Below are 70,844 nucleotides of genomic sequence, written 5' to 3'. Positions count from 1 at the left end.
CCCATGATGCAAATGCCACTTCAAAACTTTGGCTGGTGTCAACTTGTATTTGTGCGCTGACCCTCCGACAGTGCCCGCTCCCTCAGCACTGACCCTCCGACGGTGCAGCACTCCCTCAGCACTGACCCTCCAACAGTGCCCGTTCCCTCAGCACTGACCCTCCAACAGTGCCCGCTCCCTCGGCGCTGACCCTCCAACAGTGTGGTGTGCAGGGATGAAATGTACTCCAGAACGGGGATTGGGTTCTGTGATCAACTAGAGTTGGCTCACCATGAAATGATGCTGTCTTGTAAATCGAATCATTGACGATTTTTAGTAACCATCGACAGAATGTGGGTGTCAGTGGCTGTCCCAAATGTTACAGCCTGTCCTTACTGACTCAGGGCCCAGTTCAAGGGCAGCCCCAACACTGGTAAAGGTGACAGATCTCCCGTAAAAGATGTTCCATCAATTTTCACAAGAAGTGATATTATTGGTGTGGAGTGAAGGGTTCCATGTTACCAAGAACTCAAGCTTATAATTCATAACCTTTGATCAATTTAAACATCATCATTAGCCAAGTTGTGATTCGTACCCTCTGAACACGAGAGCATGAACCCGGGCTGTGAATGACCTGCCCTGTGTAATAACTAACAAGCCGCTGTCTCTCCAACATTACTGCCTTCCCAAATAATCCTTGGGAAGGTTGTTGGGATCTGCCCTTGAATCACTACAGAACCTGCATCCAATGTGGGTGTTCACTGGCAATGCACTGTGTGACAGTGTGGGTGTTCACTGGCGGCACTGGCTGGTAGATCTCACAGTGATTCTCTGAGGATTCTGAGGTTGATGCTCAGTCAGACCTGAGCACACCCACTACATATCTTCACATCAATCTGTCCGCTTCAGTTCAATCCCCAACATAACCCCCACTCACAAAACCCGGCCTCCACATGGACACACAGTGGGGGCATGTTTATTGGAATAGAATGGGAGCTACGCACCACACTGTGACCCCTGCCTGTTACTAGAGAATGCTATCAGTCCCAGCATCAAGCAAGGCTGAACCACTCATCGCGAAACTCCAGGCCATTGGTTTGCAGCTTATGAGCCCCAGAGATTCAATTACAGTAATAGACAGAACAAGGCAGCAGTGAAGCAGCACCGGGAGTGGAAATATAGAGCAATGAGACTCTCAATTCCATTAAAATCCCTCATCACATTGTGTAGGTTAGAAGTTGGTGCAGCTCCAGCAACACTCAAGAAGCTCAACATCATCCAGGACAAAGCAACCCCCGCTCGATTGGCACCGCATCCCCAAACATCCCACTCCCTCCACCACCAACGCTCAGTCGCAGCAGTGTGTACCATCTACAAGATGAGGGCAGAAACTCACCAAAGATTCTCAGACAGCACCTTCCAAACCCACGACCACTTCCATCTAGAAGGACAAGGGCAGCATTTACATGGGAACACCATCCCCTGAAAGTTCTCCTTGTAACTAATGTTATGATCCTGGACCAGGCCACAAACATCATGTGAATATCTGAATAGGGTCCAGTGACTTTTATTTGTCAAGGAGACAGAGTGTGGGAAAAGGTTAAAACCACAAGACACCTCTAGACTCTACAACTTGTGACAATTTCTACATTCGACAATACAACGTATTTCTGACATACCGAGTTGTGATAAATATAGCAATACCCAATATGCTTCAAACAGTAAATATAATCAAGAAAGATCCCACTGCTTTCTCAGTGACTCCACCCAACCCCTCACCAGACACTGTGAGTCATAGCTTTAAAATGGGTGTGCCACATTCACCCAAAGAAAAACTTAAAATGTAGGTCATGCCTTACAAACCTTATCGAGTTTTTTGAGGATGTGACTAGTAAGGTTGATGAGGGTCAAGCTGTGGATGTGGTGTATATGGACTTCAGTAAGGCATTTGATAAGGTTCCCCATGGAAGGCTCATTCAGAAGGTCAGGAGGAATGGGATACAGGGGAACTTAGCTGCTTGGATACAGAATTGGCTGGCCAACAGAAGACAGCGAGTGGTAGTAGAAGGAAAATATTCTGCCTGGAAGTCAGTGGTGAGTGGGGTTCCACAGGGCTCTGTCCTTGGGCCTCTACTGTTTGTAATTTTTATTAATGACTTGGACGAGGGAATTGAAGGATGGGTCAGCAAGTTTGCAGACGACACAAAGGTCGGAGGTGTCGTTGACAGTGTAGAGGGCTGTTGTAGGCTGCAGCGGGACATTGACAGGATGCAGAGATGGGCTGAGAGGTGGCAGATGGAGTTCAACCTGGATAAATGCGAGGTGATGCATTTTGGAAGGTCGAATTTGAAAACTGAGTACAGGATTAAGGATAGGATTCTTGGCAGCGTGGAGGAACAGAGGGATCTTGGTGTGCAGATACATAGATCCCTTAAAATGGCCATCCAAGTGGACAGGGTTGTTAAGAAAGCATATGGTGTTTTGGCTTTCATTAACAGGGGGATTGAGTTTAAGAGTCGTGAGATCTTGTTGCAGCTCTATAAAACTTTGGTTAGACCGCACTTGGAATACTGCGTCCAGTTCTGGGCGCCCTATTATAGGAAAGATGTGGATGCTTTGGAGAGGGTTCAGAGGAGGTTTACCAGGATGCTGCCTGGACTGGAGGGCTTATCTTATGAAGAGAGGTTGACTGAGCTCGGTCTCTTTTCATTGGAGAAAAGGAGGAGGAGAGGGGACCTAATTGAGGTATACAAGATAATGAGAGGCATAGATAGAGTCGATAGCCAGAGACTATTTCCCAGGGCAGAAATGGCTAGCACGAGGGGTCATAGTTTTAAGCTGGTTGGTGGAAAGTATAGAGGGGATGTCAGAGGCAGGTTCTTTACGCAGAGAGTTGTGAGAGCATGGAATGCGTTGCCAGCAGCAGTTGTGGAAGCAAGGTCATTGGGGTCATTTAAGAGACTGCTGGACATGCATATGGTCACAGAAATTTGAGGGTGCATCCATGAGGATCAATGGTCGGCACAACATTGTGGGCTGAAGGGCCTGTTCTGTGCTGTACTGTTCTATGTTCTATGTTCTATGTTCTATGTTTCAAAGGTCCACTGGCCCTGAAGCGCCTGAGCTTGCTCCTGAGGCTTGGCCTGTAACCATGGAGCAGACACTGGCCATCGGATTGAGTGACACACCTTCCCCCCAACTCCTGCAATGGCCCACTGCCTGCACTGAAGCCTGGTAAACTTGATGTCACCACATCTCCAAGAAACCACTCCCTCCACCACTGATGGTCAGTAGCAGCAGTGTGTACCACTACAAGAAACATTGCAGCAACTCACCAAAGAGCGCAGTGGGGGCCGGGATGTTCAATGTCTTCAAGGCAGAGATTGATAAATTCTTGATCTCGCAAGGAATTAAGGGCTATGGGGGGGGAGTGCGGGTAAGTGGAGTTGAAATGCCCATCTCCCATGATTAATTGGAGGAGTGGACTCGATGGGCCAAATGGCCTTACTTCCACTCCTATGTCTTATGGTCTAAAGATTCTTAGACAGCAAACACACACAGTCATAGGCACATATGTATACAATCACTCTCTCTCTCTCACACACACATAAATACAGTTGCACATTCACATACAAATGCAGTTGCACGCAGACACACAACTGCTATCATGCACGCACACACAAATGTAGTCACAAACTCTTACATGCACACAGTTACAGATACAATCATGTAACCCAACTCACGTAAAGTCTCAGAAGCACAAACATACATACAGTCTCAAACACATTGGCAAACATGTATGCTTAGTCTTAAAACTACAGTCTTTCACAGACTCATGACCATAGTCTTAGGGGCACAATCTCACAGCTGTCACACATACAAATCATCATTCTGGCTAATAATCTCAGAGGAAGAAAACAGCCTCTCTCTCTCTCTCATATGCCCACACCAAAACTACTGCACACTCTCTTACATATCTAAACACACAGTCTCTCTCACACACTGATGCACAGTTTCATACAGCCATGCATATATTTTGCTGTCACACAAACACACCAATCTCAAAATACAGTCACAAATTCTGTCTGAATTATTCACATTTGCAAACATATGCACACACACCGTCTTTCTTATGCTGTATCGCATAGTCTGTGCCTCACTGTAATACATAGTCTGTCTCACACTGTATTACACACTGTATCACACACAGTCTGCATCACACTGTATTAAGTACAGTTTGTCTCTCACACTGTATCACCCAGTCTGTGTCACACTGTATTAGACACAGTTGTCTCTCACACTGTATCACACGGTCTGTGTCACACTGTTTCACGCATAGTCTGTGCCTCACTGTAACACACAGTTTCATACTGTATCACGGAGTCTGTGGCTCACACATTGTATCAGACACAGTCTGACTGTCACACAATATCACAGTCTGTCTCTCACTGTGTCACACACAGTCTGTCTCTCACTGTTACACAGTCTGTTTCACACAGTCTGTGCCACACTGTATCACTCACAGACGGTCTTATGCTGTATCACATAGTCCGTGTCACACAGTATTGCACAGAATATGTGTTTCACTGTGACACACAGTTTGTCTGTGTCACTAAAATTGTATCATGGACACCTCTCTGCCTGTTGTAATGTAGAGTGGGCGAGTTTGCCTGACACTGACCCTGCTCCCCATGCTGTGGCCTCCTGCACCCCACTCTGTCCCAGGTTTACCTGAAGTCACTGTAGGGGTGAATGATCCAGAATCCAGCAGACTTGACCCTCTCCTGCTCGATCTCCACCGCCTTGTGGCTGCCAAACATGCGAAGGGAAAACTTGTTGACCCCAGGCTGAAGCAGGGCACTGATCTGACGATGCATGAAGGTGTTACTGCCAGCTGCCAGTTCCTGCTCTGCTGCCAGGATTTGCTCACATGAGCCTGGAGCTTTTTGTAGGAATGCCACTGCCTTGTGTGAGCAGGGGGCTGCCTCTCGGTGTGGGCTGCAGCCCAATCTCTGCCCTGAGTCTGGGCTCCCGGTGCCTGCTGCTTTCTGTGCTGGCAGTTCCCCATCCAGTTCCCAGTCCTGAGAGCACACGCTGCCCTTGGCCTGGCTATTGTCTCCCCTCTCCATCCTACTGCCCTGCCTCTGCATAGGGAGGCAGCCTCTCTCTATCTCTCTCCCTTAGTACTTCCCTCTATCTCCCTCTCCCTTTCAGCTTCCCTTCCTCTATCACTTCCCACTATCTCTCTTCCTTTCTGCTTCCCTCTCTCTATCACCTTCCCTCTATCTCTCACCCTTTCTCCTTCCCTTAATCTATGTCCTTCCTTCTACCTCTCTCTCTCTTTCTCCTTCCTTCTACCTCAATCCCTTTTTCCTTTCCTCAATATCCTCTTCTCTCTCCCTATCTCCTTCCCCCTTTCTATCTCTTCTCTCCCTGCCCTCCTCACCGTCTCCCTTCCTGCCTCTCTCTCTCTTCTTCAGCGATTAAACCAGCACCAGCTGCCGCCTCTCAGCAGCTCTGACATGATCACCATGTTCAGCTCCAGTCGCGGTCCTTTGAGCCATCGTCAGCTTGGCTCAGGCTGCCTCCTCCAGCCCCTTCCCCACCCCCACCCCCACGGGGGTGCTGGGTGGTCCAGCTCCCCCTTCACAGGGTAGGGTGAGGGGTTGGGGGCTGCTGAGGCTGGGGTGGGGGTAGATACAGAACCTGCTTCCCCCGCTCCCGGGAGCAGACTGAAGGAGACGGCGAAGAGCTGGCTTCAGGACCTTGGACAGCGCCCGGTGCTGGAGGGACGCAGAGAGCGGGGGAGAAGCGCCGCTCTCTCTAACAGCAGCTCTGCCTCGGAACTGTCACCCTCTCTGCTCCATGGCCAGGCAGAGCCACAGCAAGAGGCATCTGCCGCATAATTCATCAGCTGACTGAGCGAGTCTCTCTCTCTCGCAGGAGAGTGTCGCCACCCGTGTCTCAGTCTGTTTATTACAAGGATAACTGCTCGTGTCTGACTCACACTGCTTTTGTGTGCGTGTGTGTGTGTGTGTGTGAGCCTGTGTGGGGGTTCATGTCTGCTTGGACATGCGTGTGTTGACATGTGGATGGAAGTGTCTATATGGGCCAAATGGGACTAGATTAATTTAGGATATCTGGTCAGCATGGATGCGTTGGACCAAAGAGTCTGTTTCCACATTGTTCAGCTCTAAGAGACTCTTTATAATGATGAGTACCCCTATGTGCATAGGCATCTGTCTCCCTATCAGTGCATGCTTTGTGCATCTGTGTGTATATTTGTGAACCAATGTGGTATGTAAAAAAACCTGTGTTAATATATGCATTTTTTAATTCATTGTGGGATGTGGGCATTGCTGGCTGGCTGACATTAATATCCCATCCCTAGTTGCCCTTGAGAAGGTGATGGTGAGCTGCCTTCTTGAACATTTGCCGTCTGTGTGCTGTAGGTGGACCTGCAATATCATTAGGGAGGGAATTCCAGGACTCTGACCCAGTGACACTGAAGGAACGGATATATATTTCCAAGTTAGGTGTGTATTTGCATATGTTTATATAGTATGCGTGTGTATTATTTGAGTTATGCACATATACTACGTTTGTGTATGTATGTTAATGTAACGTGTACACGCCTTTGTGTGTGCCTATGCACATACCTGCTCATACACCTGTGTATACATATGAAAGTATTTACATGTTGTGCTGTGTGTTTGTATGTGAACGCGTGTATTTCACTGAGGTGTGTATATGTATGCATTTAATTTGCATGTACCTGTGGGGACGTTTATATATGAATGTGCAAATGTGCGTGTAGGAGGACAGATTTCTACATTTGCATATGTAGGTATATGTGTATCTTTGTGTTTAAGTGTGAGAACGCGTGTGTCTGTGTGTGTGCATTTGAGTACATGTGTGTTTGTCCCTGTGTCTGCAAGTACAAATGTGTAAGATAACAAAGTGTGAAGCTGGATGAACACAGCAGGCCAAGCAGCATCTTAGGGGCTCAAAAGCTGACATTTCGGGCCTGGGCCCTTCATCAGAGAGGGGGATGGGGAGAGGGTTCTGAAATAAATAGGGAGAGAGGGGGAGGCGGACTGAAGATGGAGAGAGGGGAAGATAGGTGGAAAGGAGAGTATGGGGGGGGAGGCAGAAAGGGGATAGGTCAGTCCAGGGAGGATGGAGAGGTCAAGGGGGCGGGATGAGGTTAGTAGGTAGGAAATGGAGGTGCGGCTTGAAGTGGGAGGAGGGGATAGGTGAGTGTGGGACAGTATCATGTGGAATTAGGAACTAGGAATGCAGAACTCCCGGCTAATTTCCTGAGGACAAGGGTTGGAATCCTACCATGGCAGATAGTGATGTTTTAGGAGAGTTAGTAATTGCTCAGGAGGTTCGTTGGGTGGCTGGTTTGTATTACAGAGTGATGTCAGCAGAAGCATCAGCTGAGGTTATCATGAAGGGATCTCCTTCACAACCTCTCCTCTCGCTTGAGGTATGCTGACCCTCACCTTAAACCACCACCAGTCATCTCTCTCCCTAACCTGAAAGTGGCCCTCTAAGGTCTAGGACAATGATAACTTTCCTTTAACTGTGTACTTATGTGGCATGTAAGCCTCTCAGCACTGACCCTCCGACAGTGCACTGCTCCCTCAGTGGTGACTCTCCGATAGAGCCCACTGCATGAGCACTGACCCTCCAACAGTGCAGCGCTGCCTCAGGACTGACTCTCCCACAGTGTGGCACTCTCTCAGCGCTGGCTGTCTCACAGTGCAGCACCACCTCATCATTGATCCCCCAACAGTACTGCACTCCCTCTGCAATGACCCTCCAATACAGCAGCACTCCCTCAGCACTGAACCATCAACAGCGCGGGATCCCCTTAGCACTGACCCTCCAAGAGAGGGGCACTCACTCAGTGTTGACCTTCCAAGAATGCTGTGCCCCCTCAGCACTGACCCTTCAAAAGGGTGGAAGCATCTCGGCGTTGACCCTTCGACAGTACGGTGCTCCATCAGCACTGACCCTTCGACAGTACGGCACACCCTCAACACTGACCCTTTAATAGTGCCCGCTCCCTGAGCAGTGACCCTCTGACAGCGCCTGCTCCCTCAGCACTGACCCTCCGACAGCGCCCGCTCCCTCAGCACTAACCCTCTGAAAGTGCCCGGTCTGTCAGCCCTGCCCCTCCGACACTGCAGCACTTCTTCAGCACTGACACTTCAACAGTACGGCGCTCCCTCAACACTGACCATTCAACAGTGCCCGCTCCCTCAGCACTGTCCATCTGACAGTGCCAGCTCCCTCAGCACTAACCGTCCAACAGCGCCCGCTGCCTCAGCACTGACCAACCGGCAGTGCCCGATCCTTCAGCACTGACCCTCCGACTGTGCCCGCTCCCTCGGTGCTGACCCTCCGGCATTGCCTGCTCCCTAAACACTGACCCTCCAACAGCACCCGCTCCCTCAGCACTGACCCTCCGACAGTGCCCGCTCCCTCAGGACTAACCCTCCGACAGCACCCACTCCCTCAGCACTGACCCTCTGACAGCACCCGCACCCTCAGCACTGACCCTATGACAGTGTCCACTCCCTCAGCACTGACCGTCCGACAGTGCCCGCTCCCTCAGCACTGACCGTTCGGCAGTGCCCGCTCCTTCAGCACTGACCCTCCGACAGTGCCCGCTCCCTCGGTGCTGACCCTCCGACATTGCCTGCTCCCTCAACACTGACCTGCAGACATTGCCTGCTCCCTCAGCACTGACCAGCCGGCAGTGCCCGATCCTTCAGCACTGACCCTCCGACTGTGCCCGCTCCATCGGTGCTGACCCTCCGACATTGCCTGCTCCCTCAACACTGGCCCTCCGACAGTGTCCACTTCCTCAGCACTGGCCGTCCGGCAGTGCCCGCTCCTTCAGCACTGACCCACCGACAGTGCCCGCTCACTCGGCGCTGACCCTCCAACATTGCCTGCTCCCTCAACACTGACCCTCCGACAGCGCCTGCTCCCTCAGCCCTGACCCTCTGACAGCGTCCACTCCCTCAGCACTGACCCTCCGACAGTGCCCGCTCCCTCAACACTGACCCTCCAACAGTGACTGCTTCCTCAGCACTGACCGTCCGGCAGTGCCCGCTCCTTCAGCTCTGACCCTCCGACATTGCCCGCTCCCTCAACACTGACCCGCGAACAGTGCCCGCTCCCTCAACACTGACCCTCCGACAGCGCCTGCTCCCTCAGCGCTGACCCTCCGACAGTGCCCGCTCCCTCAGCACTGACCCTCTGACAGTGTCCACTCCCTCAGAGCTGACCCTCCGACGTTGCTTGCTCCCTCAACACTGATCCTCCGACAGTGCCCGCTCCCTCAGCGCTGACCCTCTGACAGTGTCCGCTCCCTCAGCTCTGACCCTCTGTCTGTGCCCGCTCCCACAGCACTGACCCTCCGGCAGTGCCTGCTCCTTCAGCTCTGACCCTCCGACGTTACCCGCTCCCTCAGCGCTGACCCTCTGACAGTGTCCACTACCTCAGCCCTGAACCTCTGACAGTGCCCGCTCCCTCGGCACTGACCCAGTGACAGTGCCTGCTCCACAGCCCTGACCCTCTGACAGTGTCCACTCCCTCAGCACTGACCCTCCAACAGTGCCCGCTCCCTCAGCACTGATCCTCCGACAGTGCCTGCTCCCTCAGCCCTGACCGTCTGACAGTGTCCACTCCCTCAGTACTGACCCTCTGACATTGCCTGCTCCCTCAACACTGATCCTCCGACAGTGCCCGCTCCCTCAGCGCTGACCCTCTGACAGTGTCCACTCCCTCAGCACTGACCCTCTGACATTGCCTGCTCCCTCAACACTGATCCTCCGACAGTGCCCGCTCCCTCAGCGCTGACCCTCTGACAGTGTCCACTCCCTCAGCCCTGACCGGCTGACATTGCCCGCTCCCTCAGCACTGACCCTCTGTCAGTGCCCACTCCCTAAGCACTAACCCTCCGACAGTACCCGCTCCCTCACCACTGACCCGCTGACAGTGTCCGCTCCCTCAGCACTGACCCTCTGACAGTGTCCACTCCCTTAGCACTGACCCTCTGACATTGCCTGCTCACTCAACACTGACCCTCCGACAGTGCCCGCTCCTTCAGCACTGACCCTCTGTCAGTGCCCACTCCCTCAGCACTAACCCTCTGACAGTACCCGCTCCCTCACCACTGACCCGCTGACAGTGCCCGCTCCCTCAGCGCTGACCCTCTGACAGTGTCCACTCCCTTAGCACTGACCCTCTGACATTGCCTGCTCCCTCAACACTGACCCTCCGACAGTGCCCGCTCCTTCAGCACTGACCCTCCGACAGTGCCCGCTCACTCGGCGCTGACCCTCTGACATTGCCTGCTCCCTCAACACTGGCCCTCCGACAGTGTCCACTCCCTCAGCACTGACCGTCCAGCAGTGCCCGCTCCTTCAGCACTGACCCACTCACAGTGCCCGCTCACTCGGCGCTGACCCTCCGACATTGCCTGCTCCCTCAGCCCTGACCCTCTGACAGCGTCGACTCCCTCAGCACTGACGCGCTGACAGTGTCCACTCCGTCAGCACTGACTCTCCGACAGTGACCGCTCCCTCAGCACTGACCAACCGGCAGTGCCCGATCCTTCAGCACTGACCCTCCGACTGTGCCCGCTCCCTCGGTGCTGACCCTCCGGCATTGCCTGCTCCCTAAACACTGACCCTCCGACAGCGCCCGCTCCCTCAGCACTGACCCTCCGACAGTGCCCGCTCCCTCAGGACGAACCCTCCGACAGCACCCACTCCCTCAGCACTGACCCTCTGACAGCACCCGCACCCTCAGCACTGACCCTATGACAGTGTCCACTCCCTCAGCACTGACCGTCCGACAGTGCCCGCTCCCTCAGCACTGACCGTTCGGCAGTGCCCGCTCCTTCAGCACTGACCCTCCGACAGTGCCCGCTCCCTCGGTGCTGACCCTCCGACATTGCCTGCTCCCTCAACACTGACCTGCAGACATTGCCTGCTCCCTCAGCACTGACCAGCCGGCAGTGCCCGATCCTTCAGCACTGACCCTCCGACTGTGCCCGCTCCATCGGTGCTGACCCTCCGACATTGCCTGCTCCCTCAACACTGGCCCTCCGACAGTGTCCACTTCCTCAGCACTGGCCGTCCGGCAGTGCCCGCTCCTTCAGCACTGACCCACCGACAGTGCCCGCTCACTCGGCGCTGACCCTCCAACATTGCCTGCTCCCTCAACACTGACCCTCCGACAGCGCCTGCTCCCTCAGCCCTGACCCTCTGACAGCGTCCACTCCCTCAGCACTGACCCGCTGACAGTGTCCACTCCCTCAGCACTGACCCTCCGACAGTGCCCGCTCCCTCAACACTGACCCTCCAACAGTGACTGCTTCCTCAGCACTGACCGTCCGGCAGTGCCCGCTCCTTCAGCTCTGACCCTCCGACATTGCCCGCTCCCTCAACACTGACCCGCGAACAGTGCCCGCTCCCTCAACACTGACCCTCCGACAGCGCCTGCTCCCTCAGCGCTGACCCTCCGACAGTGCCCGCTCCCTCAGCACTGACCCTCTGACAGTGTCCACTCCCTCAGAGCTGACCCTCCGACGTTGCTTGCTCCCTCAACACTGATCCTCCGACAGTGCCCGCTCCCTCAGCGCTGACCCTCTGACAGTGTCCGCTCCCTCAGCTCTGACCCTCTGTCTGTGCCCGCTCCCACAGCACTGACCCTCCGGCAGTGCCTGCTCCTTCAGCTCTGACCCTCCGACGTTACCCGCTCCCTCAGCGCTGACCCTCTGACAGTGTCCACTACCTCAGCCCTGAACCTCTGACAGTGCCCGCTCCCTCGGCACTGACCCAGTGACAGTGCCTGCTCCACAGCCCTGACCCTCTGACAGTGTCCACTCCCTCAGCACTGACCCTCCAACAGTGCCCGCTCCCTCAGCACTGATCCTCCGACAGTGCCTGCTCCCTCAGCCCTGACCGTCTGACAGTGTCCACTCCCTCAGTACTGACCCTCTGACATTGCCTGCTCCCTCAACACTGATCCTCCGACAGTGCCCGCTCCCTCAGCCCTGACCCTCTGACAGTGTCCACTCCCTCAGCACTGACCCTCTGACATTGCCTGCTCCCTCAACACTGATCCTCCGACAGTGCCCGCTCCCTCAGCGCTGACCCTCTGACAGTGTCCACTCCCTCAGCCCTGACCGGCTGACATTGCCCGCTCCCTCAGCACTGACCCTCTGTCAGTGCCCACTCCCTAAGCACTAACCCTCCGACAGTACCCGCTCCCTCACCACTGACCCGCTGACAGTGTCCGCTCCCTCAGCACTGACCCTCTGACAGTGTCCACTCCCTTAGCACTGACCCTCTGACATTGCCTGCTCACTCAACACTGACCCTCCGACAGTGCCCGCTCCTTCAGCACTGACCCTCTGTCAGTGCCCACTCCCTCAGCACTAACCCTCTGACAGTACCCGCTCCCTCACCACTGACCCGCTGACAGTGCCCGCTCCCTCAGCGCTGACCCTCTGACAGTGTCCACTCCCTTAGCACTGACCCTCTGACATTGCCTGCTCCCTCAACACTGACCCTCCGACAGTGCCCGCTCCTTCAGCACTGACCCTCCGACAGTGCCCGCTCACTCGGCGCTGACCCTCTGACATTGCCTGCTCCCTCAACACTGGCCCTCCGACAGTGTCCACTCCCTCAGCACTGACCGTCCAGCAGTGCCCGCTCCTTCAGCACTGACCCACTCACAGTGCCCGCTCACTCGGCGCTGACCCTCCGACATTGCCTGCTCCCTCAGCCCTGACCCTCTGACAGCGTCGACTCCCTCAGCACTGACGCGCTGACAGTGTCCACTCCGTCAGCACTGACTCTCCGACAGTGACCGCTCCCTCAGCACTGACCCTCTGACAGCGTCCACTCCCTCAGCACTGACGCGCTGACAGTGTCCACTCCCTCAGCACTGACTCTCCGACAGTGCCCGCTCCTTCAGCTCTGACCCTCCGGCAGCGCCTGCTCCCTCAGCACTGACCCTCTGACAGTGCCTGCTCCTTCAGCCGTGACCCTCCGACAATGCCCGCTCCCTCAGCAATGACCCTCTGACAGTGTCCACTCCCTCAGCTCTGACGCTCCGACATTGCCCGCTCCCTCAACACTGACCCTCCGACAGCGCCCGCTCCCTCAGCACTGACACTCTGACAGTGCCTGCTCCCTCAGCGCTCACCCCTCGACAGTGCCCGCTCCCTCAGCACTGACGCTCTGTCAGTGCCCGCTCCCTCAGCACTGACCCTCTGACAGTGTCCACTCCCTCAGCACTGATCCTCCGACAGAGCCCGCTCCCTCAACACTGACCCTCCGACAGTGCCCGCTCCCTCAGCACTGACCCTACGACACAGCCCGCTCCCTCAGCACTGACCCTCCGACGTTGCCCGCTCCCTCAACACTGATACTCCAACAGTGCCCGCTCCCTCTGCACTGATCCTCCGACATTGCCCACTCCCTCAGCACTGATCCTCTGACAGTGTCCACTCCCTCAGCTCTGACCCTCCGACATTGCCTGCTCCCTCAACACTGACCCTCCCACAGTGCCGGCTCCTTCAGCTCTGACCCTCCGACATTGCCTGCTCCCTCAGCGCTGACCCTCTGACAGTGTCCACTCCCTCAGCACTGACCCTCTGGCAGTGCTGGTTCCCTCAGTGCTGACCCTCCGACAGTGCCCGCTCACTCGGCACTGACCCTCCGACATTGCCTGCTCCCTCAACACTGACCCTCCGACATTGCCTGCTCCCTCAACACTGGCCCTCCGACAGTGTCCACTCCCTCAGCACTGACCGTCCGACAGTGCCTGCTCCTTCAGCACTGACCCTCTGACAGCGTCCACTCCCTCAGCACTGACCCGCTGACAGTGTCCACTCCCTCAGCACTGACCCTCCGACATTGCCTGCTCCCTCAACACTGACCCTCCAACAGTGCCCACTCCCTCAACACTGACCCTCCAACAGTGACTGCTTCCTCAGCACTGACCGTCCGGCAGTGCCTGCTCCTTCAGTTCTGACCCTCCGACATTGCCCGCTCCCTCAACACTGACCGTCCGGCAGTGCCCGCTCCTTCAGCTCTGACCCTCCGACATTGCCCGCTCCCTCAACACTGACCCTCCAACAGTGCCCACTCCCTCAACACTGACCCTCCGACAGCGCCTGCTCCCTCAGCACTGATCCTCTGACAGTGCCTGCTCCCTCAGCCCTGACCCTCCGACATTGCCCGCTCCCTCAACACTGACCCTCCGACAGCGCCCGCTCCCTCAGCACTGACCCTCTGACAGTGCCTGCTCTCTCAGCGCTGACCCTCCGACAGTCCCCGCTCCCTCAGCACTGACCCTCTGACAGTGCCTGCACCCTCAGCGCTGACCCTCCGACAGTTCCCGCTCCCTCAGCACTGACCCTCTGACAGTGTCCACTCCCTCAGCACTGACCCTCTGACAGTGTCCGCTCCCTCAGCACTGACCCTCTGCCAGTGCCTGCTCCCTCAGCGATGACCCTCCGACAGTGCCCTCTCCCTCAGCACTGGCCCTCCGACAGTGCCCGCTCCCTCAGCACTGACCCTCCGACAGTGCCCGCTCCCTCAGCACTGACCCTCCGACAGAGACCGCTCACTCAGCACTGACCCTCCGACATTGCCCGCTCCCTCAACACTGACCCTCCAACAGTGTCCGCTCCCTCAGCACTGACCCTCCGACATTGCCTGCTTCCTCAACACTGACCCTCCGACAGTGCCCGCTCCCTCAGCGCTGACCCTCCGACAGTGCCTACTCCCTCAGCACTGACCCTCTGACAGTGCCCGCTCTCTCAGCACTGACCCTCCGACATTGCCTGCTCCCTCAACACTGACCCTCCGACAGTGACCGCTCCCTCAGCGCTGACCCTCTGACAGTGTCCACTCCCTCAGCACTGACCCTTCGACATTGCCTGCTCCCTCAACACTGACCCTCCGACAGTGCCTGCTCCCTCAGCCCTGACCCTCTGACAGCGTCCACTCCCTCAGCACTGACCCGCTGACAGTGTCCACTCCCTCAGCACTGATCCTCCGACAGTGCCCGCTCCCTCAACACTGACCCTCCAACAGTGACTGCTTCCTCAGCACTGACCGTCCGGCAGTGCCCGCTCCTTCAGCTCTGACCCTCCGACATTGCCCGCTCCCTCAACACTGACCCGCGAACAGTGCCCGCTCCCTCAACACTGACCCTCCGACAGCGCCTGCTCCCTCAGCGCTGACCCTCCGACAGTGCCCGCTCCCTCAGCACTGACCCTCTGACAGTGTCCACTCCCTCAGAGCTGACCCTCCGACGTTGCTTGCTCCCTCAACACTGATCCTCCGACAGTGCCCGCTCCCTCAGCGCTGACCCTCTGACAGTGTCCGCTCCCTCAGCTCTGACCCTCTGTCTGTGCCCGCTCCCACAGCACTGACCCTCCGGCAGTGCCTGCTCCTTCAGCTCTGACCCTCCGACGTTACCCGCTCCCTCAGCGCTGACCCTCTGACAGTGTCCACTACCTCAGCCCTGAACCTCTGACAGTGCCCGCTCCCTCGGCACTGACCGAGTGACAGTGCCTGCTCCACAGCCCTGACCCTCTGACAGTGTCGACTCCCTCAGCACTGACGCGCTGACAGTGTCCACTCCGTCAGCACTGACTCTCCGACAGTGACCGCTCCCTCAGCACTGACCCTCTGACAGCGTCCACTCCCTCAGCACTGACGCGCTGACAGTGTCCACTCCCTCAGCACTGACTCTCCGACAGTGACCGCTCCTTCAGCTCTGACCCTCCGACAGCGCCTGCTCCCTCAGCACTGACCCTCTGACAGTGCCTGCTCCTTCAGCCGTGACCCTCCGACAATGCCCGCTCCCTCAGCAATGACCCTCTGACAGTGTCCACTCCCTCAGCTCTGACGCTCCGACATTGCCCGCTCCCTCAACACTGACCCTCCGACAGCGCCCGCTCCCTCAGCACTGACACTCTGACAGTGCCTGCTCCCTCAGCGCTCACCCTCCGACAGTGCCCGCTCCCTCAGCACTGACGCTCTGTCAGTGCCCGCTCCCTCAGCACTGACCCTCTGACAGTGTCCACTCCCTCAGCACTGATCCTCCGACAGAGCCCGCTCCCTCAACACTGACCCTCCGACAGTGCCCGCTCCCTCAGCACTGACCCTACGACACAGCCCGCTCCCTCAGCACTGACCCTCCGACGTTGCCCGCTCCCTCAACACTGATACTCCAACAGTGCCCGCTCCCTCTGCACTGATCCTCCGACATTGCCCACTCCCTCAGCACTGATCCTCTGACAGTGTCCACTCCCTCAGCTCTGACCCTCCGACATTGCCTGCTCCCTCAACACTGACCCTCCCACAGTGCCGGCTCCTTCAGCTCTGACCCTCCGACATTGCCTGCTCCCTCAGCGCTGACCCTCTGACAGTGTCCACTCCCTCAGCACTGACCCTCTGGCAGTGCTGGCTCCCTCAGTGCTGACCCTCCGACAGTGCCCGCTCACTCGGCACTGACCCTCCGACATTGCCTGCTCCCTCAACACTGACCCTCCGACATTGCCTGCTCCCTCAACACTGGCCCTCCGACAGTGTCCACTCCCTCAGCACTGACCGTCCGACAGTGCCTGCTCCTTCAGCACTGACCCTCTGACAGCGTCCACTCCCTCAGCACTGACCCGCTGACAGTGTCCACTCCCTCAGCACTGACCCTCCGACATTGCCTGCTCCCTCAACACTGACCCTCCAACAGTGCCCACTCCCTCAACACTGACCCTCCAACAGTGACTGCTTCCTCAGCACTGACCGTCCGGCAGTGCCTGCTCCTTCAGTTCTGACCCTCCGACATTGCCCGCTCCCTCAACACTGACCGTCCGGCAGTGCCCGCTCCTTCAGCTCTGACCCTCCGACATTGCCCGCTCCCTCAACACTGACCCTCCAACAGTGCCCACTCCCTCAACACTGACCCTCCGACAGCGCCTGCTCCCTCAGCACTGATCCTCTGACAGTGCCTGCTCCCTCAGCCCTGACCCTCCGACATTGCCCGCTCCCTCAACACTGACCCTCCGACAGCGCCCGCTCCCTCAGCACTGACCCTCTGACAGTGCCTGCTCTCTCAGCGCTGACCCTCCGACAGTCCCCGCTCCCTCAGCACTGACCCTCTGACAGTGCCTGCACCCTCAGCGCTGACCCTCCGACAGTTCCCGCTCCCTCAGCACTGACCCTCTGACAGTGTCCACTCCCTCAGCACTGACCCTCTGACAGTGTCCGCTCCCTCAGCACTGACCCTCTGCCAGTGCCTGCTCCCTCAGCGATGACCCTCCGACAGTGCCCTCTCCCTCAGCACTGGCCCTCTGACAGTGCCCGCTCCCTCAGCACTGACCCTCCGACAGTGCCCGCTCCCTCAGCACTGACCCTCGGACAGAGACCGCTCACTCAGCACTGACCCTCCGACATTGCCCGCTCCCTCAACACTGACCCTCCAACAGTGTCCGCTCCCTCAGCACTGACCCTCCGACATTGCCTGCTTCCTCAACACTGACCCTCCGACAGTGCCCGCTCCCTCAGCGCTGACCCTCCGACAGTGCCTACTCCCTCAGCACTGACCCTCTGACAGTGCCCGCTCTCTCAGCACTGACCCTCCGACATTGCCTGCTCCCTCAACACTGACCCTCCGACAGTGACCGCTCCCTCAGCGCTGACCCTCTGACAGTGTCCACTCCCTCAGCACTGACCCTTCGACATTGCCTGCTCCCTCAACACTGACCCTCCGACAGTGCCTGCTCCCTCAGCGCTGACCCTCCGACAGTGCCCACTCCCTCAGCACTGACCCTCCAACAGTGTCCACTCCCTCAGCACTGACCCTCTGACAGTGTCCACTCCCTCAGCTCTGACCCTCCAACAGTGTCCGCTCCCTCAGCACTGACCCTCTAACAGTGCCCACTCCCTCAGCACTGACCCTCCAACAGTGTCCGCTCCCTCAGCACTGACCCACTGAGAGTGTCCGCTCCCTCAGCTCTGACCCTCTGACATTGCCCGCTCCCTCAACACTGACCCTCCGACAGTGCCTGCTCCCTCAGCACTGACCCTCGGACAGTGTCCACTCCTTCAGCTCTGACCCTCCGACATTACCCGCTCCCTCAACACTGACCCTCCGACAGCGCCCGCTCTCTCAGCACTGACCCTCTGACAGTGCCTGCTCCCTCAGCGCTGACCCTCCGACAGTGCCTGCTCCCTCAGCACTGACTCTCTGACAGTGTCCGCTCCCTCAGCACTCACCCTCTGACAGTGCCTGCTCCCTCAGCGCTGACCCTCCGACAGTGCCCACTCCCTCAGCACTGGCCCTCCGACAGTGCCCGCTCCCTCAGCACTGACCCTCCGACAGCGCCCGCTCCCTCAGCACTGACACTCTGACAGTGCCTGCTCCCTCAGCGCTCACCCTCCGACAGTGCCCGCTCCCTCAGCGCTCACCGTCCGACAGTGCCCGCTCCCTCAGCACTGGCCCTCTGACAGTGCCTGCTCCCTCAACACTGAGCCTCCAACAGTGCCCGCTCCCTCAGCACTGACCCTCTGACAGTGTCCTCTCCCTCAGCACTGACCCTCTGACAGTGTCCACTCCCTCAGCGCTGACACTCCGACATTGCCTGCTCCCTCAACACTGATCCTCCGACAGTGCCCGCTCCCTCAGAGCTGACCCTCTGACAGTGTCCGCTCCCTCAGCTCTGACCCTCTGTCTGTGCCCGCTCCCTCAGCACTGACCCTCCGGCAGTGCCCGCTCCTTCAGCTCTGACCCTCCGACATTACCCGCTCCCTCAACACTGAGCCTCCGACAGTGCCCGCTCCTTCAGCCCTGACCCTCCGACATTGCCTGCTCCCTCAACACTGACCGTCCGGCAGTGCCCGCTCCTTCAGCTCTGACCCTCCGACATTGCCTGCTCCCTCAGCGCTGACCCTCTGACAGTGTCCACTCCCTCAGCACTGACCCACTGACAGTGCCTGCTCCCTCAGCGCTGACCCTCTGACAGTGTCCCCTCCCTCAGCACTGACCCTCTGACAGTGCCCGCTCCCTCAGCACTGATCCTCAGACATTGCCTGCTCCCTCAACACTGACCCTCTGACAGTGTCCGCTCCCTCAGCTCTGACCCTCTGACTGTGCCCACTCTCTCAGCACTGACCCTCCGGCAGTGTCCGCTCCTTCAGCTCTGACCGTCCGGCAGTGCCCGCTCCCTCAGCACTGACCGTCCGACAGTGTCTGCTCCCTCAACACTGACCCTCCAACAGTGACTGCTCCCTCAACACTGACCCTCCAACAGTGCCCACTCTCTCAGCACGGACCCTCCGACAGTGCCTGCTCGCTCAGCACTGACCGTCCGGCAGTGCCCGCTCCTTCAGCAATGACCCTCTGACAGTGCCCGCTCACTCGGCGCTGAGCCTCCGACAGTGCCCGCTCACTCGGCGCTGACCCTCCGACGTTGCCTGCTCCCTCAACACTGACCCTCCGACATTGCCTGCTCCCTCAACACTGGCCCTCCGACAGTGTCCACTCCCTCAGCACTGACCGTCCAGCAGTGCTCGCTCCTTCAGCACTGACCCACTGACAGTGCCCGCTCACTCGGCGCTGACCCTCCGACATTGCCTGCTCCCTCAACGCTGACCCTCCGACAGTGCCTGCTCCCTCAGCCCTGACCCTCTGACAGGGCCTGCTCCCTCAGCTCTGACCCTCCGACATTGCCCGCTCCCTCAACACTGACCCTCCAACAGTGCCCACTCCCTCAACACTGATCCTCCGACAGTGCCTACTCACTCAGCCCTGGCCATCTGACAATGTCCACTCCCTCAGCACTGACCCTCCGACATTGCCTGCTCCATCAACACTGACCCTCCGATAGTGCCTGCACCCTCAGTGCTGACCCTCCGACAGTGCCCGCTCCCTCAGCACTGACCCTCTGAGAGTGTCCACTCCCTCAGCACTGACCCTCCGACAGTGCCCACTCCCTCAGCACTGATCCTCCGACAGTGCCTGCTCCCTCAGCACTGACCCTCTGACAGTGTCCACTCCCTCAGCACTGACCCTCCGACATTGCCTGCTCCCTCAACACTGACCCTCCGACAGTGCCCGCTCCCTCAGCACTGACCCTCCGACATTGCCTGCTCCATCAACACTGACCCTCCGATAGTGCCTGCACCCTCAGCGCTGACCCTCCGACAGTGCCCGCTCCCTCAGCACTGACCCTCTGAGAGTGTCCACTCCCTCAGCACTGACGCTCCGACAGTGCCCACTCCCTCAGCACTGATCCTGCGACAGTGCCTGCTCCCTCAGCACTGACCCTCTGACAGTGTCCACTCCCTCAGCACTGACCCTCCGACATTGCCTGCTCCCTCAACACTGACCCTCCAACAGTGCCCGCTCCCTCAGCACTGACCCTCCGACACTGCCCGCTCCCTCAACACTGACCCTCCGACAGTGACTGCTCCCTCAGCACTGACCCTCTGACAGTGCCTGCTCCCTCAGCCCTGACCCTCTGACAGTGCCCACTCCCTCAGCACTGACCCTCTGACAGTGTCCACTCCCTCAGCGCTGACACTCCGACATTGCCTGCTCCCTCAGCCCTGACCCTCTGACAGTGCCCACTCCCTCAGCACTGACCCTCTGACAGTGTCCACTCCCTCAGCGCTGACACTCCGACATTGCCTGCTCCCTCAACACTGATCCTCCGACAGTGCCCGCTCACTCGGCACTGACCCTCCGACATTGCCTGCTCCCTCAACACTGACCCTCCGACATTGCCTGCTCCCTCAACACTGGCCCTCCGACAGTGTCCACTCCCTCAGCACTGACCGTCCGACAGTGCCTGCTCCTTCAGCACTGACCCTCTGACAGCGTCCACTCCCTCAGCACTGACCCGCTGACAGTGTCCACTCCCACAGCACTGAACGTCCGACATTGCCTGCTCCCTCAACACTGACCCTCCGACAGTGCCCGCTCCCTCAACATTGACCGTCCGGCAGTGCCCGCTCCCTCAGCACTGACCCTCCGACAGTGCCCGCTTCTTCAGTTCTGACCTTCCGACATTGCCCGCTCCCTCAACACTGACCGTCCGGCAGTGCCTGCTCCTTCAGTTCTGACCTTCCGACATTGCCCGCTCCCTCAACACTGACCGTCCGGCAGTGCCCGCTCCTTCGGCTCTGACCCTCCGACATTGCCCGCTCCCTCAACACTGACCCTCCAACAGTGACTGCTTCCTCAGCACTGACCGTCCGGCAGTGCCTGCTCCTTCAGTTCTGACCTTCCGACATTGCCCGCTCCCTCAACACTGACCGTCCGGCAGTGCCCGCTCCTTCAGCTCTGACCCTCCGACATTGCCCGCTCCCTCAACACTGACCCTCCAACAGTGCCCACTCCCTCAACACTGACCCTCCGACAGCGCCTGCTCCCTCAGCACTGATCCTCTGACAGTGCCTGCTCCCTCAGCCCTGACCCTACGACATTGCCCGCTCCCTCAACACTGACCCTCCGACAGCGCCCGCTCCCTCAGCACTGACCCTCTGACAGTGCCCGCTCCCTCAGCACTGACCCTCTGACAGTGTCCACCCCCTCAGCACTGACCCTCCGAAAGTGCCCACTCCCTCAGCACTGATCCTCCGACAGTGCCTGCTCCCTCAGCACTGACCCTCTGACAGTGTCCACTCCCTCAGCACTGACCCTCCGACATTGCCTGCTCCCTCAACACTGACCCTCCGACAGTGCCCGCTCCCTCAGCACTGACCCTCCGACATTGCCTGCTCCATCAACACTGACCCTCCGATAGTGCCCGCTCCCTCAGCACTGACCCTCTGAGAGTGTCCACTCCCTCAGCACTGACCCTCCGACAGTGCCCACTCCCTCAGCACTGATCCTCCGACAGTGCCTGCTCCCTCAGCACTGACCCTCTGACAGTGTCCACTTCCTCAGCACTGACCCTCCGACATTGCCTGCTCCCTCAACACTGACCCTCCAACAGTGCCCGCTCCCTCAGCACTGTCCCTCCGACATTGTCCACTCCCTCAGCACTGACCTTCTGACAGTGTCCACTCCCTCAGCTCTGACCCTCCGACATTGCCCGCTCCCTCAACACTGACCCTCCCACAGTGCCTGCTCCCTCAGCACTGACCCTCTGACAGTGTCCACTCCCTCAGCACTGACCCACTGACAGTGCCTGCTCCCTCAGCGCTGACCCTCTGACAGTGTCCCCTCCCTCAGCACTGACCCTCTGACAGTGCCCGCTCCCTCAGCACTGATCCTCCGACATTGCCTGCTCCCTCAACACTGACCCTCTGACAGTGTCCGCTCCCTCAGCTCTGACCCTCTGACTGTGCCCACTCTCTCAGCACTGACCCTCCGGCAGTGTCCGCTCCTTCAGCTCTGACCGTCCGGCAGTGCCCGCTCCCTCAGCACTGACCGTCCGACAGTGTCTGCTCCCTCAACACTGACCCTCCAACAGTGACTGCTCCCTCAACACTGACCCTCCAACAGTGCCCACTCTCTCAGCACGGACCCTCCGACAGTGCCTGCTCGCTCAGCACTGACCGTCCGGCAGTGCCCGCTCCTTCAGCAATGACCCTCTGACAGTGCCCGCTCACTCGGCGCTGAGCCTCCGACAGTGCCCGCTCACTCGGCGCTGACCCTCCGACGTTGCCTGCTCCCTCAACACTGACCCTCCGACATTGCCTGCTCCCTCAACACTGGCCCTCCGACAGTGTCCACTCCCTCAGCACTGACCGTCCAGCAGTGCTCGCTCCTTCAGCACTGACCCACTGACAGTGCCCGCTCACTCGGCGCTGACCCTCCGACATTGCCTGCTCCCTCAACGCTGACCCTCCGACAGTGCCTGCTCCCTCAGCCCTGACCCTCTGACAGGGCCTGCTCCCTCAGCTCTGACCCTCCGACATTGCCCGCTCCCTCAACACTGACCCTCCAACAGTGCCCACTCCCTCAACACTGATCCTCCGACAGTGCCTACTCACTCAGCCCTGGCCATCTGACAATGTCCACTCCCTCAGCACTGACCCTCCGACATTGCCTGCTCCATCAACACTGACCCTCCGATAGTGCCTGCACCCTCAGTGCTGACCCTCCGACAGTGCCCGCTCCCTCAGCACTGACCCTCTGAGAGTGTCCACTCCCTCAGCACTGACCCTCCGACAGTGCCCACTCCCTCAGCACTGATCCTCCGACAGTGCCTGCTCCCTCAGCACTGACCCTCTGACAGTGTCCACTCCCTCAGCACTGACCCTCCGACATTGCCTGCTCCCTCAACACTGACCCTCCGACAGTGCCCGCTCCCTCAGCACTGACCCTCCGACATTGCCTGCTCCATCAACACTGACCCTCCGATAGTGCCTGCACCCTCAGCGCTGACCCTCCGACAGTGCCCGCTCCCTCAGCACTGACCCTCTGAGAGTGTCCACTCCCTCAGCACTGACGCTCCGACAGTGCCCACTCCCTCAGCACTGATCCTGCGACAGTGCCTGCTCCCTCAGCACTGACCCTCTGACAGTGTCCACTCCCTCAGCACTGACCCTCCGACATTGCCTGCTCCCTCAACACTGACCCTCCAACAGTGCCCGCTCCCTCAGCACTGACCCTCCGACACTGCCCGCTCCCTCAACACTGACCCTCCGACAGTGACTGCTCCCTCAGCACTGACCCTCTGACAGTGCCTGCTCCCTCAGCCCTGACCCTCTGACAGTGCCCACTCCCTCAGCACTGACCCTCTGACAGTGTCCACTCCCTCAGCGCTGACACTCCGACATTGCCTGCTCCCTCAGCCCTGACCCTCTGACAGTGCCCACTCCCTCAGCACTGACCCTCTGACAGTGTCCACTCCCTCAGCGCTGACACTCCGACATTGCCTGCTCCCTCAACACTGATCCTCCGACAGTGCCCGCTCACTCGGCACTGACCCTCCGACATTGCCTGCTCCCTCAACACTGACCCTCCGACATTGCCTGCTCCCTCAACACTGGCCCTCCGACAGTGTCCACTCCCTCAGCACTGACCGTCCGACAGTGCCTGCTCCTTCAGCACTGACCCTCTGACAGCGTCCACTCCCTCAGCACTGACCCGCTGACAGTGTCCACTCCCACAGCACTGAACGTCCGACATTGCCTGCTCCCTCAACACTGACCCTCCGACAGTGCCCGCTCCCTCAACATTGACCGTCCGGCAGTGCCCGCTCCCTCAGCACTGACCCTCCGACAGTGCCCGCTTCTTCAGTTCTGACCTTCCGACATTGCCCGCTCCCTCAACACTGACCGTCCGGCAGTGCCTGCTCCTTCAGTTCTGACCTTCCGACATTGCCCGCTCCCTCAACACTGACCGTCCGGCAGTGCCCGCTCCTTCGGCTCTGACCCTCCGACATTGCCCGCTCCCTCAACACTGACCCTCCAACAGTGACTGCTTCCTCAGCACTGACCGTCCGGCAGTGCCTGCTCCTTCAGTTCTGACCTTCCGACATTGCCCGCTCCCTCAACACTGACCGTCCGGCAGTGCCCGCTCCTTCAGCTCTGACCCTCCGACATTGCCCGCTCCCTCAACACTGACCCTCCAACAGTGCCCACTCCCTCAACACTGACCCTCCGACAGCGCCTGCTCCCTCAGCACTGATCCTCTGACAGTGCCTGCTCCCTCAGCCCTGACCCTACGACATTGCCCGCTCCCTCAACACTGACCCTCCGACAGCGCCCGCTCCCTCAGCACTGACCCTCTGACAGTGCCCGCTCCCTCAGCACTGACCCTCTGACAGTGTCCACCCCCTCAGCACTGACCCTCCGAAAGTGCCCACTCCCTCAGCACTGATCCTCCGACAGTGCCTGCTCCCTCAGCACTGACCCTCTGACAGTGTCCACTCCCTCAGCACTGACCCTCCGACATTGCCTGCTCCCTCAACACTGACCCTCCGACAGTGCCCGCTCCCTCAGCACTGACCCTCCGACATTGCCTGCTCCATCAACACTGACCCTCCGATAGTGCCCGCTCCCTCAGCACTGACCCTCTGAGAGTGTCCACTCCCTCAGCACTGACCCTCCGACAGTGCCCACTCCCTCAGCACTGATCCTCCGACAGTGCCTGATCCCTCAGCACTGACCCTCTGACAGTGTCCACTTCCTCAGCACTGACCCTCCGACATTGCCTGCTCCCTCAACACTGACCCTCCAACAGTGCCCGCTCCCTCAGCACTGTCCCTCCGACATTGTCCACTCCCTCAGCACTGACCCTCTGACATTGCCCGCTTCCTCAGCTCTGACCCTCCGACATTGCCCGCTCCCTCAACACTGACCCTCCAACAATGCCTGCTCCCTCAACACTGACCGTCCGACAGCGCCCGCTCCCTCAGCACTGACCCTCTGACAGTGCCTGCTCCCTCAACACTGACCCTCCGACAGTGCCCGCTCCCTCAGCGCTGACCCTCTGACAGTGCCCACTCCCTCAGCACTGACCCTCCGACATTGCCTGCTCCCTCAACACTGACCCTCCGACAGTGCCTGCTCCCTCAGCGCTGACCCTCCGACAGTGCCTACTCCCTCAGCACTGACCCTTCGACATTGCCTGCTCCCTCAACACTGACCCTCCGACAGTGCCTGCTCCCTCAGCGCTGACCCTCCGACAGTGCCCACTCCCTCAGCACTGGCCCTCTGACAGTGTCCACTCCCTCAGCTCTGACCCTCTGACAGTGTCCACTCCCTCAGCTCTGACCCTCCAACAGTGTCCGCTCCCTCAGCACTGACCCTCTGACAGCGTCCACTCCCTCAGCTCTGACCCTCCAACAGTGTCCGCTCCCTCAGCTCTGACCCTCTGACATTGCCCGCTCCCTCAACACTGACCCTCCGACAGTGCCTGCTCCCTCAGCACTGACCCTCTGACAGTGTCCACTCCCTCAGCTCTGACCCTCCGACATTGCCCGCTCCCTCAACACTGACCCTCCAACAGTGACCACTCCTTCAACACTGACCCTCCGACAGCGCCTGCTCCCTCAGCACTGATCCTCTGACAGTGTCTGCTCCCTCAGCCCTGACCCTCCGACATTGCCCGCTCCCTCAACACTGACCCTCCGACAGTGCCCGCTCCCTCAGCACTGACCCTCTGACAGTGCCTGCTCTCTCAGCGCTGACCCTCCGACAGTCCCCGCTCCCTCAGCACTGACCCTCTGACAGTGCCCTCTCCCTCAGCGCTGACCCTCCAACAGTGCCCGCTCCCTCAGCACTGACCCTCCGACAGAGACCGCTCCCTCAGCACTGACCCTCCGACATTGCCCGCTCCCTCAACACTGACCCTCCAACAGTGCCCGCTCCCTCAGCACTGTCCCTCCGACATTGTCCACTCCCTCAGCACTGACCTTCCGACAGTGTCCACTCCCTCAACTCTGACCCTCCGACATTGCCCGCTCCCTCAACACTGACCCTCCAACAGTGCCCGCTCCCTCAGCACTGTCCCTCCGACATTGTCCACTCCCTCAGCACTGACCTTCTGACAGTGTCCACACCCTCAGCTCTGACCCTCCGACATTGCCTGCTCCCTCAACACTGACCCTCCCACAGTGCCTGCTCCCTCAGCACTGACCCTCTGACATTGCCCGCTTCCTCAGCTCTGACCCTCCGACATTGCCCGCTCCCTCAACACTGACCCTCCAACAATGCCTGCTCCCTCAACACTGACTGTCCGACAGCGCCCGCTCCCTCAGCACTGACCCTCTGACAGTGCCTGCTCCCTCAACACTGACCCTCCGACAGTGCCCGCTCCCTCAGCGCTGACCCTCTGACAGTGCCCACTCCCTCAGCACTGACCCTCCGACATTGCCTGCTCCCTCAACACTGACCTTCCGACAGTGCCTGCTCCCTCAGCGCTGACCCTCCGACAGTGCCTACTCCCTCAGCACTGACCCTCTGACAGTGCCCGCTCCCTCAGCACTGACCCTCCGACATTGCCTGCTCCCTCAACACTGACCCTCCGACAGTGACCGCTCCCAGAGCGCTGACCCTCTGACAGTGTCCACTCCCTCAGCACTGACCCTTCGACATTGACTGCTCCCTCAACACTGACCCTCCGACGTTGCCTGCTCCATCAACACTGACCCTCCGATAGTGCCTGCACCCTCAGCGCTGACCCTCCGACAGTGCCCGCTCCCTCAGCACTGACCCTCTGAGAGTGTCCACTCCCTCAGCTCTGACCCTCCAACAGTGTCCGCTCCCTCAGCACTGACCCTCTGACAGTGTCCACTCCCTCAGCTCTGACCCTCCAACAGTGTCCGCTCCCTCAGCTCTGACCCTCTGACATTGCCCGCTCCCTCAACACTGACCCTCCGACAGTGCCTGCTCCCTCAGCACTGACCCTCTGACAGTGTCCACTCCCTCAGCTCTGACCCTCCGACATTGCCCGCTCCCTCAACACTGACCCTCCGACAGCGCCCGCTCCCTCAGCACTGACCCTCTGACAGTGCCCGCTCCCTCAGCGCTGACCCTCTGACAGTGCCCACTCCCTCAGCACTGACCCTCCGACATTGCCTGCTCCCTCAACACTGACCCTCCGACAGTGCCTGCTCCCTCAGCGCTGACCCTCCGACAGTGCCTACTCCCTCAGCACTGACCCTCTGACAGTGTCCCCTCCCTCAGCACTGACCCTCTGACAGTGCCCGCTCCCTCAGCACTGACCCTCCGACATTGCCTGCTCCCTCAACACTGACCCTCCGACAGTGACCGCTCCCTCAGCGCTGACCCTCTGACAGTGTCCACTCCCTCAGCACTGACCCTTCGACATTGACTGCTCCCTCAACACTGACCCTCCGACGTTGCCTGCTCCATCAACACTGACCCTCCGATAGTGCCTGCACCCTCAGCGCTGAACCTCCGACAGTGCCTGCTCCCTCAGCACTGACACTCTGAGAGTGTCCACTCCCTCAGCACTGATCCTCCGACAGTGCCTGCTCCCTCAGCACTGACCCTCTGACAGTGTCCACTCCCTCAGCAATGACCCTCCGACATTGCCTGCTCCCTCAACACTGACCCTCCAACAGTGCCCGCTCCCTCAGCACTGACCCTCCGACAGTGACTGCTCCCTCAGCACTGACCCTCTGACAGTGCCTGCTCCCTCAGCCCTGACCCTCTGACAGTGCCCACTCCCTCAGCACTGACCCTCTGACAATGTCCACTCCCTCAGCGCTGACACTCCGACATTGCCTGCTCCCTCAACACTGATCCTCCGACAGTGCCCGCTCCCTCAGCACTGACCCTCTGTCTGTGCCCGCTCCCTCAGCACTGACCCTCCGACATTGCCTGCACCCTCAACACTGACCGTCCGGCAGTGCCCGCTCCTTCAGCTCTGACCCTCCGACATTGCCTGCTCCCTCAACACTGACCGTCCAGCAGTGCCCGCTCCTTCAGCTCTGACCCTCTGACAGTGCCTGCTCTCTCAGCGCTGACCCTCCGACAGTCCCCGCTCCCTCAGCACTGGCCCTCTGACAGTGTCCACTCCCTCAGCACTGACCCTCTGACAGTGTCCGCTCCCTCAACACTGACCCTCTGACAGTGCCTGCTCCCTCAGCGCTGACCCTCCGACAGTGCCCTCTCCCTCAGCACTGACCTTCCGACAGAGACCACTCCCTCAGCACTGACCCTCCGACATTGCCCGCTCCCTCAACACTGACCCTCCAACAGTGCCCGCTCCCTCAGCACTGTCCCTCCGACATTGTCCACTCCCTCAGCACTGACCTTCTGACAGTGTCCACTCCCTCAGCTCTGACCCTCCGACATTGCCTGCTCCCTCAACACTGGCCCTCCCACAGTGCCTGCTCCCTCAGCACTGACCCTCTGACATTGCCCGCTTCCTCAGCTCTGACCCTCCGACATTGCCCGCTCCCTCAACACTGACCCTCCAACAATGCCTGCTCCCTCAACACTGACCGTCAGACAGCGCCCGCTCCCTCAACACTGACCCTCCGACAGTGCCTGCTCCCTCAGCGCTGACCCTCCGACAGTGCCTACTCCCTCAGCACTGACCCTCTGACAGTGTCCCCTCCCTCAGCACTGACCCTCTGACAGTGCCCGCTCCCTCAGCACTGACCCTCCAACAGTGACCGCTCCCTCAGCGCTGACCCTCTGACAGTGTCCACTCCCTCAGCACTGACCCTTCGACATTGACTGCTCCCTCAACACTGACCCTCCGACATTGCCTGCTCCCTCAACACTGACCCTCCGACAGTGCCTGCTCCCTCAGCGCTGACCCTCCGACAGTGCCTACTCCCTCAGCACTGACCCTCTGACAGTGTCCCCTCCCTCAGCACTGACCCTCTGACAGTGCCCGCTCCCTCAGCACTGACCCTCCGACAGTGACCGCTCCCTCAGCGCTGACCCTCTGACAGTGTCCACTCCCTCAGCACTGACCCTTCGACATTGACTGCTCCCTCAACACTGACCCTCCGACGTTGCCTGCTCCATCAACACTGACCCTCCGATAGTGCCTGCACCCTCAGCGCTGACCCTCCGACAGTGCCCGCTCCCTCAGCACTGACCCTCTGAGAGTGTCCACTCCCTCAGCACTGATCCTCCGACAGTGCCTGCTCCCTCAGCACTGACCCTCTGACAGTGTCCACTCCCTCAGCACTGACCCTCCGACATTGCCTGCTCCCTCAACACTGACCCTCCAACAGTGCCCGCTCCTTCAGCACTGACCCTCCGACACTGCCCGCTCCCTCAACACTGACCCTCCGACAGTGACTGCTCCCTCAGCACTGACCCTCTGACAGTGCCTGCTCCCTCAGCCCTGACCCTCTGACAGTGCCCACTCCCTCAGCACTGACCCTCTGACAGTGTCCACTCCCTCAGCGCTGACACTCCGACATTGCCTGCTCCCTCAACACTGATCCTCCGACAGTGCCCGCTCCCTCAGCACTGACCCTCTGTCTGTGCCCGCTCCCTCAGCACTGACCCTCCGACATTGCCTGCACCCTCAACACTGACCGTCCGGCAGTGCCCGCTCCTTCAGCTCTGACCCTCCGACATTGCCTGCTCCCTCAACACTGACCGTCCAGCAGTGCCCGCTCCTTCAGCTCTGACCCTCCGACATTGCCTGCTCCCTCAGCGCTGACCCTCTGACAGTGTCCACTCCCTCAGCACTGACCGTCCGACAGTGCCTGCTCCTTCAGCACTGACCCTCTGACAGCGTCCACTCCCTCAGCACTGACCCGCTGACAGTGTCCACTCCCTCAGCACTGACCCTCCGACATTGCCTGCTCCCTCAACACTGACCCTCCGACAGTGCCCGCTCCCTCAACATTGACTGTCCGGCAGTGCCCGCTCTCTCAGCACTGACCCTCCGACAGTGCCCGCTCCCTCAACACTGACCCTCCAACAGTGACTGCTTCCTCAGCACTGACCGTCCGGCAGAGCCTGCTCCTTCAGTTCTGACCCTCCGACATTGCCCGCTCCCTCAACACTGACCGTCCGGCAGTGCCCGCTCCTTCAGCTCTGACCCTCCGACATTGCCCGCTCCCTCAACACTGACCCTCCAACAGTGCCCACTCCTTCAACACTGACCCTCCGACAGCGCCTGCTCCCTCAGCACTGATCCTCTGACAGTGCCTGCTCCCTCAGCCCTGACCCTCCGACATTGCCCGCTCCCTCAACACTGACCCTCCGACAGCGCCCGCTCCCTCAGCACTGACCCTCTGACAGTGCCTGCTCTCTCAGCGCTGACCCTCCGACAGTCCCCGCTCCCTCAGCACTGACCCTCTGACAGTGCCTGCACCCTCAGCGCTGACCCTCCGACAGTGCCCGCTCCCTCAGCACTGACCCTCTGACAGTGTCCACTCCCTCAGCACTGACCCTCTGACAGTGTCCGCTCCCTCAGCACTGACCCTCTGACAGTGCCTGCTCCCTCAGCACTAACCCTCCGACAGTGCCCTCTCCCTCAGCACTGGCCCTCCGACAGTGCCCGCTCCCTCAGCACTGACCCTCCGACAGAGACCGCTCCCTCAGCACTGACCCTCCGACATTGCCCGCTCCCTCAACACTGACCCTCCAACAGTGCCCGCTCCCTCAGCACTGTCCCTCCGACATTGTCCACTCCCTCAGCACTGACCTTCTGACAGAGTCCACTCCCTCAGCTCTGACCCTCCGACATTGCCCGCTCCCTCAACACTGACCCTCCAACAGTGCCCGCTCCCTCAGACATTGTCCACTCCCTCAGCACTGTCCCTCCGACATTGTCCACTCCCTCAGCACTGACCTTCTGACAGTGTCCACTCCCTCAGCTCTGACCCTCCGACATTGCCTGCTCCCTCAACACTGACCCTCCAACAGTGCCCGCTCCCTCAGCACTGTCCCTCCGACATTGTCCACTCCCTCAGCACTGTCCCTCCGACATTGTCCACTCCCTCAGCACTGACCTTCTGACAGTGTCCACTCCCTCAGCTCTGACCCTCCGACATTGCCTGCTCCCTCAGCACTGACCCTCTGACATTGCCCGCTTCCTCAGCTCTGACCCTCCGACATTGCCCGCTCCCTCAACACTGACCCTCCAACAATGCCTGCTCCCTCAACACTGACTGTCCGACAGCGCCCGCTCCCTCAGCACTGACCCTCTGACAGTGCCTGCTCCCTCAACACTGACCCTCCGACAGTGCCCGCTCCCTCAGCGCTGACCCTCTGACAGTGCCCACTCCCTCAGCACTGACCCTCCGACATTGCCTGCTCCCTCAACACTGACCTTCCGACAGTGCCTGCTCCCTCAGCGCTGACCCTCCGACAGTGCCTACTCCCTCAGCACTGACCCTCTGACAGTGCCCGCTCCCTCAGCACTGACCCTCCGACATTGCCTGCTCCCTCAACACTGACCCTCCGACAGTGAGCGCTCCCAGAGCGCTGACCCTCTGACAGTGTCCACTCCCTCAGCACTGACCCTTCGACATTGCCTGCTCCCTCAACACTGACCCTCCGACAGTGCCTGCTCCCTCAGCGCTGACCCTCCGACAGTGCCCACTCCCTCATCACTGGCCCTCTGACAGTGTCCACTCCCTCAGCTCTGACCCTCTGACAGTGTCCACTCCCTCAGCTCTGACCCTCCAACAGTGTCCGCTCCCTCAGCACTGACCCTCTGACAGTGTCCACACCCTCAGCTCTGACCCTCCAACAGTGTCCGCTCCCTCAGCTCTGACCCTCTGACATTGCCCGCTCCCTCAACACTGACCCTCCGACAGTGCCTGCTCCCTCAGCACTGACCCTCTGACAGTGTCCACTCCCTCAGCACTGACCCTCCGACATTGCCCTCTCCCTCAACACTGACCCTCCGACTGCGCCCGCTCCCTCAGCACTGACCCTCTGACAGTGCCCGCTCCCTCAGCGCTGACCCTCTGACAGTGCCCACTCCCTCAGCACTGACCCTCCGACATTGCCTGCTCCCTCAACACTGACCCTCCGACAGTGCCTGCTCCCTCAGCGCTGACCCTCCGACAGTGCCTACTCCCTCAGCACTGACCCTCTGACAGTGTCCCCTCCCTCAGCACTGACCCTCTGACAGTGCCCGCTCCCTCAGCACTGACCCTCCGACATTGCCTGCTCCCTCAACACTGACCCTCCGACAGTGACCGCTCCCTCAGCGCTGACCCTCTGACAGTGTCCACTCCCTCAGCACTGACCCTTCGACATTGACTGCTCCCTCAACACTGACCCTCCGACGTTGCCTGCTCCATCAACACTGACCCTCCGATAGTGCCTGCACCCTCAGCGCTGACCCTCCGACAGTGCCCGCTCCCTCAGCACTGACCCTCTGAGAGTGTCCACTCCCTCAGCACTGATCCTCCGACAGTGCCTGCTCCCTCAGCACTGACCCTCTGACAGTGTCCACTCCCTCAGCACTGACCCTCCGACATTGCCTGCTCCCTCAACACTGACCCTCCAACAGTGCCCGCTCCTTCAGCACTGACCCTCCGACACTGCCCGCTCCCTCAACACTGACCCTCCGACAGTGACTGCTCCCTCAGCACTGACCCTCTGACAGTGCCTGCTCCCTCAGCCCTGACCCTCTGACAGTGCCCACTCCCTCAGCACTGACCCTCTGACAGTGTCCACTCCCTCAGCGCTGACACTCCGACATTGCCTGCTCCCTCAACACTGATCCTCCGACAGTGCCCGCTCCCTCAGCACTGACCCTCTGTCTGTGCCCGCTCCCTCAGCACTGACCCTCCGACATTGCCTGCACCCTCAACACTGACCGTCCGGCAGTGCCCGCTCCTTCAGCTCTGACCCTCCGACATTGCCTGCTCCCTCAACACTGACCGTCCAGCAGTGCCCGCTCCTTCAGCTCTGACCGTCCGACATTGCCTGCTCCCTCAGCGCTGACCCTCTGACAGTGTCCACTCCCTCAGCACTGACCCTCTGGCAGTGCCTGCTCCCTCAGTGCTGACCCTCCGACAGTGCCCGCTCACTCGGCACTGACCCTCCGACATTGCCTGCTCCCTCAACACTGACCCTCCGACATTGCCTGCTCTCTCAACACTGGCCCTCCGACAGTGTCCACTCCCTCAGCACTGACCGTCCGACAGTGCCTGCTCCTTCAGCACTGACCCTCTGACAGCGACCACTCCCTCAGCACTGACCCGCTGACAGTGTCCACTCCCTCAGCACTGACCCTCCGACATTGCCTGCTCCCTCAACACTGACCCTCCGACAGTGCCCGCTCCCTCAACATTGACTGTCCGGCAGTGCCCGCTCCCTCAGCACTGACCCTCCGACAGTGCCCGCTCCCTCAACACTGACCCTCCAACAGTGACTGCTTCCTCAGCACTGACCGTCCGGCAGAGCCTGCTCCTTCAGTTCTGACCCTCCGACATTGCCCGCTCCCTCAACACTGACCGTCCGGCAGTGCCCGCTCCTTCAGCTCTGACCCTCCGACATTGCCCGCTCCCTCAACACTGACCCTCCAACAGTGCCCACTCCTTCAACACTGACCCTCCGACAGCGCCTGCTCCCTCAGCACTGATCCTCTGACAGTGCCTGCTCCCTCAGCCCTGACCCTCCGACAGTGCCCGCTCCCTCAGCACTGACCCTCTGACAGTGTCCACTCCCTCAGCACTCACCCTCTGACAGTGCCCGCTCCCTCAGCGCTGACCCTCCGACAGTGCCCACTCCCTCAGCACTGGCCCTCCGACAGTGCCCGCTCCCTCAGCACTGACCCTCCGACAGTGCCCGCACCCTCAGCACTGACCCTCCGACATTGCCTTCTCCCTCAACACTGACCCTCCAACAGTGCCCGCTCCCTCAGCTCTGACCCTCTGACAGTGCCTGCTCCCTCAGCACTGACCCTCTGAGTGTCCACTCCCTCAGCACTGACCCTCTGACAGTGCCCACTCCCTCAGCACTGACCCTCCGACAGTGCCCGCTCCCTCAGCATTGACCGTCCGACAGAGCCCGCTCCCTCAACACTGACCCTCCGACATTGCCCGCTCCCTAAACACTGACCCTCCGACAGTGCCCGCTCCTTCAGCTCTGACCCTCCGACAGTGCCCGCTCCCTCAGCACTGACCCTCCGACAGTGTGTGGTGTGGGGTTGTGGTGGGCGGTGTTGTTTTTGAGCTGCTGCTGGTTGGTCTCTGTGGGATTTGCTGGTATGTGGGCTGAGTGGAACACAAGCTATGTTTGATTTTGAGGGTGGGGTCTGTGTAGGGTTTGGGTCTGTGCGTGATTTGTGGGGTGGGGACTGTATGAGATTTGGGGTCTGTGTTGGGGTTTGGGGGAGCGACTGTGTGGGCTTTAGGGCCTAGGGACTGTGTTCGGGGTGGGGTCTCGGGGTAGGGACTGTGTTGGGTTTAGGGATTGGGGCCCTGTGAGGTTTAGGGGGTCGGGACTCTGTGTAGTGTAGGGGTGGGGATTGTGTGGGGTTTACCGGTGGGGACTGTGTGGGGGTTAGAGGCAGTGCAGGGTTTAGGGACTGTGTGGGGTTAGGGGGTAGGGGCTGTGGGACTGTGTGGGGATTATGGCTGTGTCGGTTTATGGGGTAAGGACTGAGTGGGGTTTAGGAATTGGGGTCTGTGTGGGTTTAAGGGTGGCGACTGTCTGGGGTTTAGGGATTAGGGTCTGTGTGGGGTTTAAGGGTGGGGACTGTGTGGGGTTTAGGGATTTGGTGGGGTTTAGGAGTGGGGAATATGTGAGGTTTTGGGATTGGGGACTGTGTGGGGTTTAGGGATTGGGGCTGTGTGGGGTTTGGGGGTAGGAACTGTGTGGGGTTTGGGGGTAGGAACTGTGTGGGGTTTGGGGGTAGGGACTGTGTGGGGTTTAGGGATTGGGGACTGTGTGGGGTTTAAGGGTGGTGACTCTGTGGGGTTTAGGGATTGGGGTCTGTGTGGGGTTTAAGGGTGCGGACTGTGTGGGGTTTAGGGATTTGGTGGGGTTTAGGAGTGGGGAATGTGTGGGGTTTAGGGATTGGGGACTGTGTGGGGTTTAGGGATTGGGGACTGTGTGGGGTTTAGGGATTGGGGCTGTGTGGGGTTTAGGGATTGGGGACTGTGTCGGGTTTAGGGATTGGGGCTGTGTGGGGTTTAGGGATTGGGGACTGTGTGGGGTTTAGGGATTGGGGACTGTGTGGGGTTTAGGGATTTGGTGGGGTTTAGGAGTGGGGAATGTGTGGGGTTTAGGGATTGGGGACTGTGTGGGGTTTAGGGATTTGGTGGGGTTTAGGAGTGGGGAATGTGTGGGGTTTAGGGATTGGGGACTGTGTGGGGTTTAGGGATTGGGGCTGTGTGGAGTGTAGGGATTGGGGCTGTGTGGGGTTTAGGGATTGGGGACTGTGTGGGGTTTAGGGATTGGGGCTGTGTGGGGTGTAGGGATTGGGGCTGTGTGGGGTTTAGGGATTGGGGCTGTGTGGGGTGTAGGGATTGGGGCTGTGTGGGGTTTAGGGATTGGGGACTGTGTGGGGTTTAGGGATTGGGGCTGTGTGGGGTTTAGGGATTGGGGCTGTGTGGGGTGTAGGGATTGGGGCTGTGTGGGGTTTAGGGATTGGGGCTGTGTGGGGTGTAGGGATTGGGGCTGTGTGGGGTTTAGGGATTGGGGACTGTGTGGGGTTTAGGGATTGGGGCTGTGTGGGGTTTAGGGTTTGCTCTATGAAAGTAAATGGGAGCAGTACTCTCCCTGTGCTGGCAAGGGGATAGCCGCTGGTCGGCCACCCGCTCCGTGCCCCGGCCGCTCGCTCTATGACCATGGGCAGGACTGTGGTCGGCCACCCGACAGAGGACAAGGCTCCACAGGAGAAGATGGAGGGTGAGGGATGGAGGGAGTGAGTGAAGGAGGGAGGGAGGGGATGGAGGGAGTGAGTGAGTGAGTGAAGGAGGGAGGGAGGGACAGAGCCTCAGAGGGAGTGAAGGAGGGAGGGTTGGAGCCTCAGAGGGAGTGAAGGAGGGAGGGTTGGAGCCTCAGAGGGAGTGAAGGAGGGAGGGACGGAGCCTCAGGGAGTGAAGGAGGGAGGGGCAGAGCCTCAGGAGTGAAGGAGGGAGGGACAGAGCCTCAGAGGGAGTGAAGGAGGGAGGGACGGAGCCTCAGGGAGTGAAGGAGGGAGGGACGGTGCCTCAGAGAGAGTGAAGGAGGGAGGGACGGTGCCTCAGGGAGTGAAGGAGGGAGGGATGGAGCCTCAGGGGGAGTGAAGGAGGGAGGGAGGGTCGGATCCTCAGAGAGAGTGAAGGAGAGAGGGACGGAGCCTCAGAGGGAGTGAAGGAGAGAGGGACGGTGCCTCAGCGAGTGAAGGAGGGAGGGACAGAGCCTCAGGGAGTGAAGGAGGGAGGGGCGGTGCCTCAGAGGGAGTGAAGGAGAGAGGGATGGAGCTTCAGAGGGAGTGAAGGAGAGAGGGATGGAGCTTCAGAGGGAGTGAAGGAGAGAGGGACGGTGCCTCAGAGGGAGTGGAGGAGAGATGGACGGTGCCTCAGGGAGTGAAGGAGGGAGGGACAGAGCCTCAGAGGGAGTGAAGGAGGGAGGGACGGAGCCTCCGAGGGAGTGAAGGAGGGAGGGACGGAGCATCAGAAGGAGTGAAGGAGGGAGGGACGGAGCATCAGAAGGAGTGAAGGAGGGAGGGACGGAGCATCAGAGGGAGTGAAGGAGAGAGGGACAGAGCATCTGAAGGAGGGAGGGATGGAGCCTCAGAAGGAATGGAGGAGAGAGGGACGGTGCCTCAGAGGGAGTGAAGGAGGGAGGGACGGACGGATCATCAGAAGGAATGAAGGAGGGAGGGACGGAGCATCAGAGGGAGTGAAGGAAGGAGGGATGGAGCCTCAGAAGGAGGGAGAGATGGAGCCTCAGAAGGAGTGAAGGAGGGATGGACGGAGCCTCAGGGAGTGAAGGAGGGAGGGACGGTGCCTCAGGGAGTGAAGGAGGGAGGGACGGAGCCTCAGAGAGAGTGAAAGAGGGAGGGACGGAGCCTCAGAGAGAGTGAAGGAGGGAGGGACGTTGCCTCAGGGAGTGAAGGAGGGAGGGATGGAGCCTCAGAGGGAGTGAAGGAGAGATGGACGGTGCCTCAGAGGGAGTGAAGGAGAGATGGACGGTGCCTCAGGGAGTGAAGGAGGGAGAGACAGAGCCTCAGGAGTGAAGGAGAGAGGGACGGAGCTTCAGAGGGAGTGAAGGAGAGAGGGACGGTGCCTCAGAGGGAGTGAAGGAGAGATGGACGGTGCCTCAGGGAGTGAAGGAGGGAGGGGCAGAGCCTCAGGAGTGAAGGAGGGAGGGACAGAGCCTCAGAGGGAGTGAAGGCGGGAGGGATGGAGCCTCAGAGGGAGTGAAGGAGGGAGGGACGGAGCCTCAGGGAGTGAAGGAGGGAGGGACGGTGCCTCAGCGAGAGTGAAGGAGGGAGGGACGGTGCCTCAGGGAGTGAAGGAGGGAGGGATGGAGCCTCAGGGGGAGTGAAGGAGGGAGGGAGGGTCGGATCCTCAGAGAGAGTGAAGGAGAGAGGGACGGAGCCTCAGAGGGAGTGAAGGAGAGAGGGACGGTGCCTCAGAGGGAGTGAAGGAGAGATGGACGGTGCCTCAGGGAGTGAAGGAGGGAGGGACAGAGCCTCAGGGAGTGAAGGAGGGAGGGGCGGTGCCTCAGAGGGAGTGAAGGAGAGAGGGATGGAGCTTCAGAGGGAGTGAAGGAGAGAGGGACGGTGCCTCAGAGGGAGTGAAGGAGAGATGGACGGTGCCTCAGGGAGTGAAGGAGGGAGGGACAGAGCCTCAGAGGGAGTGAAGGAGGGCGGGACGGAGCCTCAGAGGGAGTGAAGGAGGGAGGGACGGAGCATCAGAAGGAGTGAAGGAGGGAGGGACGGAGCATCAGAGGGAGTGAAGGAGAGAGGGACAGAGCATCTGAAGGAGGGAGGGACGGAGCCTCAGAAGGAATGGAGGAGAGAGGGACGGTGCCTCAGAGGGAGTGAAGGAGGGAGGGACGGATCATCAGAAGGAATGAAGGAGGGAGGGACGGAGCATCAGAGGGAGTGAAGGAAGGAGGGATGGAGCCTCAGAAGGAGGGAGAGATGGAGCCTCAGAAGGAGTGAAGGAGGGACGGACGGAGCCTCAGGGAGTGAAGGAGGGAGGGACGGTGCCTCGGAGTGAAGGAGGGAGGGACGGAGCCTCAGAGAGAGTGAAAGAGGGAGGGACGGAGCCTCAGAGAGAGTGAAGGAGGGAGGGACGTTGCCTCAGGGAGTGATGGAGGGAGGGATGGAGCCTCAGAGGGAGTGAAGGAGAGATGGACGGTGCCTCAGAGGGAGTGAAGGAGAGATGGATGGTGCCTCAGGGAGTGAAGGAGGGAGGGACAGAGCCTCAGGAGTGAAGGAGAGAGGGACGGAGCTTCAGAGGGAGTGAAGGAGAGAGGGACGGTGCCTCAGAGGGAGTGAAGGAGAGATGGACGGTGCCTCAGGGAGTGAAGGAGGGAGGGGCAGAGCCTCAGGAGTGAAGGAGGGAGGGACAGAGCCTCAGAGGGAGTGAAGGCAGGAGGGACGGAACCTCAGAGGGAGTGAAGGAGGGAGGGACGGAGCATCAGAAGGAGTGAAGGACGGAGCATCAGAGGGAGTGAAGGAGAGAGGGACGGTGCCTCAGAGGGAGTGAAGGAGTGAGGGACAGTGCCTCAGAGGGAGTGAAGGAGTGAGGGACAGAGCATCTGAAGGAGGGAGGGACGGAGCCTCAGAAGGAATGGAGGAGGGAGGGACGGTGCCTCAGAGGGAGTGAAGGAGGGAGGGACGGATCATCAGAAGGAATGAAGGAGGGAGGGACGGAGCATCAGAGGGAGTGAAGGAGGGAGGGATGGAGCCTCAGAAGGAGGGAGAGATGGAGCCTCAGAAGGAGTGAAGGAGGGAGTGAAGGAGGGAGGGATGGAGCCTCAGAGGGAGTGAAGGAGGGACGGACGGAGCCTCAGGGAGTGAAGGAGGGAGGGACGGTGCCTCAGAGAGAGTGAAGGAGGGAGGGACGGTGCCTCAGGGAGTGAAGGAGGGAGGGACGGTGCCTCAGGGAGTGAAGGAGAGAGGGACGGATCCTCAGAGGGAGTGAAGGAGTGAGGGACAGTGCCTCAGGGAGTGAAGGAGGGAGGGACGATGCCTCAGAGAGAGTGAAGGAGGGAGGGATGGAGCCTCAGAGGGAGTGAAGGAGAGATGGACGGTGCCTCAGAGGGAGTGAAGGAGAGATGGATGGTGCCTCAGGGAGTGAAGGAGGGAGGGACAGAGCCTCAGGAGTGAAGGAGAGAGGGACGGAGCTTCAGAGGGAGTGAAGGAGAGAGGGACGGTGCCTCAGAGGGAGTGAAGGAGAGATGGACGGTGCCTCAGGGAGTGAAGGAGGGAGGGGCAGAGCCTCAGGAGTGAAGGAGGGAGGGACAGAGCCTCAGAGGGAGTGAAGGCAGGAGGGACGGAACCTCAGAGGGAGTGAAGGAGGGAGGGACGGAGCATCAGAAGGAGTGAAGGACGGAGCATCAGAGGGAGTGAAGGAGAGAGGGACGGTGCCTCAGAGGGAGTGAAGGAGTGAGGGACAGTGCCTCAGAGGGAGTGAAGGAGTGAGGGACAGAGCATCTGAAGGAGGGAGGGACGGAGCCTCAGAAGGAATGGAGGAGGGAGGGACGGTGCCTCAGAGGGAGTGAAGGAGGGAGGGACGGATCATCAGAAGGAATGAAGGAGGGAGGGACGGAGCATCAGAGGGAGTGAAGGAGGGAGGGATGGAGCCTCAGAAGGAGGGAGAGATGGAGCCTCAGAAGGAGTGAAGGAGGGAGTGAAGGAGGGAGGGATGGAGCCTCAGAGGGAGTGAAGGAGGGACGGACGGAGCCTCAGGGAGTGAAGGAGGGAGGGACGGTGCCTCAGAGAGAGTGAAGGAGGGAGGGACGGTGCCTCAGGGAGTGAAGGAGGGAGGGACGGTGCCTCAGGGAGTGAAGGAGAGAGGGACGGATCCTCAGAGGGAGTGAAGGAGTGAGGGACAGTGCCTCAGGGAGTGAAGGAGGGAGGGACGATGCCTCAGAGAGAGTGAAGGAGGGAGGGATGGAGCCTCAGAGGGAGTGAAGGAGAGATGGACGGTGCCTCAGAGGGAGTGAAGGAGAGATGGATGGTGCCTCAGGGAGTGAAGGAGGGAGGGACAGAGCCTCAGGAGTGAAGGAGAGAGGGACGGAGCTTCAGAGGGAGTGAAGGAGAGAGGGACGGTGCCTCAGAGGGAGTGAAGGAGAGATGGACGGTGCCTCAGGGAGTGAAGGAGGGAGGGGCAGAGCCTCAGGAGTGAAGGAGGGAGGGACAGAGCCTCAGAGGGAGTGAAGGCAGGAGGGACGGAACCTCAGAGGGAGTGAAGGAGGGAGGGACGGAGCATCAGAAGGAGTGAAGGACGGAGCATCAGAGGGAGTGAAGGAGAGAGGGACGGTGCCTCAGAGGGAGTGAAGGAGTGAGGGACAGTGCCTCAGAGGGAGTGAAGGAGTGAGGGACAGAGCATCTGAAGGAGGGAGGGACGGAGCCTCAGAAGGAATGGAGGAGGGAGGGACGGTGCCTCAGAGGGAGTGAAGGAGGGAGGGACGGATCATCAGAAGGAATGAAGGAGGGAGGGACGGAGCATCAGAGGGAGTGAAGGAGGGAGGGATGGAGCCTCAGAAGGAGGGAGAGATGGAGCCTCAGAAGGAGTGAAGGAGGGAGTGAAGGAGGGAGGGATGGAGCCTCAGAGGGAGTGAAGGAGGGACGGACGGAGCCTCAGGGAGTGAAGGAGGGAGGGACGGTGCCTCAGAGAGAGTGAAGGAGGGAGGGACGGTGCCTCAGGGAGTGAAGGAGGGAGGGACGGTGCCTCAGGGAGTGAAGGAGAGAGGGACGGATCCTCAGAGGGAGTGAAGGAGTGAGGGACAGTGCCTCAGGGAGTGAAGGAGGGAGGGACGATGCCTCAGAGAGAGTGAAGGAGGGAGGGATGGAGCCTCAGAGGGAGTGAAGGAGGGAGAGAGGGACGGTGCCTCAGGGAGTGAAGGAGAGAGGGATGGTGCCTCAGAGAGAGTGAAGGAGGGAGGGATGGAGCCTCAGAGGGAGTGAAGGAGGGAGGGAGGGACGGAGCATCAGAAGGAGTGAAGGAGAGAGGGACGGTGCCTCAGAGGGAGTGAAGGAGTGAGGGACAGCATCTGAAGGAGGGAGGGACGGAGCCTCAGAAGGAATGGAGGAGGGAGGGACGGTGCCTCAGAGGGAGTGAAGGATGGAGGGACGGATCATCAGAAGGAATGAAGGAGGGAGGGACGGAGCATCAGAGGGAGTGAAGGAAGGAGGGACGGAGCCTCAGAAGGAGGGAGAGATGGAGCCTGTGAAGGAGGGAGGGATGGAGCCTCAGAGGGAGTGAAAGAGGGAGGGACGGAGCATCAGAGGGAGTGAAGGAAAGAGGGACGGTGCCTCAGAGGGAGTGAAGGAGGGAGGGACGGAGCCTCAGAGGAAGTGAAGGAGGGAGGGACAGAGCCTCAGGGAGTGAAGGAGGGAGGGACGGAGCCTCAGGGAGTGAAGGAGAGAGGAATGGTGCCTCAGAGGGAGTGAAGGAGGGAGGGACGGAGCCTCGGAGGGTGTGAAGGAGGGAGGGACGGTGCCTCAGAGGGAGTGAAGGAGGGAGGGACGGTGCCTCAGAGGGAGTGAAGGAGGGAGGGACGGAGCAATAGAGGGAGTGAAGGAGAGAGGGACGGATCCTCAGAGAGTGAAGGAGGGAGGGACGGAGCCTCAGGGAGTGAAGGAGGGAGGGATGGTGCCTCAGGGAGTGAAGGAGGGAGGGACAGAGCCTCAGGGAGTGAAGGAGAGAGGGACGGTGCCTCAGGGAGTGAAGGAGGGAGGGATTGGGCCTCAGGGAGTGAAGGTGGGAGGGACGGAGCAATAGAGGGAGTGAAGGAGAGAGGGACGGATCCTCAGAGAGTGAAGGAGAGAGGAACGGTGCCTCAGGGAGTGAAGGAGAGAGGGACGGTGCCTCAGGGAGTGAAGGAGGGAGGGACGGAACCTCAGGGAGTGAAGGATGAGGAACGGAGCCTCAGGGAGTGAAGGAGGGAGGGACAGAGCCTCAGGGAGTGAAGGAGGGAGGGACGGAGCCTCAGGGAGTGAAGGAGAGAGGGATGGTGCCTCAGAGGGAGTGAAGGAGGTAGGGATGGAGCCTCAGAGAGAGTGAAGGAGAGAGGGACGGTGCCTCAGAGGGAGTGAAGGAGGGAAGGACGAAGCATCAGAGGGAGTGAAGGAGAGAGGGACGGAGCCCCAGAGGGAGTGAAGGAGAGAGGACCCCTCACTGACGGAGGGTACCGCTGTTCCCCCCGTTCCCTTTGCTGACTCCTGTTCTCTCTGGGTCTCTCCCTGTCTTTAATAGAGTGTGACACTATCATTAACCCTGTCCTTACTGTTTGATGTTGTGCTCTCCCCAGAGCTGACCCAGGCTGTTCAGGAACTAGCCACAGAGCTGCACAGGTTGCACCAGAACATGGAGAAGATCACCGAGTACCAGGCCTCACTGCTCCGAGTCAATAAGCTCATGGTGAGAAGTTGACTCCTTCCATGTCCCAGTCACTGGAATGCAATACTATATGTCCGTCTGGGATTTTACACAGACCCTGACACACTGAAGGTTCCCCCGTCAGAGTCCAGCTTTTAAATAATTACATGATTCTCAGTCCCTTCTTTCAAAATAATTCACTCACGGGATGTGGGTGTCAATAGCTGAGGTGACATTTATTGCTCACCCCTAATTGCCCAAGGAGGCAAGTAACAGTCAACAACATTGCTGTGGGGTCTGGAGTCACATGTAGTACCAGACTCCAGAAGGATGGCAGATCTCTCTTTCCCAAAAACATTTTGAAGTGGGTGGGAATTTCTAACAACAGTTATCGTTGGAGAGTTATTCTCAGATTATGATGGAATTCCATTCCCTGTCTGCTGTGGGGCAGCATTGGTCACCAGGATGTTACCAGCGTCTCTGCATTTGAGGCGACACCATCAGCTCCTCAAAGATGCAGAGATGAGACTGGCTAAGTCTCAAGGGGAAGCCAAACTCCCCTGGTCCCACATTTGTCAAGGCAAAAGGTTTCCTGGTGCTGGTCCTGAATCCTTTTAAACAGACCAGATAAAAACATATCTTCCATGTAGAGAGGGAACGTAATCCTGACTGTTTGTCACATCTGAGCGGGCGTGAAGTATGCCCAAAGACATTGCAAAGACCTTGGCCCAAAGTGACCCACTGTCCGTCTCCTGTCACTATCACAATTTAGAGATTTCACAGCTTAGGAACAGGCGTAGGCCATTCAGCCCCTCAAGCATGTTCCTCAGTCAGTCAGTTTATGGCTTTCAGACCCGAAACGTCAGCCTTCCTGCTCCTCTGATGCAGCTTGGCCTGCTGTGTTCATCCAGCTCCACACCTTGTTATCTCAGATTCTCCAGCATCTGCAGTTCCTGCTATCAGTGATGGAAGAGTGTTTTTTCTGACTGGAGATCTGTGACCAGTGGTGTTCTATAGGGATCAGTGCTGGGACCCTTGTTTGTAATATAAATGATTTGGAGGCAAATCCAGGTCATCTGTTTAGGTGGTTTCTGGGCAATGCGAAGGTTGGGGAGCTGTGGATAGTGAGGGAAATTGTCAGAGGATACAGCAGGACATTGATAGGCTAGAGACTGGGCAAGGAAATGGCAGGTAGAATTTAATCTGGACATATGTGAGGTGATTTGGCAGGTGAAGTATACAGTAAATGGCAAAACCCTGAGTGGCATTAACGCAGATGGTATGTGTGCGCGTGCATCTCTGTATGTGTGAGTGTGCCTGTGTTTTTGTGCATGTGCATGTCTGCCTGTGTGTGTGTGCGTGCGGTTGTGTATACCTATGTATGTGCCTGCTTGTATGAGTACCTGGATATGTCTGCCTCTGTGTGTGTGAGTGCATCTGTGTTTAGCTGTGCGTTGGTCTGTGTGTGTGTGTGTGCGTGCGCGCACCTTTGTGTTAGTAAGCATGTCTCTGTGTGACTCGCCTGGGGACTTCCAGCTTGCGTACAACCAGTAAATCAGCGGCCCATCGAGATATGAGATATGTGCCTGAATGAAACAGCGTCTTCCTTGAGAACAACAAAGAGCCACATTTGGTGATGATCGAGGTGATGTAGAAACATAACAAACATGAGTAGGAATAGGTCATTCGGCCCTTCGACCCTGCTACCCCATTCAATATGATTAGAGCTGATAATACAACTCAGTCCCTTCTCCCCCGCATACCGTTTGACCCTTCTAACCCTGAAGAACTATATCTAACTCCTCCTTGAAAATGTTCAATGTTTTGGCCTCAACAGTTCCCTGTGGCAAAGAATTCTGCAGGTATTGGTGAGCCATCTGGGTGGCTCACACTTCATTCTTGGCTGTCACTCCAAATGTTGCTGAGTCTTTCTCCTTTTCTCCCAGGTGCTATGTATTTCCAGCAGTTTTGCGTTTTTTTCTGTGAGATTTGTACTTTAGATTCAATATGTTTTAATCCTGGACTCAGGGTTTACTGTTGTTCTTGCAGTGTTTCTGGATGGAGAATACCCAGGAGTTGATAAAGCATCGCAGACAGATGAGTCAGCCTCCAGGATCCACCCTGAAGGTGCTGAGGAAATGACATTTGTTGTTCTCTTTGAAATACCCAGCCCGCTCCTGGCTGTGTGTCCGAGTGTAGGCCCGTTGTGCTTGAAGATAAGGGCTGTGTAAATGCTCACACTGGTCACTTTCCCATTTGCAGCCCTTGTGAAGGGAATGTTTCTCACTTGAGTCTGTGAGCGGAAGCCGACCTCTGAGTCTTGTGCCATGCCATTATGTGCCTCTTCTCCTTTCATTGTTGAGTGTGTGCCGCACTATCCTCCCTGAGGGGGCAGGGGAGTGTGGGATTTAAAGCAAAACCGAAATGGCAGACCTTCCAAATGCAGTTTCACTTGTTGTACTTACATACATGTTAATTTATTTCAAAAACAAATTATGCTGATGGATAAATAAACTACACTTTGGTACCCAACTCTCAGAATCATCATAAATCTGCGATTTCCTGATGGTGTGTTATCTCCCAGGGTGGTATATCTGTCACCATAATCCATACCATATCACCCTCCTTCATCATTCCATGAGTCTCTACTTTTGTCATCTCAGAATGTGGCTGCAACATTTCTGTCGACTTGTTGGCCCAAAGTTGTGTTTTTTTTCTTATTTATTTGTGGGACGTGGACATCACTGGGTCAGCATTTATTGCCAGTCCCTACTTGACCCTTCAGGTGAGGGTGAGCTGCCTTCTTGAACTACTGTGGTTCACCTGCTGTGGCTTGACCCACAATGCTGTTACAGAGAGAATTCCAGGATTTTGATCCAGTGACAGTGAAGGAATGGCGATATATTTCCAAGTCAGGACGGTGAGTGGTTCAGAGGGGACCTTGCAGCAGGTGCTTTTCCCGTGTATCTGCTGCCCTTGACCTTCTCGATGGAAGTGATCGTGGGTTGGAAGGCGCTGTCTGAAGATCTATAATGTACTTTCTGCAGGGCATCTTGTAAATGGTACACATTGCTGCGACTGAACATCAGTGGTGGAGGGAATGAATGTTTTTGTAAATCGTGCCAATCAAGTGGGCTGCTTTTGACCTGGACGGTGTTCAGCTTCTTGAGTGTTGTTGGGGCTGCGCCCATCCAGGGCAAGTGGGGAGTATTCCATCACACTCCTGATGTGTCTTGTGATGGCGGGACAGGCTTTGAGGAGGCAAGTTACTCACTGTAACAGTGCTCTGACCTGCACTTCTAGCCACTGTATTTATGTGGCAAGTCCACTTGAGTTTCTGGACAATGGTAACCCCCAGGATGTTGACAGTGGGGGGATTCAGTGATGGTAACACCGTTGAATGTCAAGGGGCGGTAATTAGCTTGTCTCTTATTGGTGATGGTCATAGCCTGGCATTTGTGTGGCGTGAATGTTACTTGCCACTTAGCAGCCCAAGCCTGGATATTGTCCAAATATTATTGCATTTGAACGTAAGACCATAAGACATAGGAGTGGAAGTAAGGCCATTCGGCCCTTCGCGTCCACTCCACCATTTAATCATGGCTGATGGGCATTTCAACTCCACTTATCCTGCACTCCCCCCTGTAGAATTTATCAATCTCTGCCTTGAAGACATGTAATGTCCCAGCCTCCACTGCACTCCGTGGCAATGAATTCCACAAGCCCGCCACTCTCTGGCTGGAGAAATGTCTCCTTATTTCCATTCTAAATTGAGCCCCTCTAATTGACCCACGGGTCCTAGTCTCCCCACCTAACGGAAACAAGTTCCTAGCATCCACCCCTTCTAAGCCATACATTATCATATCAGTTTCTATTAGATCTCCCCTCAACCTTCTAAACTCTAATGAGTACAATCCCAGGATACTTGGCCGTTCATCATACGCTAAACCTACCATTCCAGGGATCATCCGTGTGAATCTCCACTGGACATGCTTCAGGGCCAGTATGTCCTTCCTAAGGTGTGGGGCCCAAAATTGGACACAGTATTCTAAATGGGGCCTAACTAGAGCTTTATAAAGCCTCAGAAGCACATCGCTGCTTTTATTTTCCAACCCTTTTGAGACATGGACTGCTTCAGTATCTGAGAAGCTGCAACTGGTGCTGAACATTGTGCGATCGCCAGTGAACAACCCCATTCTGACCTTATGATGGAGGGAAGGCCACTGAAGAAGCATCTGAAGATGGTTGGGCCTAGGACACTACTGTGAGGAACTCCTGCAGGGAAGCCCTGGGGATGAGATGACTGACCTCCCACAACCACGACCATCTTCCTGCATGCCAGGTGTGACTCCAGCCAGGGGAGAATTTGACCCCAATACTCATTGATTCCAACTTTTCTAGGGCTCCTCGATGCTACACTTGGTCGAATACTACCTTGACATCAAAGGCAGTCACTCTCAACACACCTGTGGATTTCAGCCCTTTTGTCCGTGTTTGAACCAAGGCTGTCATGAATTCCAATTGTTTGCACTGTTGTGGGTGACAGGGATTGCTTTGTGGGATCTTCACTTACTGGGATCAGTATCCTGTGGTGTTCTGCTGAAAGATGTCCCAGGAGATACTGTGATGCAGCAACGTGTTTCCCTTCCTGGTCGAGAATCTCTGTCATCGACAGGCGCATGATGGTCCAAATAGCCACAGTCTGTGTTTCAAATCTCTTCTGGAAGTCACTGAACCTGTTCCACCACACTTTGAGAGAGATACCTTTCTTAACTCACTGCTTCTATCTGAGGGACATGGGTGTTGTTGGCTGGGCCCAGCATTTGTTGTCTGTCTGTGGCTGCCCTCAAAGGCGGTGGTAAGCTGCCTCCGTGAACTGCTGTAGTCCACGTGCACCCGGATGGTGCCCTTTGAAAATGAACAAATATAAAAGTACAGCACAGGAACATGGCCCTTCGGCACTCCAAGCCTGTGCTGACCGTCATGCGGGTGGTCTGTGGGCAACGCTGGCAAGGACAGCGTGTATTGTGCATCCCTAACTGCGCTTGACCTTGAGTTGGCTGTTAGGAATGAATCCTATTGCTGTTGGTATGGAGTCACATTCGGGTCAGAACAGGGGTACCGTGGCCTTTTTGACCATCAGCAAAGGTGAGACAGGCAGGTGGCATTCCGACTTCGGCGGCGTTCAGAGACTTGGCCATCCTGAGTATTCGCAGGCGGAGGGATGGGTTTTGTGGTGTCGTTTTTCTGGTGGCGAGGACCCATGGCAGACGGTAGGCTATGATCCTGGATATTTAATTATGACTGTTTCTATTATTTCATCTTTTTTTTTAATCCTGACTATTGCCTGTTAAGCTGGCGGCGAAGAATGGCGACTTTGTGCACTTTTCACTGTGCTCCTGACAATAAAACCTTTAAAAGGTGGCAGTTTAATTCCAAACTTTCACTGAATTGAAATTTCACTGTCTGCGGCGATGGGATTCAAACATATATCTCCAGAACATTCTGCAATTGCCACGACCTGCGATCCGTTTCTGAGCGGAGGAGGGTGACTGACTGATTGGGAGAAAACCGAGGGCTAGCACGGTGCGCTCGGGCTGAAGGGCGGGAGCGGGAAAGTGCTGCGCAGGCGCATTTCGGGGGGGTCATCGCGCGAGAGCGCGGCCGTCAGATCAACGCGCAAAGCGCGGGGTTAGAGGCCGTGACGCGAACACGCTGGGAAAGGGGGCGGTGTCGACGCGATGACCTCACAAATGAGGGGCGTGGTCACGCTGCCGTTGCGGAGTTTTTTTTAATTTCAACGTCGGAGACGGAGAGAGAGTGAAGTCCGTGGACAGAAACTCGGCAAACACGGATTTCCTGTGGGATAAGCACACGGGGCTGGCTGCGAAGACGGTAAGGGAGGCTCCCCCCCGTGTTTACAATCCCCGGGTGCTGCTCCCTGTGTCCGGCTGGTTTCTCGGCTCAGGGGGGCCTTAGGCCTGTGGCCGCCGCCAGGCAACAAGATGGCGGCTGCGCTTCCCAAATGGCGGCGGGAGCAGCTCCGACCGCAGTCTCATCTGCACCGTGTTCCCTCACCCACAGACGCGTGTGGACATACGCGGGACCACTCCACCAAAATATTGTTGATTTTATTTATTTTTCTAAAAAAAGTAATGAAGGAAGGTCGCAGGGAAACTGTATGGGCGGCGGTAGTTTTAGACGGCGCGCATGCGCGGGGCGCGGTGCCTGCTGGGACCTGTAGTCCACAGTAATGAAATGTGAAGCTGGATGAACACAGCAGGCCCAGCAGCATCTCAGGAGCACAAAAGGTGACGTTTCGGGCCTAGACCCTTCTTCAGAGGGTGCTCCTGAGATGCTGCTGGGCCTGCTGTGTTCATCCAGCCTCACATTTCATTATCTTGGATTCTCCAGCATCTGCAGTTCCCATTATCACTTGTAGTCCACAGATGCTTTGGCGTGAGGATCCCCGGATGTTGAAGGAGGTGGAATTTTGGGTTTGGACTAGGGCCTCAAGAGCAGGCCCTTCGGCCCAACATATCTGTGCTGACCATTCTCACCTGTATGCACAAGGTACATACACTCCCTATTCCCTGTCTGTTCCATTTATCTGTCTAATGCCTGTTAAACGTGGCCAAAGCACCTGCTTTTGCGATCTCCCCAGCAGCACATTCCAAGCACCTACCATCTCCTGAATTAATTAAAAAAAAATTCTCCCCCTCTCAGCTTAAATCTATGCGCACTGGCGCTTGTCATTTCCACCCTGGGAAAGAGACTCCGATTATACATGCGCATTGTCATTTTATACACTTCTATCGGGTTGCCTCTTCAGTTCCACGTTTTTCCAACCTGTCCTTATCACTAATATGTTCCAATCCAGGCAACATTGTGGTAAATCTCTTCTGCACTCTCTCTAAATTTTCCATGTCCTATAGTTTGGCAACCAGGACTGCGCACAGTACTCCAAATGTGGGCTTACTAACGTTTGATATTTTAGCTGTGCCATGATGTGCCAACTTTCATACTCAGTGCCCTGACCAATGAAAGTGACCATGCCATTCATCATTTTTAGCAACCTGTGTTGCCTCTTTCCGAGAGCTATGGACTTGGACTGCTGTATGTCAATGCTGCTAAGGATCCTGCTATTAACTATATGCTTTCCTCTTGGGTTTAAAAAAAGGCCTACCAAAACACATTGCCTCGCACTTCAGGATTAAACAGCTGTTATTTCTCTGGCAAGTTTCCAACTGATTTTATATTGTGCTGTATCCTTTGATAACTATTTTCACTATCTATATTGTGATTTTTGCTAAAACTTCCAGTTAGAATATGCCCCTCCACAACTACTCTGTCATCTATGTCTAAGCCACTTTTGAATCCAGTTTTCGAACTGACCAGGGTTCCCATGCAACTTAGTCTTCTGGACCAGCCTATTGTGAGGGACCTTGTCAGATGCTTTAGTAAAGTCCAGGTAGACAATGTCCACTGCCTACCTTCACTTTTGTCATCTCCTCAGAAAACTCGATCAAGTTTGTAAGACAAGACCTCCCTACCGTTGATGTAAGACATGTTACATGTTCCTCTCGTGTCCCAAAGTCTGTGACCTTCACTGTCTCTTATCTCTATATATTTTTTTAAAGACACAAAATTATTTTGAACTACTTCCAGCACCAGTTTAACCTTCCCTTAAATAAAAGGACCAAATATAGGATTGCCTCTCTGCAAACCCACCGCCCTGTAGAGTTATACCAAGACTTACCACCTTCTTCTCAAAATTCTGACCCATCTCACAATGAAAGTCAAAATTCAGTTTGTCTTTGTAATTACTTGCTGCACCTCCCTGCTAACTTTTTATAGTTCTTGCACATTAACAGGACAGCAGAGGGAGGCTGCTTGCAATGCTTCTGAATCCCTGTGTAGTCTCTCTGCTCCAGTGCAAACTAGGGGCCAGGAGGGAGCAGTCAAAGCTTTTCTGACACCCTCTGTGTTGAAATCACAGGCTTTGGGGGGTAATTGTGGACTGGTCAGCACAGGGATTGCTGAAGAGAGTAAGAGAGCCACTCACTACCCTCTGGGTTCTGATGGACCAGCTGCTGCTGCCACCACTCCGTTCCCAACTGTGTATGGTCACTCTGGTGTTGCGTTATCTCAGGCTACATGTTAAATTCTTCCTCGCTGCTATCACCCACCTCCCCAGGAATGGAGGTGGGTCACCTGTTCTGCATTCGTCACTCTGGGTCTGCTTCTTAAAGATAGCAGCCAGAGGAGGCTATTCAGCCCCTCTAGTCTTTACCAAAAAGCCATGGCTGATCTGCACCTCAGCTCCATTTATCTGGCCCAAGATGACCACGTGTTTTCTGTTGCAGATGCCTCGTTTGAGGCGGTACCGTTCGTCAGACCGGGAGAGCCGGGACAGTTTCCACGAACGTTACAGGAGAAGCAGGCGTGGGAGACGGAGATCCCGATCACGATCCAGAAGCAGTGATCGACAGCATAGGAATGAAAGCTACATCAGGTCCAGGAGGTTTGTAAGATTTCTTCCTGTTGGCCTGTGAACAGAAAATCTGTTTGTCAAATTTGTGACTTGTCCTCTGTCAGCCTGTTTTTTTTTCTAACAGGACAATGGGATATAGATGCCTCCCTGCCAGTTCTAGCACAAGCAGTATAGATGTAGGTCTCAAACAATCTGTTTAGAGCTGCGGAATAATCAACTACACTTCAGTGCAATGTTATACCGTGCTCCTCTGAGGAATAGGAATGTAGGTCTGTGTTTATTTATGCAATCTGGTCACTCTCTGTTTGAACTAGAGAAATTGCTTCAGCTTTGTTGCTTGGTCAAACATGTAAACTAACAACAGGAGGAGGTCACTTAGCCCACTGAGCCTGCTTCTTTCCATTAGATCTGATTAACCCACATTCATACCTATCCCTGTCAGCCTTTCTCCCCCTTGCTTATCAAACAGCTGTCTACGCTGCTTTAAAAATACGCCAAGACTGTACTCCCACTGTATTCTGAGAGTGCCAAAGATTCTTGACGCTCTCTATAAGGGGGGGAAAAAGAAGTGCTCTCCATGGTTTTAAGAGTCTCCTATTTAAATGCTGAGCCCCAGTCCTAGGAGTTCCTACAAAGAGAAAACATACTGTCCAAATCCACCCTATCAAGTCCCTTCAGGATCTTGTATGTTTCAATCAAGTTGCCCGTAAATGCCAGTAGATAGAAGCTGAGCCTGTCCAACAGGACAGCCCACTCCAGGTATCAGTTTAGTAAGCCTCTCTGAACTGCTTCCAATCTATTTCCTTCCTTCCTTCCTTAAAGAAGACCATTGCTGTAAACAACACACAATGGTCTCACCTTTGCCCTGAGGCACTATCTCTTTCCTTTTGTGTTCAGTTCTGTGTTCAATAAATGTTAAAATTAGTAATATCAATTGTTATACCTGCATACTAATCTTTTGTGATTCATACAGTAGGATACCCAGGTACCTCTGCCATCTCTCACATTTGTGATAATGTGCTGCTTTTCATTTTGTCAGCGAAAAATAAACCATTTCACGTTTCCCACACTATACTGCATACACCAGATTTTTACCCGTGCACTTACCTTTGTCCCTTTTGTAGCTTTGTTTTATTCACAACTGACTTTCCTTTCTGTCTTTGTATCATTGATTAATTAGGCAACCATACTTTCAGTTCCTTCATCTAAATAATTTGTCTGATTTGGAAAACATTTGAGGCAGCAGCACTGATACCTGTGGTACAGCACTCGATACATCTTATCATAACGACCCTTCTGTCCAACCAGATAGCTTAAATAAAACTAGTCCCATTTGCCAGCCTTTGACCCATATCCCTCTAAACCTTTCTTATTCATATACTCATCCAGACACCTTTTTAAATGTTGTAATTGTACCAGGCTCCTCCACTTCCTGTGGCAGCTCATTCCGTTTATGCATTACACACTGAATGAAAAAGTTGACCATTAGGTCCCTTTTAAACCTTTCTCCTCTCACCTTTGACCTATGCCCACTTGTTTTGGACTCCCCTGCTCTGGGGGAAAGACCTAGCCTATTCACCCTAGCAGTGCCCCTCATATGTTTCTATAAGGTCACTCATCAGCGTATGACATTCAGGAAAATAGACCCAACATATTCAGTCTCTCCCTATAAATCAAACCCTCCAACTCCGGTAATATCCTCGTAAATTTTTTATAAACCCTTTCAAGTTTCACAACATCCTTGCTCTCGCAGGGAGACCAGAATTGAATGCCCTGTACAGCTGCAATATGACCCTCCCAACTCCGAGACTGAATGCACTGATAATAAAGGCAGGCGTACAAACATCTCCTTCACCACCTGGGGTGGCTTCTTCCTGAAAAGGACCCACTTATGCCTACTCGGTTTACTGTTGGCTAGCCAGTTTTCTTTCCATGCTATAGTTAGTGTCTTTCCCAATAAATTCGTAACAAGGATGTTCAGTTGTTTAAAGAAAGATTGACAAATGGAAGTGGCTCTGTTAGACATCCATAACGAGAGACTGACCCTGAGCCTCAGCTGCTGTTTTACTGCTGATGCCAGGATGGATGGCACTTCCTTCCCATGGTTAAGTTGACATGTTGTTTTTATTTACAGGCTAATACTGCCCCTTTGGGGTAAGGTAAGCAATATCTGTAACCCAGGGCACTGATGCATCAGAAATTAAAACCTGTCAGCTCCAGAGACCGTCAGTTGAAATGTGTTTTGTTGATCTAACCATCTCAGTTAACAAGGGTGATATTAAAGTAGCTGGATATTTGTTCAGACGTGCATGAAGCTCACCACTCGGAGCTTGGCATATTTCCATAAGGTGCTTCACTTTATAAAGAAGTGTTGCGAGGCTAAACCCAGTTTGTATTGTTTGGACCCCAACATAAACTGACAGGAATTCAGCAATTAACACACACTCTGCCTCACACATTTATTTGATTCTTCTCTGTAATGTGGGTTTTACTGACAAACATGTTGCCCCATCCCTAATTTGCCCTTGAATTGAGGTGCGTACTCAGCCATTTCAGATGCCAATTGACAGTCAACCATTTTGCTATGGGCCCAGAGCTGCACACAGGCCCAGAGCAGGTGAGGATGACAGGTTTCCTTCCTAAACCAAATGAGTTTTTATAATAATATATGGATATTTTCATGTCCATGTACTGAGATTCCAGACTGTTAATTGAGTTGAAAGCCACGTTCCTGTGGCAGTAGCCTTGGATCACAGATCTAGTGACATGACCATTAGGGGGTTATTTTCATTATGTCCTGTCCCTTTTGGACAGTGTGGAACCAGAACTGCTGGTATTCACCCCTTGTAGCCCCGTTAGCTCTTCTGTGCTGTTCTGATTGTATTTAATGCCGTTCATTGTTAGCCAGTTAATCTGAGTTCCTCCGCTTCTTCCCACTGGTTGTGACAATAGTATTGAGCACTGTTCGTGTGACCGACGACTGTACAATGAAAGGAGGTACTGTGATGCTTACCGGGGTCATTACAGCCGAGACCAGGGAGATGGCTACCACGAGACGGACTACTGCTCTCGCAACTCGTATGACTACCGTCGCTCGCAGGAACGGGACAGGAGCTACAGGAGTCGGAAGAGCAGCAGACGTAAGCACAAAAGGCGGCGCCGCAGAAGCAGGTCATATAGCCGCTCCTCCTCGGTGAGTACACCCATCTCTCTATTAGTATGTCAATAGCTTTTTCTTTTTACAGCCCACAGGATTTGGTAAGTAAAGCAATTTTTTTTTATTCTGCTTTTTTTCTGGTTGTGTGGACTGTTTTAAGGTGGAACACTCGCACATCCCCACATGTTTGCTGTGAACTTTCTGTTTGTTGTCTGTTGGATAGCTGTAATTTAGCTTGTGGCTATCCAGGCAACTCCTTTTTTTATGCTTTCTTTGGTCTTTCTTGTATAAGGAGAGGATACATTTGCAGTAGGTTGTTTTGTGGTAGTGGCCTGGCTGCTGTGGTTCTGTTTTTGAGAGCTGTCACTCAGCAGCCGTGGAAGAGGTAGGTGTGCCTGATTCTGCAGTCTGGCTGGGGAGAGAATTTCAGCAGGTATGGCTGGGTGTGGAGTTGGACCCCTAGGGTTGCTCTTGTTTATTGTGACCAGCTGCGGTGGAATAAGTAAGAGCTGGTAACTGCCTGTCTGCTCACTTTTTCTTGGGCTGTGAGCAATGTGGGAGGAGGGAATTAACATTCCTGGCAGAGCACTGTGTGGGATTTTCACCCCCCACCCAGCCGTGATTTGGTTTCAAGGGCACCATTCCATCACCGCAGTCGGTGTCCACTTTTTAGATGTAAGCTGTGCTTGATGTGGGGTAACTAATCACCTCTTCCCCTAGTCTTTCTCACATCTCCTCCTCTCTTCCCTTCTCCCTCCATGTTGTAGAGCTGTAGACAAAGTCAAACCCCTACCACTGAGCTAGATAGGTAGGTGTGCAGGTTCAGTGATCGCCTGCCTTTACAGGCTGAACAGCCTGAAATTATTGTATTCCCTGCCCTACTTCTGTCACCGCTGTTATACTCCCACCACCTGCCCTAACCTTCTCATTGTTTCAGACACTGGCATAACTTGAGCCTTTTAAGTAAAGGTGTTGAGAGGAGTTACAAAGCTGGCCATGTTTTAAATGTGGTAGAACTGGTCATAAAAAGGAGAGCATTTAACAATGTGTTGAGTGTTCCTGTCCCTCTGTGTGTGTGTGTGTGTGTGTGTGTGTGTGTATGGGATTGCTTGTGTTAAGATAGGAGTTGAGATTAGTCTTAAGAATGGAAAGTAATGCATTGAAGAGTACACGTGACTATAATGCAGAGTGAGGGCTTTTTTAGGGAAAGGGTTGCAGTGATATTACATTGTAAAATGCTGTAGCTGCAGCAGCAATTAAATTGACACCAAGCTGACCGACTGTAACCTGTTTTTGTTAAAATGAAAGTTTGCTCTGTCTCTGTTTGCTCTATCACACGCTCGGCACATCACTTCCCAGTGTGAACACTGCAGCCTAGCTGGTGTCTGCAGCTGCTTGTTTCGTGGGTTTCTGGTTGTTGTGCTTTAACCCATAACCCAATATGCTGTTTGTTTCTCCTGTGCAATTCCACTTGCTGACCAGGGAAGCAGGAGAGGTCATTGCTGAATATTCGCACCTTTTGCTTTTTAAAACAAAAGTATCACTGCAACTCAATTGGGAAGCTTTTAATGGAATCTATTAAATCAGTTTTAATCATTAATTTATTGGGAGCAGTGGTTAGAAATTTACGTTGTAAATTAAAATCTTGCTTACTGTTCTGGATGGGGTGGGAAGGTGTAGGTGGGGTTTTGAAATGTTTATTTTTTCATTTTCTGAGTTAGTACTGTGTATCTTGACATGTTCCCTTGCAATATCCCTATCGTTATATATCCTGTGTGGGCGTATGAATTGCCTGGAATCTTGACAATCTGGCAATCGACCACTCCATCGCTGCCCCCCTTCTCTACAATGCGAAAACCCCAAACCATCCAATGTGGCTGCTGGTTTGAAAATGTGTCTCTCCAATTGGCTTGGATGATGGTTTGATGCGCGCCTGTGTGTGTTGCTGTCACCGCCCTGGCATCGGGGATTCTGCGTACACAGCGGAGTCATCAGAGCAGCAGAAGGGCCAAGAGTGTGGAAGATGACAACGAGGGCCATCTGATCTATCGCAACGGCGACTGGCTACAAGAACGATGTACAAGCTTAAATCGTAACTTCCTTTAGCTCTATAGTTAAGATCCCGAAAAAAAGTTGCAGACCTCTCATTGCTGTTTTTTGTTTTCTAATTCCCTTCCTTCTCCTCCTGCTTTTTGTTTTTATTTGTTTATATTTGTTATAATTTATCCTAAATGCAGGAAAATAATATTGTGCAGAAACCTTGTTTTCTCAGCAGATGGTGTTATATGCTTTCTGCTTCAGACATGTGCCTTGTACTGACAAGTGAAAAAACTGTATAATGAGATGAGGCTTTGTAATTTACTTCAAACTGATTGTCTTCTTAAATGTTGTATTCATTCAGTCCAATTATAGAAGCTCATTTCATTTCCTTTCTTCTTCCCTCAATAGATGAAATTGTTAACACTTTAGGTGAAGGAACCTTTGGCAAAGTCGTACAGTGTATTGACCACCGCAGGTAGGCTGACTACACCAGGCACTCTGTCTTTCTCTCCCGACTGTTGCTTGGTTGAGTGAATCGTGTAAAACACCAAGCAGTGTACGAGCCCTTTAATCCGGTATTCAGTTACTGACTGGCATTGACCATTGTGACAGGTGGGGGCTGTGGTGACTCATCCTGAAGATACCCCACCTCCTTAATCAGCTCTTTCTCTCCGCATATTCCCTCGTGGGCCATGGCTGGGCCAGCATTTATTATGCATTCGTAGTTGGCAAAGAACAGGTGGTGCTAAGCTGTGCTGAACCCCTGCAGTCCGTGTGGCTGAGGTAGACCACAGTACCTTGGGGAGGAAATTGCAGGATTTGGACCCACTTACACTGAAGGAACGGTGATATATTTCCAAGTCAGGTTTGTCAGTGTCTTGGAGGGGAACTTGCAGGGGGTGGTGTTCCCATGTATCTGCTGCCCTTGTCGCTCTAGATGGAAGCGGCTGTGGGTTTGGAAGGTGCTGTCTAAGGATCTTTGGTGAATTTCTGCAGTGCGTTTTACAGATAATAGTAGCAGTGTGTACTAAGCATTGATGGTGGAGAAAGTGGATACTTGTGAATATGGTGCCAATCAAGCGGGCTGCTTTGTCCTGGATGATTGTTGAGTTTTTTGAGTGTTGTTGGGGCTGCATCCATCCAGGGCAAGTGGGGAGTATTCTATCACATTCCTGACTTGTGCCTTGTTGATGGTGGGACAGGCTTTGGTTTGGGGGGTGGGGGTGGGGTGGGGGGGTTCGGAGGTGAGCTACTCACTGCAGGATTCCCAGCCTCTGATCTGATCTGCTCTGCTCTTTCTGCCACTGTATTTATATGGCAAGTCTACAGTTTTTGGGGGGACTGTTACTCCCTAGCTGCCTGTTTGAGCCTGTGTGTATTGGCTGTAGATTGAATTGAGCTCGGGTTGGGCTGGCCCTTGAAGAGGACCTAAATGCTAGTTCATTTAAATATCAGCGAGTACATGCAGATTACTGTGCAGTAACAAGCCATTCAGCCCAACTTGTCCATGCTGCTGTTAATGTCAAGCGCCATTCTGTGGACCTTGTCTCCCGTGGCAGTGGGTGCAGAAAAATGTGTTTGTTGAACTGCCATTTGATGTTAAAATATAACTTGAGGTGATGGCTCCATTATCTCTTCACAGGGGTGGCTCACGGGTGGCTCTTAAAATAATTAAGAATGTGGAAAAATACAGAGAAGCTGCCCGTCTAGAGATTAATGTACTGGAGAAAATTAATGAGAAGGATCCAGATAATAAGTTGTAAGTAATTTCACTTGCAAAAACTCTGTATTTTGTCCTGTCTCTGTAAATCCTAGATCCTTTAGTGGTGTCCCAGCCTGCCAGCTCCGTGGGGAATCCAGCTCATTTCAAGTATCTCTTCAGGATATTTGTAGCAAGTCCCAACTTCAATAATGGCAGGTCATTACTGAGACGGGGGAGATGGTGGATTTGAAAGCAAGGGGCCAAGCAGGATCTTCAGGGCAGTTAGAGAGTCAATCATACAGCACAGAAACAGACCCTTTGGTCCAACCAGTCCATGCTGAACATAATCCCAAACCAAACTAGTCCCACCTGCCTGCTCCTGGCCCATATCCCACCAAACCTTTCCTGTTCGTGTACTTTCCCAAATGTCTTTTAAATGCTGTAATTGTACCTATATCCACCACTTCCTCAGGAAGCTCATTCTACACGCAAGCGACCCTCTGTGTAAAACAGATTTACCTCATTAAATCTGTTTCCTCTCACCTTAAAAATATCCCCATGTCTTTAAATCCCCCACCCTAGGGAAAAGACACACATCAATAACTATCAATGCCCATCGTTACAAACTTCTATTAGGTCACCTCTCCACTTACTACCCTCCAGTGAAAAAAGCCCCAGCCTTTCTTTATAACTCAAACCTTCCATACTCAGCGACATCCTGGTAAATCTCTTCTGAACCCAGTCTAGCTTGATAACATCCTTGCTATAACAGGGCGACCACAACTGGACACAGTGTTCCAGAAGAGGCCTCCCCAATGTCCTGTAAACCTCAGCATAACATCCCAACTCCTGTATTCAAAGGACAGAGCAATGAAGGCAAGTGTGCCAAATGCCTCTTTAACCACCCTGTCTATATGTGAAGCAAACTTCAAAGAATTATGTACCTGCACCCCTAGGTCTGTCTGTTCTACAACAGTACCCAAAGCCCAAATTAATTGTATATGCTCTACCCTTGTTTGTTGTATCAAAATGCAGTACCTCACTTTTATCCGGATTAAACTCCGTCTGCCATTATTCAGTCCATTGACCCATTTAATCATGGTCCTTTTGTAATAGTAGAAAAACTTGTTCACTTATGGAGATGTGCAGTAGCCATTGAGATAAAATCCTTAAACTGCAGAAGACTGGCAGGTTGCATGTTGAATGGGGAGTTGCTGTCCTGGCAGTGCATTGTGTAATTGAAATGTGTTCTTTCTGCCTTCCCTTTCCAGTCAATGTGTACAGATGTTTGATTGGTTTGACTACCATGGACATATATGTATCTCTTTTGAACTACTCGGACAGAGCACGTTTGATTTCTTGAAAGATAATAATTACACGCCGTATCCTATTTACCAAGTGAGACACATGGCTTTGCAGACTTGCCATGCAGTTAACTGTGAGTATCATTATGGTTAGCTCGTACCTGTATCTTGTGTACAAATAACAGCAGTGTCCCTGGTTTAACCGTTACAGCAGATACAGTAGCCTGTATCCTGCAGTGAAGCGGGCGGGGGGTTAATTTCACCTGTAGCTAGTTTGGTGGGTTGTCTGATTAGCAGTTGTCAGGCCGTGGCTTCTGTTGTTGCATAACCTTTCCCCATTTTTATCTCTTTTCATAGTTTTACATGACAACAAGCTCACTCACACTGACCTAAAGCCAGAGAACATTCTTTTTGTAAATTCCGACTATGAAGTTGTGTGTAATGTGGAAAAGGTATGTGTGAACAATGGGGTGTCAGAGTCATTGCCTCTTCTGTACCAGTTGTATTACCTTCCAAGTGGTTAAACAAAGTGGTGAGCTTTTATTTCCATTTTCCCACTTGACAGAAACGTGAAGAGCGAGTGGTTAAAAACACAGCGACCAGGGTTGTAGACTTTGGCAGTGCCACGTTTGATCATGAGCACCACAGCACGATCGTTTCCACAAGACACTATAGAGCACCAGAAGTTATTTTGGGTAAGTGTGAACAGGTTTTAATCCAGGATTTCGCAAACTTCTTGTTTCTTTTTCCTCACCATGGCCCAATTTTAGTGTTTGAAAGTTGCTGAGACCTTGGAGCTCTGGCAGTAGCAGATGGCAGAGTGGTTAAATCCCTAGTGCTCTGAAACAAACAGCACCCCCATTAGGTTTTTAAGGATGTGGTTTAGGCCTACAGGTTCAGACAGTTGGGCCACAGCCCACTTATTAAAACTGCACGTTTTAAAGGGGTCTCATCTCTGACACCATCACAGCTGCATTGGAGCCTGCAACCCCAAAATCCTTCTGAGGATTCTGACCCAACGTTCCAGAAGTCCTGCCTTAATCCCATTCGGTTGTGTATCAAAATGAACTTTATACAAAAACTGCAAAAACTGGGAGCAAATCCCTTGGATCACAGAATTATTCGAGGGGAAGCAAAGTGGGGTAGAAACTATGGTGAGCAACAGGACCCAGTTATGAGGACATATTTCTGACCAGCGTCAATCACTCTACATCTAACAAATGTTGCTTTTTTTCCAGAGCTTGGGTGGTCCCAGCCATGTGACGTATGGAGCATAGGCTGTATCATTTTTGAATATTACCTTGGCTTTACACTTTTCCAAGTAAGTTTGTGCTGAATTTGACTGGTCTACTCAGAATATGATTTCTCCACAGGTCTCCTGTGGAATAATGGTTCTTGATTCTGTGCCAAAGATACAAGGTCAGGGTGTATGGGTATAAAATCTTCAATCCTGTTTTGTGTTGCTGGAAACATCACCAGAATGAGAGGCCGGTTCTCTGCCCTGTAATATAATCTTGCAGCCTGGTGCAATGCTCAGATCCAGGCAGAGGTCAGCTAACTCAAACATTCTGCCTAAGAAAGTCACTGATGGGCAGCAAGGCACGAGGGATGGGACAAATATCAGCAATCCTTGCTGGAGATGCACTGTTAGTGAATATCGGGTGAGGGTCGCATTAGAATTGCTTCCCTCCCAATCGCTCCACTTCTGGCCAGCATTTAGCTGTCTGCATAGTCAAGGAGGGTTGCCTGACTGCAGTCATGGTTTCTTGGAGATCCCAGTATCGCAGAGAGGTCTAAGATTTATGTCTCTTCTTTGCAGACACATGACAATCGAGAGCATTTGGCCATGATGGAGAGAATCCTTGGACCAATCCCAGCACGTATGATCAGAAAGACCAGGTGGGAGTCACATGTCAGCTACTGTCCCATGAACAGTAGAGTTCTCTGATTAACTGGGGAGGTGAACTGTACACACTCTGTCCTGTGGTGTGTGTGTCAGGGATGGGCGAGAGCTGGCAGGGTGCAGTCTGTTTGGGAGAGAGGATTTGGGTTTGTTTCAGGTATTGTGGCATGTTTTCCTGAGGTGTAGGCCATGTGGTCTTGCAACAAAAACTAACTCCGCTCAGTTTGCCCAGTTAAAACGTGTATTATTGCCATTTTACCATTAACAGGAAACAGAAATACTTCTACCGTGGTCGCCTGGACTGGGATGAAAGCAGTTCTGCAGGAAGATATGTACGAGATAACTGTAAGCCATTGAAAGTAAGTTTGGTAGACCAAATTCGTCTCAAGTTTTCATGATGGATCTGGGATTTCCCCACCACCAGGCCGGAAACATTAAGTTTAAAGTGCTGGCCACCAACTCTGTACCAGCAACTCCATTCAGTTTTGAGATACCATTTTGCTGCCTTTTGATCCATGCTTTCCCCCCCCCCCCCCCCCCAAAAAAAAAAATTAAAACCCAGTGATCTGATGGATGCAACATCTGAAGGGAATGTTTTAGTGGTAGCAGTGTAGAATTCCAGAAAACCACACCCTTTGGACAGAAGAAAGACAAAGCAAGTAGTAGTTAAATTTAGGAGCCAGAGCATGGCGCACATCACTGAACTGAAGCACAACAGTTAGCTTTTTTAAACCGTACTGGTTGAATGGAGATTTACTAAAAATTATTTTTCCTGAACTGATGGTAGCAGTAAAATGGTACCTCCACAGATAGTACCTCAGTGTCTGTTTTAATCCTATCATTTCACAGAACCAGCTTCAAACACAAGTGATTAGCAGTCTAGAGATAGATTCGGCAGCTCCTACTGAGATAACACTGTGTGAAGCTGGATGAACACAGCAGGCCGAGCAGGAAAGTTTGACGTTTCGGGTTGAGACCCTTTGGCCCGAAACATGAAACTTTCCTGCTCCTCTGCTGCTTAATTAGCAGTCCAGTTTATTCAACTTGAATTCCTTGTAAGATGTGGACCATGGATTTTTTTCCTTAGATGAATTTAAATGTGTGGCATAGGTTTGGGTGGCCTGTCAATCTGTTAAGCTGTTATCTGCTGTGTTCAAATGCCCTGCAGCATTGAACAGTTTTTTTTCTTTCTCTCTCTCTCTCTCTCTCTCTCTCTCTCTCTCTCTCTCTCTCTCTCTCTCTCTCTCTCTCTCTCTCTCTCTCTCTCTCTCTCTCTCTCTCTCTCTCTCTCTCTCACACAGTATTGTACATTAATAGGTGTGTTTTTATTTTACTGTTCAGCGATACATGATTGCCGAGAGTGAGGAGCACTGCCAGCTGTTTGATTTAATCGAGAGAATGTTGGAGTATGAGCCATCCAAAAGGATAACTCTGGCAGAATGTCTGCAACATCCTTTCTTTGACTGTCTCAAAACGGAACAGAAAAACACAAAAGGCTGGGACTCCAATCGAGATATCAGTAGATGACATAACGCTGGGCTGGGGACTTCGAGGGGGAGGGGGAAGAGAGAAGATCCTTTATTTTGTTTGGGCTTAACTTATTCCTTCAAACTGCTGCCCATGTCTTCCTGGGCTGCTGTCTTCAGAATGGGTCTTTAATCGGTGAGAAGCAGAGATTAGAAAGTTCCAGTGATCAGCAGTGAAGCTCCAAGGTGGGAAGAGGAGAACAGCTCCGCTCCCCTGCTGGTTTCCTTTCTGCTCACTGTTTGTGTGTTTTCATCAGAGCCCCGAATGCCTGTACTCTGCTGATGGAGAGACACACTAAAGCACCTCAGTGAGAGACTACAGCATAAAGACAGCTGATCGGACTGGATGCCTTTGTCATCAACCTGCTGTGGCAGCTTTAAAAACCAAGGCACTCCTGACTTTGAAAGGGTGGCTGTTGGGTCTGAGTTCGTTGCTGGTGTGACTGTTAATGGGCACTGAGCATCAAATGGAACACTCTTCCCCACAGAGAGAGACGTCTAAACAGTGCAAGTGATGTTTGCACCCTGTGAATTACACTGAAATGCCGCAACTGGTTTAATTCTGCTGATCTGCCATTGTCACAACTCAGCACTTCCACTGTGTTTACCTTCCACCCACAACTTCTGCTGTAAATATCATCTCAAGGAGAGTCTCCTGCTGGTTTATTGGAAAATTGCCATGACAGTAAATTCCAGATTGTAAATCTTACTCCCCTCTTCCCTACCCCCCACAATCCCCACGTTTACAACATGTCAGCAGCTGTGGTTATGTAGATGACTGGAGTGGGAGGATGTTACAGGGAAGGGTTGGGAACTTGTTGTGATGGTTTAAAATGGGTTGACTGATATCTGCTTTACCATCAGTGTTTTTATAATAAAAAGCTTTGTATTGTCTCACTGAAAGCAGTGTATCTTGAAGTAAGACTGCTGCGTCAGCCAACCCTGAAGAATGGCTGGCACAAGGCAGGAACCCCCTTCTGAAACCAGTAGCTGGAAATGAAGCCTCACATACCAGTGGAAATGATCCACTTGGGTCAAATTGATGGTAACATGAAGCTGATAAAATCAATCTTCTGTTATCAATAAAGTTATAAGAAATACAAGCAGGAATAGGCCATTATCCCTTGAGTCTGCTGTGCCATTCAGTAAAATTAGCTGGTCTGATTGTGCTGTCAACTTCCACTTCCCTCCTTTAACTCACTCGTATCCAACTGATTCAGCCTTAAATACATTGAATAGCGCAGATTCTCTCACTGTGGAAGAGAATTCCAGACATGAACTACCCTCTGATAGAAGAAATTCCTCCTCCTCACCTTTCTACCTTAAATGAGAGCTTGGTTTCCCCCAGTTGGAGTCTGTCCTCTCAATATCCACCCTGTCAAATGTTACGTTTCCATTAAATCACCTTCGGTTTCCTAATGTTCAGACTATAGGTCCAACTTGCTCACCATTCCTCCCTCATTGCAGAAATTCCCCTCATGAATTATGAGACTGTAAGATATAGAAACAAAATTAGATCTGCTCTGTCATTCACCAACACTGGCCCCTCCACTTCATACGTGGTTATAGTCATTGCATTCAATCATGACTGATACAATTTTCAGTCCCGTTCTTCTGCCTGCTCCTCTGTGACCCTTGATTCTTTTGGACACCATAAAGACTGCCACTGCTGGAAAGCACAGCAGGTCAGACAGCATCAGTAGAGCAGGAAAGCCAATGTTTCTGGCTGAAACCCATCATCAGGAATGCCTCAGCAGTACGTTTTGGGATGAGGGTGTCACTGGCTAGGGCAGCATTTGTTGCCCAGAGGGCAGTTGAGTCACATGTTGGCCAGACCAGGTAAGAATGGCAATTTCCTTCCCTAAAGGGCATTAGTGAGCCAGATGGGTTTTTCCGGACAATTGACAATGGATTCGTGGTTGTCATTAGATTCTTAATTCCAGATATTTTATTGAATTCAAATTCTACCATCTGCTGTGGTAAGATTTGAACCCAGGTCCCCAGAATGTGATCTTGGTCTCTGGATTAACAGTCCAACAATAATACCATTAGGCCGTCACCTCTTCTGCTGTCATTCTAGCCCTCTCAAAATGAATGCTATGATTGCATTTGCCTTCCTAACTGCCAAATGAAGCTGTATGTTTGCCTGAAGAGAATCCTGAACTAAGATTTCTAAGTCCCTTTGTGCTTCAGATTTCAGAAGCCTTTCTCAGTTTATGAAGTCTACACCTCTTCGTCCTACCAAATTGCCTAACCTCACTTTTTGATGTATTCCATCTGCCTCTGTCTGCTGTCTCAGCCTGCGTAAATCCTTATATCCTCCATGCTGCCTGTAAATCCATCTAGCTTTGTGCCATCTGCACACTTAGTGACAATGCCCTCAGTTCCTTTGTTCACATTGTTAATGTATTATGTGAATGTGTGGTCCCTGCATGGACTCCTGTGGAACTCCATTAATCACCCAATGCCATCCTGAAAATGACCCCTTTATCCCCACTCTCTGCCTGTCAGCCAATCCTCTATCCATGCTGGTACTTTGCACCTAACTGATGGCCTCTTGCCCTATTTAGCAGCCTCCTGTGCTGCACCTCATCAAAGGCTCTTCTTGAAATCCAAATAGATCACATCCGCTGGTTCTCCCTTGTCTAACTTGCTCATTAGCATTTGCTGCCTTCATTCAATATGTCAGTCTGTTTCCACCTGTTTCGTTTTGAGCCCCCAGACTGCAGACCTTTAGGTGGAAAGACCTGACCATGAGTCCCATTAGTTTTCCTAGTAGTACTTGGTTAGTCAGAAGTCCCACAGCACAAAGCTATAGTCACTTCACCTGCTGAAGGAGCAGAGCTCCAAAAGCTTGTGATTTCAAATTGAGCTTTTGGACAATAAGCTGGGGTGTGAGACTTCTGACTTTGTCCACGCCAGACCAACACAGGCACCTCCACATCATACTTGGCTGGTGACAGCGATTGCATTCCCCTCTTCCATCCCTTTGCTCTGCCTCTCGATTGCTTTGGTGTGAAGACAAATATCAAATACTCAGTGAAAATCTTTGCTGTGTCTTGCTTCCCATTTTTAATTCCTTCCTTGTACTGTAAGGTGGGGACCAGTGCCTAGACACTGTTCCATCTTATGAACTTGCAGAAGCTTTTACTGTCTGTTTATATCTCTTGTAGTTTTACACTTGTACTCCAATTTCCTGTCTTTAAACCATCCTTTTCTTTGTTTCTGACATTTTTTCCAAATTATTAGGGCTTTCAGCCATTATTGTAGTATTGTACATCTTTTCCTTTTGAATTTTTATACCCGCTTCCTCAGCCACGGGTATTACATATTTCTCATGATGTCTTTCAATGGACTATATCCATCCGAGTTTTGAAAAATTGTCTTAAATATCTGCTACCACTTCTCTGGGTTTTTTTTTAACCAGTTCACGTTATCCAGTTAGCCTTTCTTAAAGGATACTGAAGTTTAAAACAAAACTTCGGACCCCAGTTTCCCACCCTTGGCCTAAATCAAAAATCCTATTATGGACAAAATGCCTATCAACTACCCTGAACAGCTGGTATGCCTTTAGGAGCTAACTCCTCAGGACTTCTCATAGTATGGTATCATGAACTACATTATGAACATTGTATGAAAAATGAGAGTTTCTATGTTTCAACGTGGCTTTCTAATTGTTGAAGGCTATTACTGGCACCTCACATGCTGGCTTGTAAAGTTTCCATGAGCAGGGCTATAATTCTTCCACCCCAGCTATTAACCACTTTGTCCCACCCTCACCAGCGTGGGGTCTCAAACTGGAATAGCACAGCCACAGGACATTACCTCCCATTTATTAAGAACACCTTTTACCATGAAGAGATTGGCCTTGCAGCCAAAACTGGGGATGGGGAGGGTGCGTGCAGAATCTCTAAGGGGGAAGATCTAGAGCCATAGAGACGGCCTATACCTTCTGTCCAACTTGTTAATGCTGACTAGATATCCTAAATTAATCTAGTCCCATTTAGTCCCTATCCCTCTTAAACCCCTTCTAGGGAAAACATCCCAATCTATTTAGCCTCTCCCTCTAGTTCAAACCCTCCAACTCTGGCCACATCCTTGTAAATCTTTTCTGCACGCCCTCAAGTTTTACCATATCCTTCCTACAGCAGAGAGACCAAACTTGTGAGAGCATGGAATGCGTTGCCAGCAGCAGTTGTGGAAGCAAGGTCATTGGGGTCATTTAAGAGACTGCTGGACATGCATATGGTCACAGAAATTTGAGGGTGCATCCATGAGGATCAATGGTCGGCACAACATCGTGGGCTGAAGGGCCTGTTCTGTGCTGTACTGTTCTATGTTCTACTGGCTTCAAAATACCCAATTTAGGTGTTGAATTCGGAGGAGTTTGCGGATAAGTGTTAGGGGCAGGATAATGTGCTGTGGCAGTTAGGGACTAGCTGCAGGGAGTCGGTGTGAAGATTGGGAGAGTTATTCTGATATTTAGGGTGACACTGTAATCCTGAGTGAGTACAGACAGCTGGCTGAGCGTCCATTGGATGAGGGGTTTGGGGAGTTAATTTTTTCCCCGTTTAAAAAATAACGTTCTGGAAGACTCCTGCTCATTTTGCTGTCGGCAATTGTTCTCAATCCCCTGCCCCTTTGACATGATCTACCATTCAGTCAGGCCGTGGTAACCAGTTACTACCATCTTTCTCCCACTGTCTTCCCCATTAGAATACAGAAAAGTACAACACAGTACAAGCCCTTCAGCCCACGATGTTGTGCTGTGGAACAATCCTAATGCAAAAATAAAATAACCTATCCTACATTCCCCTCAATTCACTGCTGTCCATGTGCATGTCCAGCAGTCGCTTAAATGTCACTAATGACTCCGCTTCCATGACTACCACTGGTAAACTATTCCATGCGCTCACAACTCTCTGGGTGGAGAACCTCCCTCTGATGTCTCCTCTATACCTTCCTCCTAACACCTTAAAACTATGACCCCTCATTGGCACTCAATCTGCCCTGGGGAAACATCTCTGGCTATCGACTCTATCCATGCCTCTCATTACCTTGTACACCTCGATCAGGTCACCTCTCTTCCTCCTTCTCTCCAGAGAGAAAAGTCCGAGCTAAGTCAACCTCTCCTTGTAAGACAAGCCCTCCAGTCCAGGCAGCATCCTGGTAAACCTCCTTTGCACCCTCTCCAAAGCCTCCACATCTTTCCTATAATAGGTCGACCAGAACTGGACACAATATTCCAAGTGTGGTCTCACCAGGGTTTTGTAGAGCTGCAGCATAACCTCGCGGCTCTTAAACTCGATCCCCCTGTTAATGAAAGCCAAAACACCATATGCTTTCTTAACAACCTTATCCACTTGGGTGGCAACTTTGAGGGAGCTATGCACTTGAACACCAAGATCCCGCTGTTCTTCCACACTGCCGAGAATCCTGCCTTTAATCCTATATTCAGCATTTAAGTTCAACCTTCCAAAATGCATCACTTCACGTTTATCCAGGTTGAACTCCATCTGCCATGACTCAGCCCAGCTCTGCATTCTGTCAAGGTTTCGCTGAAGCCTGCAATAGCCCTCGATACTATCAACGGCACCTCCAACCTTTGTGTCATCAGCAAACACACTAACCCACCCCTCAGCCTCCTCAACCAAGTCATTTATAAAAACTACAAAGAGCAGAGGCCCAAGAACAGAGCCCTGTGGGACACCACTCAGCACTGACCTCCAGGCAGAATACTTACCATCTACAGCCACTCTCTGCCTCCTGTCATAGAACATAGAACATAGAACAGTACAGCACAGAACAGGCCCTTCAGCCCACAATGTTGTGCCGACCATTGATCCTCATGGATGCACCCTCAAATTTCTGTGACCATATGCATGTCCAGCAGTCTCTTAAATGACCCCAATGACCTTGCTTCCACAACTGCTGCTGGCAACGCATTCCATGCTCTCACAACTCTCTGCGTAAAGAACCTGCCTCTGACATCCCCTCTATACTTTCCACCAACCAGCTTAAAACTATGACCCCTCGTGCTAGCCATTTCTGCCCTGGGAAATAGTCTCTGGCTATCGACTCTATCTATGCCTCTCATTATCTTGTATACCTGTCAGCCAACCAATTCTGAATCCAGACAGTCAAATCTCCCTGTATCCCATACCTCCTAACTTTATGAATGAGCCTGCCATGGGAAACCTTATCAAATGCCTTGCTGAAGTCCATGTACACCACATCCACTGCTCGACCCTCGTCAACCTGTTTCGTGACTTCCTCAAAGAACTCAATAAGATTTGTGAGGCATAACCTGCCCCTCTCAAAGCCATGCTGACTCCCTTTAATCACGCTATGCTTTTCCAAATAGTCATAAATTGGCTGGCATTCTCCAATTGAGATTGCACTGGACTTTCATTGATAAAATGATAATCGATATATCATACTCTAATTCTCTCAGAGCACCCATGCAGGCAAACCAATAACATTTAATTTCTTAGATAACAAGGTGTAGAACTGGATGAACACAGCAGGCCAAGCAGCATCAGAGGAGCAGGAAAGCTAACGTCTTGGGCCTAGACCCTTCTTCAGGCTCTAGGCCTGAAACGTCAGCTTTCCTGCTCCTCTGATGCTGCTTGGCCTGCTGTGTTCATCCAGCTCTACACCTTGTTATCTCAGATTCTCCAGCATCTGCAGTTCCTACGATCTCTGAAGCATTTAATTGCTTGACTATTCTTGGTGGCAGAAATAAACCCGTTGAAACACAGTTCAATGGCACCAGTCAGCGGGTTTCAATGAGTTGTTCCTTTTTCTTTGCAAGACCTATTCTCTGAAGCCCTTCTGGTTCTTTCCGTAGACACAGACAAAGCTACACATGCTGCAAATCAGGAACAAAAACAGAAGTTGCTGCAGAAACTCTGCATTTGTGGAGGGAAAACAGTCAATGTTTTGGGTCTGGTGTCATTAAGAACTGGGTTTGTTTCTCCACAGAAGCTGCCAGTCCTGCTGACATTCTCTAGCCATTTCTGCTTTAGTTTCAGATTTCCAGCATCTACAGTTCATGGTTTTATTTTAGGATTTACATGTTAATTGTTTAGCTTTGCAGTTACTACTTTGAGGCAACAGCTTATGGTGAATGGTAGGGAGAGAATAACTGTCCTCAGGGTTAACCTAAGCTATTAGCCTGCCCGGAACTAGTGCTGGTGATACGGTACCTTATCTCTCGTCTCACGCTGCTTGAACAAAGCAAGAATGTAAACGCAGCTCACAATGCATTCCAGTGACTTGTTCTCAAGCTACAGCCACTCTTTCCCTAGTCCTTGATTTTTTTAAAGTATTCCTTTTTCCCATTTCAGTCCACAGTCAAAGACACAGTAAAGTTTTTTTTAAAAATATGCAGTACTTTCCTAGCCCTTTCCCCATAACTTTTGATTTCCCCGACTGATCAAGAATCTATCTCAGCCTTAAATATACACACAAGGACTCTGCTCCCACAGATCTCTGTGACAAGGTATTCCAACAGCTCTCAACCCTCTAAGAGAAGAAATTCCTCCTCATCTCAGTCTTAAATTGGTGCCCCTTTATTCTGTGACAGTGCCCTCTGGTCCTGGAGTCTCTCACAAAGAGAAACATTGTCTCAGCATTAATCAAGCACCTTCAGAATCCTGGAGATAACAAGGTGTAGAGCTGAATGATCTGAGATCCTCCTGCATTGGCAGTTCCTACATCCTCACCTTAAGAATCCTGTACACTTCAATGAGGTCACCTCTCATTCTTCT

The 70,844-nt window shown here is 54.2% G+C and overlaps 2 protein-coding genes and 1 long non-coding RNA gene across 4 annotated transcripts in view; 2 read left to right on the top strand and 1 right to left on the bottom strand.

Annotated features, from left to right (window-relative positions):
* Positions 1-5,919, bottom strand: part of LOC125449746 (potassium/sodium hyperpolarization-activated cyclic nucleotide-gated channel 4-like) — a 34,908-nt gene extending 28,989 nt beyond the window's left edge. Inside the window, exon 1 of the mRNA XM_059642971.1 lies at positions 4,711-5,919. Coding sequence (XP_059498954.1) covers positions 4,711-5,129 — 419 coding nt within the window. The 5' untranslated portion in view covers positions 5,130-5,919. The remainder of the gene's footprint in view (positions 1-4,710) is intronic.
* A 30,331-nt stretch (positions 5,920-36,250) lies between these two features.
* Positions 36,251-45,478, top strand: LOC125449799 (uncharacterized). Its single transcript, XR_009443481.1, has 3 exons — positions 36,251-36,308; positions 42,879-42,988; positions 44,996-45,478. It is a non-coding gene; the product is annotated as an uncharacterized LOC125449799 (long non-coding RNA).
* Positions 45,479-48,704: 3,226 nt separating this feature from the next.
* On the top strand, positions 48,705-63,975 carry clk2a (CDC-like kinase 2a). 2 transcript variants are annotated; one of them, XM_059643088.1, is made up of 14 exons: positions 48,709-48,841; positions 49,389-49,519; positions 51,313-51,470; positions 54,393-54,633; positions 56,581-56,674; positions 57,046-57,112; positions 58,280-58,396; positions 59,611-59,777; positions 60,001-60,095; positions 60,209-60,338; positions 60,882-60,964; positions 61,463-61,542; positions 61,815-61,905; positions 62,888-63,975. In XM_059643088.1, the coding sequence occupies exons 2-14, from the start codon at positions 49,511-49,513 to the stop codon at positions 63,071-63,073; spliced, it is 1,518 nt and encodes a 505-aa protein (XP_059499071.1). In that variant the 5' UTR covers positions 48,709-48,841; positions 49,389-49,510; the 3' UTR covers positions 63,074-63,975. The 2 variants fall into 2 exon arrangements, with proteins under 2 accessions (XP_059499072.1, XP_059499071.1); XM_059643089.1 differs by lacking the exon at positions 49,389-49,519 and having other exon boundaries at positions 48,705-48,841.
* The last annotated feature ends 6,869 nt before the right edge of the window (positions 63,976-70,844 follow it).

The sequence above is a fragment of the Stegostoma tigrinum genome, chromosome 47 (assembly GCF_030684315.1).
Source record: "Stegostoma tigrinum isolate sSteTig4 chromosome 47, sSteTig4.hap1, whole genome shotgun sequence".
In the NCBI taxonomy this organism is placed as follows: domain Eukaryota; kingdom Metazoa; phylum Chordata; class Chondrichthyes; order Orectolobiformes; family Stegostomatidae; genus Stegostoma; species Stegostoma tigrinum.
This window is presented reverse-complemented; position numbering and strand designations above follow the sequence as displayed.

What these genes read in the sequence shown, in the direction of transcription:
- clk2a (XM_059643088.1), top strand. An exon ending in AGCTACATCAGGTCCAGGAG is followed by an intron (nt 51,471 to 54,392) that starts GTTTGTAAGATT and finishes TTGTGACAATAG; the next exon opens with TATTGAGCACTGTTCGTGTG. An exon ending in AAGGATCCAGATAATAAGTT is followed by an intron (nt 58,397 to 59,610) that starts GTAAGTAATTTC and finishes TTCCCTTTCCAG; the next exon opens with TCAATGTGTACAGATGTTTG.